This window comes from Euphorbia lathyris, chromosome 6, assembly GCF_963576675.1.
Source record: "Euphorbia lathyris chromosome 6, ddEupLath1.1, whole genome shotgun sequence".
In the NCBI taxonomy this organism is placed as follows: Eukaryota; Viridiplantae; Streptophyta; class Magnoliopsida; order Malpighiales; family Euphorbiaceae; genus Euphorbia; species Euphorbia lathyris.
Window position 1 is genome coordinate 6,886,724 of NC_088915.1, and position 72,089 is coordinate 6,958,812.

Consider the following 72,089-nt stretch of genomic DNA (forward strand, 5'->3'; position numbering starts at 1 on the left):
CTTGTTGAGTAAACTCAAGGTGAAATTTCAGGAGTTAGGATTCTAGCCCACTAAAGGAATTGTGAATATCCTTCGAATTAATGTAGAGGGTTATTAATTTGGTAAAATAGTGGGAGCAATTTAAAAACATAAAAGACCGACGTATTTAAATTGTAAATGAATTAAGCAAATGAATAACATCCGTCACTCTATCCCAGTCTCAAGTAAATACTCTGAATCATCATATCTAAAATTGATCTACGTAATATTTTACTGATAACAAATTGAATAGTTCAAAATTCACCAACTATTTTGGCAAACTCAAAATTGTTTTGAAGTTCGAAAAGATTGGGTATGTATTAAGATACGTCGATACCCAATGTCCTTATTGATGATGCTCCTGTTAAGAAGATTGATGTTTACCGGAAGCACCAATCAGATGACGAACGTACATGATGTATCATACTTGCAACTATAGCACTAGAGTTACAAAGGCAACATAAGAACATGGATGCGTATTCCATGGTTATGCACTTGGAAGAGGTGTTTTGAGAAACATACTCAAATGCGGACGCTATGAGATAGCGATGAATGTTTCGCTCCAAGATGTAAGAAGGTTGTTCTGTTGTGGCACTTTGTGTCAAGATGATTGACTACATCACCAAAGCTTTCCAGTATTAGATTTGTGATGGATAATGAATTAAGTGTCGACTTAGTTCTACAATCCCTCCTAGAGATTTATTCATAAGTCCATCTCGAACTGCCAGATGAATAAACTCAGAGAGCTCTCTAGAAGAGCTCTTGAATATGCTCAAATCAGTTGAGCCCAAATCTTAAGAAAGTGATGTCAGCACTTGTTATTGAGGGATCTCACGAGAGAAAAGGAAGTTTCCTAATTCTAAAGATTCCAAGAAGAACAAATGCATTAAACCCAAGTCAATAAAAGCAAGAAGGGAATGCCACCAATATGGTAAAGAAGGGAATTGGAAGAGGAACTGTAAGAAGTACTTAGACTCTCTCTAGAAGAAGGGTCATGATGGTGTTTTTACTTTTAGAACTAAAGGATAGATAATTCAACTTACTTGTGATAGTCACCTAGGCCATGTAAGCAAGAAACACATGTCTAAGTTGCATCAAGATGGGCTTATAGACTCGGTTGATTTTGAATCAATGGGCACATGTAAGTCTTGTTTAAAGGAAAGATGACAAAGACACCCTTTAGCAATAAAGGAGAATGTGTATCAGACACTCTAAGACTAGTACATTCAGATGTATGTAGTCATACGTCAAACACAAGCAAGAGAAAGGTTCAATCACTTCATTAGCTTCATAAGATGATCATACCAAATATTGATTCATCTACTTGATGAAGCATGAGTCAGAAGCTTTTAAGAAAATTCAAATGCTTCAAGAATGAAGTAAAAAAAACAAACAAGAAAGAATATTATAGTACTTCGATTATATCATCGTAGAGAATATCTTTCTAATGATTTTTCTGAATTATCTAAATTGAATATAGGATTCGCTCATAATGGACTCCTCCGTATACACCCCGGTGTATCTGAAAGGAGAAATTGTACTCTATTGGATATAGTATGATCCATGATGAGCACAACCTCTCTTCCAAAGATGTTCTAAGGCTACGCCCTAGAAACCGCCTTATTTACCTTGAACCGAGTATCCACAAAACCGCCAAGTTCTATTCCATTTGAATTGTTCATTGGAAAAGAAACCCAGTTTCTCTTTCATGAGAATTTAGGGGTGATCAGCATATGTTAAATGCATAGCATCAGATTAAGTTAGACCCTAAGTTTGATAAATATTTCTTCATTGGAATTCCGAAAGAAACAGTAGGATATTACTTCTATCATTCGGATGATCGAAAGTAATAGTATCCAAACACGCTGTATTTCTAGAGAAAGAGTTTCTTCTAGAAACACAAGTAGAAAGTGTGATTGAACTTGAAGAAGTTCAAGAAGAATGATTGGCTGAAATAGCGGAAGCGATGGTGGAACCCGAATCTATCTCACAAGATGAGACACTGGTGACATTACTAACTCATATGTCTGGTCAAGTTCATCAAATCCCAAAGAGATTTGGATTTCTAGTGGGAGCCGATGAAATCCCAAAGAGATTTGGATTTCTAGTGGGAGACGACAAAGAGGTTCACGTATTAGACGATAAACCTATGACTTATGAGAAGGCTCTTGTAAACCTATACATGTAAGCTAGTGGGAGCTCGTATGAGCCTTTACATGTAAACTAGTGGGAGCTTGGTCGTTTACTTAGTATTATACATCGACGATATTCTACTAATGGGAACAACGTAGCTATACTGCAATCGGTGAAATTTTTTGGTTATCGGATAAAATTCTCCATAATAGACTTAGGAGAAGCAGCTTACATCTTAAGGATTAAGATCTATGGAGATAGATTGAGAAGATTCTTGACCCCTCCCAGTCTAAATATGTTGACAAAGTGCTCAAAGCGTTTTGCACTAGACCTAACATCACTTTTTCTTTAAGCATGACAAAGTCGATTATAGGTCAATCCGAGTGATGGTCACTGGATTATTGTCAAGAACATTCTTAAGTACTTAAAAATGACTATAGACATGTTCCAAGTATATGGAGATGGTAAATTGAAAGTTGGAGACTTTCAGATACAAGTCATCAAACAGATAAAGATGATCTTACAGAATACAAGTTTATTCTGAAAGAGGTACGATTAGCTGGAATAATTCCGAGCAGGAAATCGTGACCGAGCTAGTAAGTTAAATCAGAGTATGTATATATATATATATATATATATATATATATATATATATATATATATATATGTAGCAGCTTCGGAAGCAGCTAAAAAGGAAGTTTGGAATGCAAGTTCATTAATGAACTAGGCGTGGTACCTGACATTGTTAATAAGATTAACGATAGGGCTGTTGCTCTTGCTAAGGGCATGCATTCTCATAATACGTCCAAACACTACCTCAGTTGTTACCATCTCTTCCGAGAGATAACAACAAGAGTAGATGTGAGAATTAAAAGAGTGCCCACCAAGGCACAATCTTATAGATCCATTTAAAAGAATGCCTTACCCCAAAATGTTCATGATCGTCATACGAACGCTTATGGGAATGTCTTTAGAAACAATTGGCTTTAGTCCAAGTGGAAGAATGTTGGGGTTTATGTCCTATAGACAATTGTTTTAGGATATAAATATTAATGAATAAATTGTTTATTTAATCATTTGTTTAATCAGATATATAGCATTAAAATGTAACTATATTTATAAAGGCACAAATCTTTCATAAAGAAAGTAACCCTAAGTTTATTTAAGTAGTTATAAAGTGTTCATACAACCATGAAGTGAGACTGTACTTTATAATAGACCAATAAACTTAAAGTAAACCCAAGTTAAGTAATATGTTATAGGGGTTGGCATATTACTGTTGAGACTTGCATGTAACAATGTTTTCTGTCGAGACAGAAAGCTGATCTCACAAGCTTTAGATATTCAAATATCTAGACAGTTACATGGATCCGGTGAAGGAGTTCATTAGGATTGGGACCCGACTTGAGATAACAGAATGGATTGATTTATCTAATGTGTCAACTGTTCATCTCATTGGTATTAGTAGGTATAACTAATCCTCAGACTCAAACATTCGTTAATTAGTGATTCTGGATTATGGAGTCTGATACTTTGATTTTGTGCGAGCACGATCCAACAGGTGAGAGCCTGGGGTGTGTGAGAGCAGGGTTGGGTATAACACAAAGTAATTACAGAATAGTTAATGTCAAATTGAGCATTCGTCACTCCCGATAAGTGGGAGATATATCCAAATGGCCGCTTGTGGTGAATTGACTGAAATCCTTGCAAGGTGATAGAGTTAAGAGTGGAAATGAACATTTCACTTAACTTATCTTTTAGAGTGAATTCAACCTGTACAAGTAAAATCGGACTCTTCGTTATATATAACCTTGACACGTTCCATGGTTATAAGGAATTGACCGATAGGATATAGTTGATGAAGGATCGTATTATACTGTACCTAATGCAGAAAGGTTAACGTCAGTTATCAACATGACTTCTTAATTGCTCTGGGGGAATATCATAGGTTCTGCTAGTAACAGCTCGCGACGGTATTCCGTTATATATATGTTGGAATTAATCGTGATGAATAATTTCAAAGGATATATACGGCTAGTGGCAATAAAGAATCTAATGGGTCGCATATGGGACTTGGAATCGGAGGACGGAAATGTAATTAGTGAGACACTATATATGGGCCGAAATTTACATATTAATTAGGGATAAATTAATTTGATTAATAATTATAATTTGATTATGATTATGAATTAAATTAAAAGATTATCTGATAATATTAATTAGAAGTTTTTATGTGATTGAAACTCTAATTAATTATCCCTAACATTAATTAATTATTAATTTGATTAATAATAATTATCTAGGTATAATTAGTTATTATTTAGATAATAGTAAAGTGTTTATTTAATTATCTAATTAGGAATCCTATTCCGAATAAGATTCCAATTATTTAATTGTCTAACACAACTAGGATTAGGGTTTTGAGAAGTCTATAAATAGACTCTCTAATCCCATATTTCGACCAACACAAATAAGGAGGCAAGAGGAACCGTTCCGAAACCGTCTCGGCTAATTACAATCTTTTTTACTCTCTCTTTAATCTCGTATCAATTTCTGTTAGAGGCAATCATTGCGATTGCTATTATTAAGGTTGATTACTGATTAGTTATCTTTTTCTGTGTTGTTTCTTTTGTTGTTTCTTTTGTTGTTCGTGATACACGGATTAAGAGTTGTGGGCACTTCGTTTGCAACCGTAGATAGTTCTTCACCGAAGGTATTACTTTCTATCCCTCTTTATATGAAATAACAATTAACAGATCTTGGAAAAGGGAAATAGATAAAATAGATAAAATTTTATTATTCCGCTGCGCCTAGGCTTGTCTATTTTCCTTCATTGCCCAGTCACTATCATAGTAGGCAGTCAATTGAACAGAGGATTGAGAAGTGAGAAGAATGCCTTGAGAAATGGTGCCAGATAGATATCTCAGAATTCTTTTAGCTGCTTGCATATGAATGGAGGTGGGTTGATGAAGAAACTGAGTTAAAATTTGAACAGGGAAGGCAATGTCTGGTCTTGTGATGGTTAAGTAGATTAACTTGTCAATGAGTCTTTGATAAACACTGGGATCAAACAAGGGTTCTCCCTTGTCAGGAGAGAATTTGACATTGCACTTCATAGGTAACTTCAGAGGCTTTGAATGAAGGAGGCCATGTTCTCTCAAGATGTCTTGAGTGTACTTCTTTTGAGAAATAAAGAAACCTGCAGAAGACCTATCAATTTCAAGGCCAAGGAAGTATCTCAAAGCACCAAGATCTTTCATGCGAAAGTTTTGAGCCAACATAGATTTGAGATGATTGATTGACTGCATACAACTCCATGTGATAATAAGATCATCTACGTAGATCAAAACAATAGTAATGCTGGCATTGGATTGTTTGATGAACAAACTGTAGTCTGATTTAGATTGATTATAACCTAGAGATACCAGAGTGGTAGATAGCTTGGAAAACCACTGCCTTGGAGCTTGCTTAAGCCCATAGAGAGACTTCTTCAATTTGCAAGTTAGAGATTTAACTTTGGGAGAATCTTTGAGAACAGTTTGAGAATCAATCCTACATCCAAATTGATCATATCCTTGTGGAAGCTGCATATAGACATTCTCTAGCAGATCACCATGTAGAAAAGCATTTGTTACATCCATCTGCATAGTATACCAGTCACCAATGGCAGCCACGGCTAACAGAGCCCTTACAGTAGTCATTTTTGCTACTAGTGCAAATGTCTCTGCATAATCTACACCATACTTCTGTCTGCAACCTAGGATCACCAGCCTAGCCTTGTATCTTTCAATCTTTCCATCTGGCAAGTACTTAGTCTTGAACAGCCATTGCATCCAATAGCAGTCTTATGCTTTGGTAGCTCAACTACTTCCCATGTGTCATTACTTTCTAATGCAGTAAGTTCAACATTCATAGCATCAATCCAATGTTGATGCTTCACAGCATCCTTAAAGTAAATGGGATCACTAACTTGAGTGATGGCAGACATGAAACAAGAAAAAGTAGGATTGACAGGTGTGTGAACTAGATTAGATACATGAGCAGTGTCATAATCTTTCAACCATGAGGGAGCAGAATGAATCCTAGAAGATCTCCTAACAACAGGGGAAACAACTTCTAAGGGAGCAATTTCAGATACTTGTTCTGTAGGAGACAGAGATACACTTTCCTCATTTGAAGTTGGTGGAGAGGTAGAGACAACAGGATGAGAGTCTTCAGGAAAGACATACTCTTCATCAATGAGGTGAGATGGCATAGAATTTTGAATAGAAGGGACAGGTTGCATATAGGACTGAGCAGTTTTAGTTTGAAAAGGGAATAAGTAGGACAGTGGTAAGCACACATTCTCCCCAGTATTTAAGAGGCAAACCAGCTTGAAATCTTAAGGCTCTAGCAATTTCTAGAATGTGTCTGTGTTTTCTCTCAACTCTAGCATTCTGTTGAGGTCTCCTTACACAAGAGGTTTGATGAAGTATACCATGTTTTGAAAAGAAGTCATTGTTGAAACACCTTTCCACATAATTTTGATTTGACAAAATTGTTTAAGTATAATTGAAATACATATTCTAAACACACTAAGTTTAAATGCTTTGATTTATTCTACTAATGTGTTTGTTCAATGTTGAGTTAAATTGTTTATAAGACACAAGAATTAAAAGGCCCAAGCCCAATACAAGTGTCAAAGCCCAAGTCAAACAACTCAGTAGAACTCGGCCCGCGTTAGCCAAAACGATGTCGCTGTGTACAAAACGCAACTCATCAATCGAAGGATCTGGAAGACCTTCGGGAACAACTTCAAGAGGAAGATGCTGAGTAGATTCGACAAACGTACAAGACAGCAGCTGGCTAAGGAAAACTTCCAGACAAAGTATTTCCACTTCGGGTAAAGTTCAGACGACACAGTATGCTGTCCAGTTGACTTTACCATAAGTAGTGAGACATTCTGCTGAGCTGACCGAGGACAGAAGATACACAAATCTGATTAGCCGAGAGTTCTGAGCAAGTCAGGATGACAACGACAGGAAGCCGTTTCCCTCCAACGGTTATTTCGAAATTCGAAATGACCGATGCCCAGACGTCTCTATAAATAGAGTGCCATCAGAAGCTTCAATACACACAGAACTTGATCAAGCCATTACGCTGACCAAATATCTACGCAAAGTTCTGCAAGCAAAAAGCAAAGCAATCTTACACTACATTTAATATCTTTTGCGTAAAAGTCTAAAGTGATTATTCAATCATCTAAGGTGTCTTAGCAAATCATTGTTTAGGACAAACACTTATCATTTCTAGAGATTAGAAAGGAGAGGCTGAGTACTCGGTTATAGTACTCAGCAAGAGATTAGGATTGAGTAGAGGTATAGAGGAAGGTACTCTTGTTATACTCAGTTGCTAAGATTGTAAAAGGTTTGAGGCTCTGCCTTTAAAGAGCTCAGTAGAGGATTTGAAATCTCGGAACGTGTTCCGGGGACAGGACGTAGGCTTAGAAGAAGCCGAACCTGGATAAATCTGCTGAGTAACGTATTTCTTACCTTAAACTCCTTATATATATTGCTTGCTTAAATAACCAAAACTGACCAAGTAAAAAGGTCAAGCTGAGTTGTGCGCATCGAACATCTGAGCTCAGGAATAGACTTTAAGTGCTATCTCCTGACTCAAGTCAAGAAACTGACCTAGTCACTAGTTGACTAAGCCAGTATCTTACTGATCACTCAGCGCCGCTGTTAAAACCTTTTCTCTTAAGAAAAGAAGTTTGCCCAAACTTAAGAAAAAGTTTGAATAGTTCCTAACCCCCCCTTGGAACTATACTTGCACTGTTATAAGGGACCAACAAGTGGTATCAGAGCCTAAAAGCTCTTTGTAAAAGGTCTAACAACCTTAAGCTGATCCCTACCATGGGCGAAAACAGTACTCGGTTTCTCCCAGGAAACCAAACAACTCAGATACTGCCTGAGGGGCTGTCCATCACTCGGCCTCCCCTATTCTTCGGGTCTAACTATACCTTCTGGAAGAATAGGATGAAAAACTTCATTCAGGCTACAAATATGAGTGTCTGGCTATCTATAGTTCAAGGCCCATTTGTACCTGTCGAAGTTGTGGCTGGCCAAACAGTTGTAAAAGCTGAGGCCAAATGGACAGAGGATGATCTTAAGAAGCTTCAAAATCACGCTTCGGCTATCAATATGCTTCACTGTGCGCTCGATGCTGTAGAATATAATAAAATCTCAGGTTGTGAGTCGGCACAAGAGATCTGGAAAAAGCTGGAAGTCAGCTACGAGGGAACTAATAAAGTAAAGGAGTCCAAGGTGAATCAGCAGATGAGACTGTACGAGCTGTTCGAGATGAACAATGATGAGGGCATTTCAGACATGAATGCAAGGTTTACCAACATCATTAATGAGCTCAAGAGACTTGGGAAAATCTTCACTGAGGAAGAACAAGTCAAAAAGATACTCAGGAGTCTTCCTAAAGACTGGCAAGCAAAGAAGACAGCTGTTGAGGAAGCTCAGGATTTAACCACCTACAAATATGACGAACTCATCAGCTCGTTGCTGACCCATGAGATATCTATGAAAAACTTCGAGGTGAAGGAAAAATCTGAAGATAAGAAACAGAAATCCCTTGTCATGAAAGCTGACTCCACTGACGGGAGCTCAACTGATGATGAGGAGATGGCCATGTTCACAAGGAAGATGAAAAGGCTATTCAGGAAGAATGACAAATATTCTAAGAAGCCTTACAGAAAGTTTGATAAGTATAAAGCTGACTCAAGCGACAGCAAATACAAAAAGGACAACTCAAAGCCCATTACATGTTTTGAGTGCCATCAAACCGGCCATATTAAGTCAAGCTGCCCCACACTGAGGAAGGACAAGAAGAGCGGCAAAAAGGCAATGGTGGCTACATGGAGCGACAGTGATGAGTCTTCATCTATAGAAACTGAGGCCATCGAGTCACCGAAGATATGCTTCATGGCTGATGAACTTACTGAGCCGTGCGGTTCTGAGCATGCTGACCTATCCGTCGCATCAGATGACGAGGAGAAATCAAATGAGGTAATTACTCTTCCCCAGCTCAGAAACGATATGGTTAATGCCCTGAGTGATCTCTACACACTTGTCAAGAAGTGTAATAAGAAAGTTAGAGCACTCAGCAGGCGCTGTGACGAAGTGGAAGAGGTCAAATTGAGTGACCTCAGATTCCTTCTTCAGGACAATTCAACTCTGCATGATAACATGAAGATCATACATGAGTCTGTCTCTAAAGTCCAATCAGTTTCAAAGAAACTGAGAAAGGACGTCACAACCATCCAGAACCAATTAATGGTTCCAAATAAAAGAAACATTCCTCTGAGAACTCAGTACCAAGGTACTCAGCAGAGATGGAATCCCCAGCGAAAAGTCCAGTGTGACTTTTGTGGGAAGAAAGGGCACACCACTAAGGTGTGCTGGCACGCTCAGCATTGGGGTGCTGACAAGTCAGTGAAACATCCTAAACAGAAGGTCAGCTGTGACTTCTGTGGAAAGAATGGCCATAATGTCCAAGTATGTCGCCATAAAATAAAATATGATGCTTTACCTGTTGCACCTAACAAGCAAGGACCCAAAAAGAATTGGGTACCTAAAAGTAACTAGTTACAATGCAGGTAAGCCTGAGATGTGCCGAGAAGTCAAAGATGTGGTATATTGACAGCGCATGCTCGAGGCATATGACTGGTGATGAAACTCAGTTCATCACGTTTGAGCGTAAACGAGGAGGAAGTGTAAGTTTTGGAGACAACAAGAAGGGTAAGATAGTAGGGTCAGGAACCATTGGAGGTAATCCTACTATTGAATCTGTCTCCCTAGTCAGCGGACTCAAATATAACTTACTCAGCGTAGCTCAGCTATGTGACAATGGGAGAAAAGTTATATTTGATGCTTCTGGATGTAAAATATACGAGGGTAAAACAAATGAGTTAATCTTAACTGCCCCTCGCATAGATAATGTCTTTATGCTAGACTTAGAGAAAAAGTTTTCAAAAACTGTGTGCTTAGTATCAAAGGAAGAGAATTCCTGGTATGGCACAGGAGACTTGGTCATGTAAGCATGGACCTCCTTGCCAAACTAGCAAGAAAGCAATTGGTTGAGGGACTGCCTGAACTTAAATTTGAAAAAGATCAATTATGCCACGCTTGCCAAGCTGGAAAACAAACCAAACAATCTTTTCACAGCAAAAACATTGTCTCAACTAAGCGTCCGTTAGAGTTACTACACTTGGATCTCTTCGGTCCAGTCCAGCTGCTGAGTCTGGGTGGAAGAAGATTTTCCTTGGTCATTGTAGATGACTTCTCTCGGTACACGTGGGTTATCTTACTGACCAGCAAGGATGAGACCTTTGAGACATTTTCAAATTTGGTTAGAAAAATTGAAAATGATAAAGACCTAAAATTAGCTCACATCCGTAGCGATAATGGTGGAGAATTCAAAAACCAAAAGTTTGTTGAATTCTGTGAAGCCAGCGGCATTGACCACAATTTTTCTGCTCCTAGAACACCTCAACAAAATGGGGTTGTTGAAAGGAAGAACAGAACTCTGGTTGAAATAGCCAGGACAATGCTGGATGAGCATAGGCTTCCAAAGTATTTTTAGGGAGAGGCTGTTAACACAGCGTGCTATATTCTTAATAGGGCTCTAGTTAGACCTATATTAAAGAATGGAAAGGACGAAAGCCCAACATTGGATACTTTCGTGCCTTTGGCTGTAAATGTTTTATTTTAAATACCAAAGATAGCTTAGCAAAGTTTGACTCAAAAGCTGATGAGGCTATCTTTTTGGGCTACTCAACAAACAGCAAAGCATACAGAGTTTTTAATAAGCGAACTCAAGTTCTAGAAGAGTCAGTACATGTGGAGTTCGACGAAACTAACCCTGCAGGTAGATACCAGCCGCTGACCGAAGATGATCCACACTCAGTAACCGCTGACCAAGAACCAGCTACTGAGTCATTCACGAAAAGGCTGACCAAGAGTAAGAGTGAACCTAAGATTACTTTTACTGACCCATCTACTTCTGCAGAGATTGTTGAAACACAGACAGCACAAGACATAAATATACCTAAAGAGATAAGGATTCCAAGAGGGCACTTAGAAAGTGCAATCCTTGATTCTACTGGGAATACCCTGATGACGAGGAATCAACTCAAGAAGTACCTCAGCAATGTAGCCTTCGTCTCAGTACAGGAACCTAAGAACTTCGTTGATGCTGAGGAAGATGAATTCTGGATGAACGCAATGCAAGAGGAGCTCGATCAATTCAGAAGAAACGATGTGTGGGAGCTAGTGCCTCATCCAAAGAGTCAAAAGACCATTGGAACAAGATGGGTCTTCAGGAACAAGATGGATGAACAAGGGAATGTAGTCAGGAACAAAGCAAGGCTTGTAGCTCAGGGCTACAGTCAGCAAGAAGGTATTGACTACGGTGAGACCTTTGCCCCAGTGGCAAGGCTAGAAGGTATTAGGATCTTATGTGCATATGCATCTTACATGAACTTTAAATTATTCCAAATGGATGTCAAAAGTGCATTTCTTAATGGAGTTATAAACGAGGAGGTTTATGTTAATCAACCTCCAGGTTTTGAGGACCCTAAATTCCCAACCCACGTTTATAAACTCAAAAAGGCTATGTACGGCCTCAAGCAAGCACCACGTTCTTGGTATGAGAGGCTGACCAGTTTTCTGCTGACTAGAAATTATGTCAGGGGCAAAGCTGATACAACCTAATTCATTAAGAGAAAGGGTAAAGATACCCTGCTGGCCCAAATTTATGTTGATGATATAATATTTGGTGCAACTAACGAATCAATGTGCAAGGAGTTTAGCAAACAAATGCAGACTGAGTTTGAAATGTCCATAATGGGAGAACTCAACTTCTTCCTCGATCTTCAAATTAAGCAAGGAAAGAACGGCATCTTCATCAGTCAAGCCAAATATGCCAAGGAGATATTAAAGAAATATGATTTGGAAAATTGCAAGCCAATATCCACTCCTATGGGCACTGACACTGTCCTATGCGCTGACGAGAATGGTAAGTCAGTAGACAGCAAATTATATCGAGGTATGATAGGCTCTCTACTTTACTTAACAACAAGCAGACCGGATATTCAGTTCTCAGTATGCTACTGTGCTAGATATCAATCTAACCCTAAGGAATCTCATTACATTGCTGTAAAAAGAATCCTTAGATATTTGCAAAGCTCAGTGAACGCAGGTTTATGGTATCCCAATACTCATGATTTCACACTCATCGGATACACTGACGCTGACTATGGACGGGATAAGATGGAACGTAAAAGCACCTCTGGAGGATGTCACTTCTTAGGAAGCTGTCTTGTATCCTGGTTCAGCAAAAAGCAGGCGTCAGTAGCCTTGTCTACCACTAAAGCTGAGTACATTGCTGCTGGTCATTGTGTTGCTCAAGTCCTATGGATTAAGCAACATCTTGAAGACTATGGTGTTCAAACAAAGACAATTGAAGTCAAATGTGACAACAAAAGTGCAATTGATCTTTCAAAGAACCCAATTCAACACAGCAGAATGAAGCATGTCAGCATCAGACATCACTTTATTAGAGACCATGTACTCAAAGCTGAGATAAAGCTGACCTTTGTCCCAACGGACGAGCAGCTTGCGGATATCTTCACGAAGCCACTGGCCCGTGAGCAGTTTAGCATACTGAGAGAAACTATTGGTATGTTTAATCCTCTTCAGTAAATTCCTGAACTAAATGAATATGCATGCTGAGTGAATTACTATGCTGAATGATTGTTTTTGCTGAGTACTCATTGAAATTAATTGAACAACAAATACTGAGTAAATTGCACAATGAGTAAGTTAGTTTAAACTTAGAAATCATCCCTTTATGCAATACTGACCACTCAGAATATGAAACGCTTAGTATTCTAAATGCTGAGTGTTAGATCCGTTAGAATAAATGCAAAAGCACGCGTATAGCCACCTAGGATGACGTACGCGCCGAATGTGTCATAAAAGCCAGGATTTTTGTCGTTTCACAATCCCGAGGCAAAACTGACACATGGATTCATTTAGATCCACACTTCACCGCTATAAATAATGGGTAAATCCCCATTGTTTTCTCTTTACGTCTACCGAATTCTAAGGCAAAGAAAGTTTTCTCTCTAAACACTCTCAAAGCTTCCCAAACGCATTCTTCAACTATGACTAAAGTTACCTTCAACATCTCCGGTGCTGGCCACTCTAAGCCCAGCTCCGATGAAACTTCCAGGCAATCCTCTGTGCCGGAATCCACCAAGGTCACCTCACCGAGCAAAGGAAAAACTGGTCAAACCTCCTCTGGTAAGGGAAAGCTTGAAAAAGTCAGGACCTATACAAAGGTTTTCGAAAACGTCCGCGAATGGAAGGTTGAGCCCTCAAGATGGGTATCTGAAGCCTTCGTACAAAACGAACAGCCCTTCTGTGAGTGGATTTCACAGAATGGATGAACTGGGTTATTTTCAATTAGGGATTCTACTTACCCTGACCTTGTGAGGGAGTTTTACCACAACCTTCGCGTTGCTGACGATAACCAGGACTATCTGGTAACAGTAGTGAAAGAGAAAACCATCTTCGTCAACCCTCTCTACCTAGGAAATTTGCTCCAGTTAAAGACTGAGGGAGCAAGGCTAAGGAGATCAGGAGATCAGGATGGTACTGGGTACGAGGTCAACTTCTGCAAACCTGAGGGCCACTCAGGAGAAGTCTCAGCTTCATCTATGGGTCAGCACCAGAAGATGGCTCATTATCTACTGAGTTACTTTATCTATCCGAAGATCAACTGCACTACCTCAGCAACGAACTTCGAACAATGCTTTATATGGCATATGCTGGCGTACAAACCGATCAACATGCCAGTATTCCTTATCCCTGGCTTCCAACGCAGTACTGGCACGCTGAGGCTAGGATCGCTCATCACCAGGATCCTCATTGATCATCAGGTAGACCTGACAGATGAAGAAACAGCTAGAGGATCTGAGATCACAGCGGCTTCACTAAGAGCGTTGAAGTTCGGTCAGCCTCTAAAGAAAGGAAAAGTTGTTGCTGCTGCGAGTGTTGGACAGCAAGCTGAGGGAAATGCTGTCCCAAAGAAAGGGAAAAGGACTAAGGCCCCAGCTTTTCGAAAAAGAAAAGCTGTTGAGACTCCTTCCAAAGATGCTGAGTCTCCAGCTAAGAGGCAGAAGTCAGCTGCTAAGTCAGCTGAGAAAATGAGCAGGCAAGATGAGCCTGAAACTGAGGACACTAATGAGCAATCTTAGAAGAAGCACAAGTCCTCCACACTGACTCCCCTCGATGCTATCCCTACTAACATTGTTGTGCCTGGTGACTCTCACTACACACAGTGTTTAGGAACTGTGTCTGAGGAACAGGGAGAAGAGGTACAACTGGATGATCAGTTCATCTCTCAAGTAGAGGAAGAACTAGATGGTGATAGTTCAGAAGAAGACGAGACCAGCAGTCAGGATGACGCTGAGGACAATGAGGAGACAACCAGTGAGGTTGCAGCTGAGCAAGCCAATACTGGGTTGGCTGCTGGAGAAGAGTAAGACCTTGACCAACACAATGTTGATCAAGTCCAAGAGCAAGCTGACCTGCCTCATCATGATTAGGAAGAAACTTCTCCTTCTCACTCAGGAGAGTCTATTCAAGCTGACAATCCTCCTACTCCTCCTCGAAGAAGAAAACTCATCAAGGCAAGTCAGAAAGAAGTCAGTGAGACTCCTGTTGAACTAACAACTTTTCCTACCTTTGCCGTTCAACAACCAACCAAAGACCCCTCTGCCCTAAAACTCAAATTTATTGGTAGAAAACCTGCGGCATCCATCGAAAAACAAGCCTCTGTTTCTTCACAACAGGAACATGCCGACCAAAATGCTTCTGCCACCTCAACAAGTCAGGTTGAGACGAGTGCTGTCAATACTGTCCATCCAAGCATTGTGCTGACTCCAAACATATCTGCCCCCGTCAGCACAGACAGTATTCGAGTTTCTACTTCTCCAACTCATCTATCTGTCGATCAAACTCGTCCTCAAATGAACCAAGTGCAGATTGAAAACACCATTCCAGTCACTAACCATGTCATTCCCTTGACTCCTCCTCCTACCGGTCACACTGATGTCACTGAAGGCTCTCAAAGCTATCTGAATGCCATTGAGTCCGGCAAAAGAATAATCGACTCAGTGCAAGCGTTGATCAAAGACCTTTAACAATCCACTCCTCCTGCTGCTGGGTCTTCATCTATTGAGACTACTCAGCTTTCCCAGGTCACTCAGCTTCTCAACGAAGTTAAGGGATTCAAGGACTTGTTGAACGTCATCATCACTTATCAAACACAGCAAGCCAAGCAGGACGCTATCGCCAAGCTGGCTGAGATCCAGCTGACAACCGTTCAACACTTGAATTCTCTACAACAACAGGTTCAGAACTTGTCAGCTGCGAACTAAGGCTTTGCAACCTCTGCTGAGGTCAAGATGCTCTTTGCTCAGCTTCACACTGAGCAACTCAAGACCAATGAGCAAATGGTCTCTTACTCTCAGTGCTCAGTGGAGCAAATTGGTGAAGTTGTTCGATTGCTGAATCTGAACAAGCAAGAGATGGACACTGACCAGATGAAACAAAACGAGATGCTGTCTATCACAAGACAAACCTTCAATCACATCCGTCACACAAATATCCAGCGTCAGTACTTTGACACTTACCTACTCAAAACCTTTCATCAAGTCATTGCTGGACTGACTGATGCACTTATATGGATTGGTAAGTCTGAAGCTTTCATCGTTAGTATGATCAGCGCTGCCAACCTCAATATACCTGATGAAGTCTCCAATTAGGGTGTTGCCATTTTTTATGGTGTAAATGAAAGCGCTGACCGCCTTAAAGCGCTGTCCAACGAACTGACCAGGGCTGTCTTAACCGACAGCTTTAGGAATCCTCCTCCCGATGCTGACAAAACGGGGGAGAAAGAACAAGCGAGAACACCAGCAAGAACACAGCATGGGTCTAGTCAGTCCCAACAAAAGAAAAAGAAATAGATATAGGCTAGCTTAGTATAGACTAAGTATGATGTAATCTATATGCCTTGTCTTTAAGTTTTTTTTGTAAACACTGACTACCGATATCAATATATCATATCTGCATCTTTCATTCTATTCCTGAGTTATGATATATGTTGTTGTGTACTGAGTCATTATGTATCTTCAATTAAAACTGATAACATGTTTGACATTGACTTATATGTCTATATAACATTGTCTTATAGAACTCATTGAACAACAAATTACTCAGCGCACTCTAAATGATTAAACCCTCCGCTTAATACTGAGTAAATAGAATATGTTACATAAGCTGACCTATATCTGAAAACTGACCTTAGACTTACTCAATTAAACCTTTAAATGTTTAGAGTAAAACTAAGTCAGTAGCTCAACCCTGACGGGGGAGTTTACTAAGTATAATAGGTCAACTATCATGGGGGAGCTCAATACTGAGTTCCTCGCTGAATAGTTTTGCCAACATCAAAATGGGGGAGTTTGTTGAAACACCTTTCCACATAATTTTGATTTGACAAAATTGTTTAAGTATAATTGAAATACATATTCTAAACACACTAAGTTTAAATGCTTTGATTTATTCTACTAATGTGTTTGTTCAATGTTGAGTTAAATTGTTTATAAGACACAAAAATTAAAAGGCCCAAGCCCAATACAAGTGTCAAAGCCCAAGTCAAACAACTCAGTAGAACTCGGCCCGCGTTAGCCAAAACGATGTCGCTGTGTACAAAACGCAACTCAGCAATCGAAGGATCTGGAAGACCTTCGGGAACAACTTCAAGAGGAAGCTGCTGAGTAGATTCGACAAACGTACAAGACAGCAGCTGGCTAAGGAAAACTTCCAGACAAAGTATTTCCACTTCGGGTAAAGTTCAGACGGCACAGTATGCTGTCCAGTTGACTTTACCATAAGTAGTGAGACATTCTGCTGAGCTGACCGAGGACAGAAGATACAAATCTGATTGGCCGAGAGTTCTGAGCAAGTCAGGATGACAACGACAGGAAGCCGTTTCCCTCCAACGGTTATTTCGAAATTCGAAATGACCAATGCCCAGACGTCTCTATAAATAGAGTGCCATCAGAAGCTTCAATACACACAGAACTTGATCAAGCCATTACGCTGACCAAATATCTACGCAAAGTTCTGCAAGCAAAAAGCAAAGCAATCTTACACTACATTCAATATCTTTTGTGTAAAAGTCTAGAGTGATTATTCAATCATCTAAGGTGTCTTAGCAAATCATTGTTTAGGACAAACACTTATCATTTCTAGAGATTAGAAAGGAGAGGCTGAGTACTCGGTTATAGTACTCAGCAAGAGATTAGGATTGAGTAGAGGTATAGAGGAAGGTACTCTTGTTATACTCAGTTGCTAAGATTGTAAAAGGTTTGAGGCTCTACCTTTAAAGAGCTCAGTAGAGGATTTGAAATCTCAGAACGTGTTCCGGGGACAGGACGTAGGCTTAGAAGAAGCCGAACCTGGATAAATCTGCTGAGTAACGTATTTCTTACCTTAAACTCCTTATATATATTGCTTGCTTAAATAACCAAAACTGACCAAGTAAAAAGGTCAAGCTGAGTTGTGCGCATCGAACATCTGAGCTCAGGAATAGACTTTAAGTGCTATCTCCTGACTCAAGTCAAGAAACTGACCTAGTCACCAGTTGACTAAGCCAGTATCTTACTGATCACTCAGCGCCGCTGTTAAAACCTTTTCTCTTAAGAAAAGAAGTTTGCCCAAACTTAAGAAAAAGTTTGAATAGTTCCTAACCCCCCCTTGGAACTATACTTGCACTGTTATAAGGGACCAACAGTCATGACATTTACTATCATCAAACTCTAAGGCATTGTCAGACCTTATATGTTTTATGGAGGTATGGTATTGATTGCTGGCATAGTGAGCAAAGGTTTCTAAGACAGATAAAGATTCTGACTTATATTGTAAGAGATAAGTCCAGGTATATCTGGAATGATCATCAACTATAGTCAGAAAGAACCTGTATTTTCCTCTACTTAACACCTTATAGGGACCCCATATATCTATATGCACAAGTTAAAATATGTGAGAAGCATGAGAGTTACTAATACCAAAAGGAAGTTTAGTAAATTTTGCTAGAGGACATGTGAGACACAGTTTGGAATTGTGCTTAACATATGGTTGAACACAAGGAATATGTTTTAATTTCATTACAGGTGCATGCCCTAGTCTGTGATGCCAAAGATCTAGCATATCAGACATACTATCATTTGATTCAGCATTCATACAATCCACCTTATTTTTGCATTTCAGCACTTCAGATAGTTTCACAACATTGCAATCATTCATAAGATAGTAAAGTCCATTCTTAGCTATTCCAACACCCATAGTTTGTTTAGTTGCAGCATTTCTAATAATGCAGTGGGTTGGATTGAATGTTATCTCACACCCGGAGTCCTTGATCAGTTTCTGGACTGATAACAGATTGTGTTTGAATAGAGGCACACACAACACGTTGTGAAGAATCAGTCCTGGAGCAGTCTTTGCATCTCCTTTGTGAGTCACAGCAGCAGATTCACCATTTGGAAGGTTGATTTGAGCAGAGTTCTTAATCAAGACAGGATTCAGGATATGCTACAAATAAGGGGTCATATGATCTGAAGCTCCTGAATCTATGATCCATTCTTGTATAGGTTCAGCAACTTAGTGACAAGAAATCATCCCAGAAAAGTGATTATCAATTTCTTCATCAGTCTCTGATCCTTTGCAATGCTGCATTTGGAGGTGAGGCACAAGTTTAGCAAGTTGCTCAAGTTGTTGTGGAGTGAAGAGAAGTCCCGGTTGGTCAGATGATAAACTTGACTGTGTTGTAGCAGCAGATTTGGGATTCCACATAGGAGATGACACAAGAGAGTGAGCAGAATTGGTAGTGTTGCCTTGTGCCCCTTTGCCCTTGTTTTTGTGCTTAGAATGCCATTTTGGGTAACCAACAATGGTCCAGCATCTATCTATAGTATGACCTTTTCCACCACAGGCAGTGCATGCAAGTTGTTGCTTTTTTGAGTTTGCTTTGCTGTACATAGCTGAAGCATCTGAATCAAATTTGGTATAACTCAGCACCTCTCTTTGTGCTTCCTCCTGTTGTAATGTTGCTGCAGCAGCTTCCACATAAGGCAGAGGAGACTGCATGAGTAAATGACTTCTTAAGGTGTTATAAGAGTCATTGAGACCATTGAGAAATTGAAAAAGCTTCACTTCTTCTTGCTGTAAATCAATGGCAGCAAGTAGAGCTTTGATTTCAGCAGATGTCTCTGTCATGGCAGGCAGGAGATTCATTGATTCCAGTTCTTCCCATAGAGTTTTCATGGTTGTGTAGTATTCATTAATACTCATATTGTTTTGTTTTTCCTCAAATAGTTCTTTACAGATCCTGTACTTCCTAGTTCCATTTGTGAGAGAAAATCTTTTTTCCAGATTAATCCACATTTCATTAGCAGAAACCATGAACATGATAGATTTTCGAATGGTTGGAGAAACGTTACCAGTGATCCACCCTATCACAACATTGTTACATGCATCCCACATCTCTGCCTTAGTGTCATCTTCTGAATCCTTCTTCACCGATCCGGTCACAAACCCAAGCTTGCGTTTTGATGCGAGATTGATCTCCATGGTTCTTCTCCATGCCCTATAATCTGTAGATCCGATCAGTTTGTCTATTGTGATGGAGTTTGCTCCATCAGAGGGATGGAGAAACAAAGGATTCAACATATCCTGATATGTGATTCTAGGGTTCGTCATTTAAAGATGAAGTTTGAAGAAATGGTGAAATGGAAAAAGGAGACAAAAGAAATACAGAAGGAACAGAGGAATAAAACTATGAGGATGATAGAAGGCACAGTCAATCCTTAATTCTTTTCATTGCTTTTGGCTCTGATACCATGAAAACTAAGTTTACCTAAATTAGCAATAAAGAATTTCAGGGAAAAGATGTGATTCCTTTCTTTCATTCATGACCAAAACAGAAAAGGAACACAGCCTAAAAAGGCAAAGAAAAACACTACAGACAAGAAAGCAAATTAGACTCACTAAACAAATGACACATGTTTGAAATGACAAAAAAGCTTAATGGCTACAAAAGCAAATTACAGAACAATCCATAAAGAAATAAGAAACACTAAAAGAAACCAAATACTACTTCAAATTCTTCAATTTAACTAATTAATCTTATTAACTTCAATAATATTTAGGGTTCATATACATTAGAATTAGAAGTTGCTAAATTTATCTACAACACACAGGACATAATTAACTTCCAAAGTTCCAAACTCTAACTAAACAAATTCAAATGCTGAAATGGACATTTTAAATAAATTAAAATGACCAATAAATTATTGGCAAAAAAAACATAATTGAAAACCTGAACTTTACCTGTTTTAAGGATGAAATCTCTGATCAATTATTTTTCCACATTGAACCTCTGATCATTGATTCTGTTATGGATCAAACCCTTATTTAACTTTTTCGTCGAGTTCGGGCTATATACATCGTTTGGACGATACAGCCTGTTGACATGGACAAATAAAAATAAGAGTTTCTTGACTATAAGTGATAAAAAAAAATTAAAAAGTAAAAAGAAATTATAGAAATTAATTTTCAATAGGTTCTTCCAATCTCGATCTTCTCCTCTTCAATTTCGCGATTTCCAGCATCATAATCGCCTAATTGATCATCTCCTGTAACACCAAAATTCATTTCCAGCAAATTCTTTCAAACTCGATTTCTAACTAAAAAACCTATCAAAATCGATTTTTATAATTTCCTTTTACTTTTTACTCTCTTCCCTAGTCAAGAAACTTATTTTTTTTATTTGTCCACTTGGAAGTAAAAATGCCTCCATCAGCTGGCTGAATCTCTTAATGGCACTTGTCGTCCAAACTCAACCTAAAAATGCCTCCATCAGCTGGCTGAATCCCTTCATAACAAAATCAAAGATCAATATCTAATATAAAAAAAATAATTGATCACGAGCTTGATCTTTAAAATACCTAATTATACTTTTTGCCTATATTATTTTAAATAAATTCATAAAACCAATTACACTTCACAAGTTCAAAAAAATCAAACCGTTTGTACAAAATTCGAGACCCTACTAATATATTAAACCTAATATTTAACTATACACAAAATTTTACACCAATCTTTTTTATTTGTCACCTTTGGAAAAATCAAAATTTCATTAAATTAGTCGCTTTTTAGATTTTCATTGACCTTTTTCCGCAAATTCTACCCTTATTCTTTGTTCTATAATTATAATGTTAATGATAACTCTTAAATCCAAAACAAGGATAATTTTGTCACTCTTCAATACTTGATTTCATATTTAGTCCTATTTAATATTTCTTAATCCTTGAGAAGACTAATTGCAAAGCAATTCATCTCTTATCAGAAGTTAAAAACTTCAATTTTTTCGTTTATTTTATTATAGTCTCGAGCAATTTACCTATTTCATCACACACGGAACACGTAAATCCTAACTACAAAAAGAACCAAATGGACACATAACCGCATATATAATCAAAGAATCACATTCAAAATTTCAAATCCATACATGATCACTCGCAATCATAAAGTCTGCAATAAATCAAAAACATAAATTCGACCAAAACTGCGACAAGGATTGCCTCTTGCAACCGTCAAACCTCAAACGAAAAAGAGAAAAAAGACGAGAATGGGTACCCCAACCCAAACCGAAACCGCAAATGCCTACACTTTCTTTCTTCTTCTTTCTTCCTCATTGACTTAATTGGAACTATAATAACAAGATATAACAAGTAATATACACATTCTACAAAAAAGAATTCACTTTCAATCGCAATGACGGGCTTTCACACTCAAATCAATCCAGACTCGATGCCAGGTTGAGGCAGAATATGGGTGCATAAACAAATGATGTGGACCATCTTATGCAAAAGAATGGGTAACAAAATGACTTTCACACATACAGATTGGAGATTGCATTTCGCCCGGATCAAGCCACACTATGATGAAAGAATCGACTGCAACGCAACTTGTTGCTGCGGATGCAACAGTGACCAAGTTGTAGCCAATGTTGCCGGTGGTAATGTCTGCTGAAGGTGCCTTAACAGGCTAACCATTCGGCTTGCGGTTTGGTCTGTTGCCAAATCCTTGCCACAAAGAACCTATCATAACAATAGCAAAAAAACAATTTCAAGGCACTTTAACACTGAGAATTAACCTTTACAGTATATTTACATTTAACTTCAATCCCTTTATTGGTAAGACTTCCATTTTCCATGGAATTTATTGTGGAAAGATATTAAAAAAGAGAATTCAATTATTTTCTTTACAATGTGAAGTTTACTTGAAGTGTAAAAAGCACATACTGGTGGTCGTCATTAAAGTAAATTTTGAGACAATTTAGTCACTAAAGTAGCATATTTCAGTCAGTAAAGTCGCAACCAAAAGTTAGTAATCAAGTCAAGGTTTAAATCAGCAACTAACCTCAGCAAACACACAGACAATCTTAGGAAGATGCTGATTATTCGGACCTAAAAGCTCACTGTCTGACCTGCAGATGATGGCAAGATAGAGGTTTTGGTCACTATTTCCGTGAAGGAACAATGGAGAGTAAATGAAGTAAAAAAATAAGGGTTCCGATATTTAGTTTTTCAATACATAAAATTTATTGATACTTAAATGCTTAAATATTTAAATGCATATATTCATAATAGATTGTTATATTTCCAATATAAATAAATATTTATTTTAGAATTAAAATTCTCTTTTTTATTGTTATATGTGAATAATTAATGCTTATATACAACCCTAAGGGCTGTATATATCATTTGCCAAAAAAATAAATCCGAGTTGCAACTGTATAGAAAAATAAGTCTGTACCTCTCTACCATCACACAGAGCTGTTCATGAACAACTTTTGCTTCAATTAAATCACCCGTTATTGGCAAACAATTTAGCCATGCTGGCACAACCTGTAAAACATCGTATGCTTCAGATACAAACAGCAAGAAAAACAACAAAGAATATAAGTGCTGCTAAAGTGACACCATTCCCGAGTGCCACTTCTCACCACATGGAACATTACTCTTCAAGGTTTATATTCTGTCGCACAACACACCCTCCCACATTGTTTATACAATTTACTAAAAGAAATTCAGCATAAAAACAGGCGTACCTGGGATGAGTCTATATTTTCACGGTGATATTGGCAAATTTTCCCTAAAGCAGAAACAGCATTATCATACGCCATAATATTTTCAGGTTGCTTGGAATTAGGATGTCCAATCACAACATTTAGTCTTGAAAGCGCCTCTGGATATAAACAAAAACAAATGTTAAATCTCATACAAGATAAAACCCATTCAGTTCTCCCAAAATCATTACATGAAACCAACAAATCCACTGAGCAAAGCCAGAGGAAAAGTTAGATTGAAAATAATAATATGAAACTGATTTCAATTCTCACTCCCAAAATTATAATATGCAATTAACAACTCTGGCATGCAGGCGACTTACCTCCAACAAGAGGCTTAAATACAGGTCCACCAAACTCTGCACACACTCCAAGTCCATATACAGCGGCCTAGAGAATAATCATACAACTTGATGAGAAATCATGAAGCTGAGATATAAATTACAAAAGCTTTTGTCAGCACAAACCTGTCGAACATCTGGATTCTCATCATTGCAAGCTTCTAATAGGAATGGAAGGAACGTATCATAGTATCTGTACCAGCATCAATGAAACAATCCCATTACACAAATGTCTCAGATATAACCATTGCTTGCATGATTTGAACTCCAAAAGACTTACTTAAGGGCTGTCTCACGGCATTGCTCTGCAACATCATCAAAAATGCAAATTGCAATTCTTCTCTCTTCAGCTGTCTTGTCTTTTCCCTAAAGAAAGAAAATATATTAGACTACAGACTGATACATTCAGCTTGTATCCTTTGTCACCTTTAATATGATAACTTTTGATGTCAGTTTAAACTCTGTTCATTTAAGAAAACATCAAAGAATGCAGTAAGCATAAAGCTTGAAAATTTATCCAACCTTGATTAGGTTTTATATAGGTAAGCTCTCAGCAACACTAAGACTTGCTTGGTAAAACAGAACTGGACTTCGAAACAATTTGCAACTAAAATTCACGAATAACAACTGACAGCAACCTCATTTGTATACCAACAAATTAGAGACCCTCAGTAACAGACTCCATAGATCACATAAACAAAATCTTTAGGAAGCGAGTAGAACTCAGATGCTACTTTCAAAACATTTCAGCAAAGTACATAATAACAACAAAACAGAGAAGCAGAAACAATTTTGGTTTTTGATGCAATCAATTCGGTATGTCCTGAATTAACAACTAAGCACAGTATATTACAATAGCCAGCCCTTTAATATATGCATTAGCCAATAATCAGTAAAATTTCTAATACGCTCCAGAACAATAGTATTAAAAGATCATTAATGGTCAACGTTAACTGACCACTTGTTTAAATGTTGTAAAACTTACCCACATAGGAGTTAGATAGGTTGATAATTCATCAAAGAAAGGCAAGAAAGAGGCTTTGAATGTTTTGATCAAAGTTCCCAATATTTCACCAACCTGGAAACAGATTAGACGCTATGGTAAGGAAAAAAAAATTTAAAAAAAAAAAGATTTCTAAAAAACATGCAATCTGTTGTATACTGACTTGGTCAAAAACTTCCTCCTCTTGTTCGTTTTCCTCTTTAATCAACTCTCCCTCCTCAGCATCAAAGTCTTCAGCCTTGGCTCTCTCTGCTCTCTCTCTTTTCCTGCTAGAACTAGCAGTGATTACTACTTTTATCTCATCAACAATAGTTCGCACCTGATCTTTGTCAACGAGTGTTCCCGAAATCTGGAAGGAGAAACAAATTTTGCCAAACACAGTGTGAGATTTTGACAGTACAAGAAGGGAAAAAGACATGATTCTTTATTTATTTTTTTATAAAACAGATTTTTTCATCTTGGAGGTTGCAGTAACATTGATATTCAGGATTATTACTGCAGAATATTCGAAGATTATCACAATGGAAATGCATGAACCCACCAAAGGAACTGATATAATTTAACCTCATCAATAAATATAGCAAACCTGTAAGCATTCGTTTAGTGCATCCAACATATTCGCACAAATCTCAGTATCAGGTTCCTGCAAGCAATTACAGATCCAAAATCTCATAACCCATCTGAACTATTAATTTAGCTTAAGAATATGCATTATGTGACACCAGGGTAACAGATTATCTACCTTACGTAATGCTTCAACCAAAGCTGGAATAATGTAGTCCGACAACTGCTTTACATAAGACTCATTGCGACCTTGGGCTAGTCCCTTCTCGACAGCTAATTTTGCAGAACGCAATAGCTCCGGCATGGCTAGAAACAGATCAAGTATTCCAGTGAGGATTTCTAAAGCCCAACAGAGGATACAAAGGTAAAGTGAAAGAATATAAATTCAATGTATCTAATGGGTACCTGAAACGGCTGCTTTCCTAACTTCTTCATGGAAATAAAATTTCAAAAGGGGAACTAGGGTTGGGGCAACCTGCAAGGCAAATTCCATTTCAACACCATATTGCTGGAATATAATTTCAAGAAAGAAGCAAAAATGATTAACTGGAACAGACCTGGTCAATCCATGGAAAGAACCCTTCCTTAAGCTCGTCAGCATAGCAACACAGCATGTTACAAGCAGTTGCTTTTTCTTCCAGGACACTAGTCTTGATCCCTATCCTTTTGTCCCCAAGAGTAATAGTCTCCATACTGTCACACAGCTGCAACTATCAGTGGATTCCAAATCTTTTCATGCAACAACCAAAAGTGCATATCTCAGTATGCACATGGCATAACATAAGAGTGAGCAGGTGCATAAAAAGCACCCATCTCATGTATGAGTGATAGAGAGAATAAAAGGCAGGTCGTGCATCAGGATAAGTGAAAAACCCATAAAACAGTTAAAAGGAAAACATGCAAAAAGAGAGAGAGATATGAGTAAATAATTCCGAAAAAGAAAAATCAGGAATGCTGACTACAAATTTAAACATTTAAATATTGGGTTTACCAAAAACTGATCAAATAATACTAATAATAATCCAAATAACATCATATTATTGCATATACATCCATAATAGGTAGATTAAGATTCAGGGGGAAAAAATACCTTTCATCATCTGAATCGTCAATATCATTATCAGAATCTGCAGATGTTATAGTTACATCTGGCTTAAGCTGAGCAGACTGAAGCAGAGGTGGCATGACAACAGCCATATAAGGAAGAAAATCTTGTCCTAAACACTTGCAAAGTCTGGCCCATGCCTATACCATTGTAAATAAACTATTATAAGCCCATATAAACAAGCAGAAGACCTGTCAATTCCCTGCACAATGTTTTTAGATATAGAAACATACTTGTAACATGTAACTCGTTGTTGGATCATCCGTCTCCATTTGAGATCCTTGTAAGGACATAAGGACTTCCATAACCTTACAAAAGACAAAACATTAAGAAATAAGTGAGCAGAAAATTTAAGGGATAATCAAACATTTCCTCCCGTGGTAATTGCCAAAAAAATAAGAATATGGTGGTAAAAAATATGAGAGAATAAAAAGTCAAGATGTCATCAAGACCTCACTTGAAACAACACATTAGGAGATGTAATTTCCCAAGTTACACAACAGATGCCCGTGTGCTTATAGAAAGTCACTAGACGGAATTCATATAAGAGTTACATACCTGCTTTGCGTCCTCCCTAAACTTATCCTTTCCAACAGCCATCCCAACCAGACTGATACACTCCATAGACTTTGCACGAAGCATGCGATTGGACTTGTCTGTTGCATTCACTAATATAGCTTTCAGGTATGGCATAACTGCATCATAATATTTTTGGAAGTGCTCCTGCAATATCAGATTTCTCAGATGAAATCTTCTATAACAAAATAGCAACAAAGATGACAACATCGAAAAAATATAATAAATTACCTGAGACGAATCAGCAACTGATGCCAAGGCAGTCAAGGCTCCCTCTTGAACCATTTGTTTTCCATTCTGCAACACATACATATATACATTATAAGGATAGAAGAGTTACTGCCTTAATCAAAGTTAGACTTCTACATGATTAGGGGGAAAAAAGTAAATTCATATACCTACCTGTAACAGAACAAGCAATTTGCTGACAATTCCATCCAAGTAAGGAGTTAGGATCTCAGGAGTACAGTTCTCGCTGAAGTTTAGTACTGCAGAAGCAGCATGTGCCTGTCAATAAGGAATACAATGAATGAATCAATTCCCGCAGCACTATAATAATGTCCGCCATTCAACAGCTATCAAGAATTGAATGTCAAATGTGTCAGTAATATGAGGTGGGAAGGAGCAGTCATTAAATGGTACTCCATCCCAAAGTGATAAAACATTTTGTCGTTTTGGTTTGTCCCAAATCATAGAGAACTTTCCTTTTGTAGACATTAATTTTTTTCTAATCTTCCTTATGTACCCCTTGTTTATTATATATATGAAATCAAAAAACTATTTTTCAAATTTTTAAACATTCTACTAATCTCAATACAACGGTTACTGAAAAAATTGTAACAATTCAATACTAACCCAATCATATTAGTAGCTTAAATAAGGGTAAATTAGGAAAATTATGTGTAAAAAATTGTATTTCAACCATTTATTTGATCTATATTTTTTTAAACCACAAAAAAAAAGGCTCAGTGATCTATCTTTTTGGGATGGAGGGAATAGTAAATGACAATGAAAAAAAAAAGCAATGCACAATGGCCAGGAAATGAACCATAATACCTAGAGATTATGCAATCCAGATAGTACTAAAATTCCTATAGACAAAAGTGGGTAATGATCATGCATAGCACAAAATTGTAAACATGATGCAGCTTCACTCAATGTCAATTTGAAAGTCACGTAGAAATGAAGCACAAGTTCTTCTAAAAGATAGCATATCTTTTTTATATGTATATCCAAAGCAGAAGCAATTTAAGAAAATATCATGCCTAATAAATTCTGAAAAGTTCTCCATCACTAAGTGAATTCTCCATATACAAACACAAATGTTGAAAATGAGGATTCCTTTTACATCTTAAGTCTTCAGTATATCCTAAATATAAGAAGAAAAAACGTAAATGCTTAGTTATTTGTACAAGTAGCATATAGATATATCCTCCTGAGATTTGTTTTATCAGCCACAAGCTCACAATACATAATTGAGATCCAATCATTTGGAAATATGACCAATTAAATCTGAAAAACAATGTTCAGTCGTTTATTACAAATCACTTGCTTATAGTATTTCTGATTGTATATATTTATATATGTATAATAGGTCCAAATTGCACACAAAAAGGACGGACTCACAAAAAGAGAACACCCAAACAGATTAATCCATTGTAAGCTTGAAACACCTTCGAAAAGAAATGAAGACTGAAGATAACTGGAATATCTACAGGTAGATGTGATAATGGAATATGGAAACAAATATAAACACAAATACAAAAACTAAGAGATCCAGCAATCAAAAAGGCCAGTGCGGAGAATTTTACTTCACAAATGCATGTGTGCATGGGATGATTCAAGTCAAATGAACACCATGCACTGCAGGGTCAACTTTTTCTACAACCAAGAGAAAAGACTGAATCATAATGATACTGGCATCAAGTAGCAGCAACAAACCTGTACTCGAGGGTTCTGGAAATCATCCATTGAAGAAGCCAATGCTGGCAAGACTCTTTGATGATATTGGTTTTGCAAATCTGGACCCAAATCCGTAGACAACTGTCCAATTGCATTAATAGCTGCCCATCTTACACGGGGATGAGGATCATTGAATGAGTTGAGAACCATCGAAACGACATGCTCCAGATTTTTTATCATTACCTTCAGCATCAGTAAAAATGATAAATCTGTGAATATTTGGTAAATCACACTGAAAATTTGGCCAGTAGAGAAGTTCCCAATCATTTTGAAGACTTGAAATAATTAAAAAAAATAGGTATCCATTTTCTATTTTGCTTAAGTTGTTCATATCAACCCAATTTACTTTCAAACAACTGGAGTAGATAAGCAAATCAATGTCATACAGATAAAGGCATTGTTTCTAACTAGCAATAAGATAAAATATAATATATATATATATATATACACACACACACACATATATATATATATATATTGCATACTTTGAAGTTTAACCAAACATGATAATGATAAAAGAGTTCTTTTGGGTGTTCTATTAAAGAAAACTGAAGCAAATTATCGCTGAAAATCATGCAACAGTTCAACAATTAAAAAAACAAACACAAAATAATCTTCAAATCCATATTATCAAATTAATATGTTCAAATCAAGATATATAATACCACAGATGCATAACATGTCCTGTACCTTGGAGCAACCCTCAGCAATTTGAGCAAGAGCAATCAGAGCAGCATGGTGCTTCTGCCACTCTGGCGCAGCCAAGTATGCAGGCAACTGCTCAGAAGCCACAGGAACAATAGTATTACCACCCAATGAAATAGCCAGCCTATCCAAACATTCCTGCCCAACACTGTAATTACTGGACTCTCCAGCATCTTCGTCCTCGTTCTCTGCACTATGCCAAGCAGGATCATCCTCAATATCCAACAACATTCTCATCAATATCGCAAACAACCTGCTTATAAATTGTGGCAACTTCCTCATCATTCCAGGCGCCCTCTCCCTTGCTTCAGCTAGAGTGATAACAAACTCAATCGCCAAATGGCGTGTCCCCTCTTCTAAACTCTCTGCCTCCGCAATCTGCAACATGGCACCCACGACATCAACCAACTGCCTCCGAAGAAACCTCGGCTCTGTACCTGCCAACTCAATAAGGAGTTCCAAGGCCTCCTGTGCCGTAGCCTCATTACCGTTATTTAGAGCTTCGGTCAACGTCCGCATCATCGCTGGCAACAAATCCTGAAACCTATCCCGATCCGAAGAGGAACTCAAACACTGGATAAAATTAATCACAGCATTCAGAGAAGCTATCTTAACATCAAAATTCGGAGACGATTCCAAACACTGCAAAAACACGGTATGCAAATCCTTTATAAACGGAATCAACGTTTCACCGATATACTGAGACAATTGAGCGAAAATCAAGAACGCTGATTCCTGCAGCTTCGGCGAATCAGACGACACACACTGAAACATAAAAGGCAAGAGCTCGGGCCATTTGTTTTCAGGCAAAAGATTAGAAGCAAGCTCAGAAACGGTGTCGCATAGCTTCTTAACAATAGATTTGGTCTGTTCATGCTGGATACAACTCAATAGAATAGATTTGATGTTAGACTGAGTAGCAGGGCTGATATGAGGCCATAAGTCATGGTCATCCTTCGTAAAAAGCTTACGGAGGAGAACGGCAGACATGGCACGAACCTCGATGTGAGATGAGAACTGAAGGATATGAGCTAGTTTGAGATAAAGAGAATTAGGATCATTTTGCTTACAGAGATTAAAAACGAGTTCAGCCTGCGATCGTTGCTCGTTAGATGAGGACATAAGAGAGGTAATCAGGGCTTCAAAAGGAGCAGGGTCTTGGCCGAGTATGACGGCGAGTTGAGCTTGTTGGAGTTGCTGAGCCGACTCATCCATGGCTGCTGCTGCTCGGAGTGAGATATGGAGAGAATTAGGGTTTGGAGGCGGGCAGTGGAAGAGATGGTGGTGGCTCTTTTATTAATAATATTTTATTACTGTGTAAAAGAAAGTCTCTCTCTCCTTCGTGTTTTTTTCTTTTTTTGGTGTTTCTAGAGAGAGAAAAGAGAGAAATGAAAAACGAAGGAAGAGCGAAGGGGAATGAAAGAGAGAAAGGGGTTTTATTTTATGAAATTCTTTTGATTAGGGCAAAGTAAGAGAGAGAATATGGGAATGAAAGGTGATTAGCTGGAATTTGTGTGTAATGATTAACACTTTAATTTTCTACTATTTTATTATTTTTATTACCCATTGGCTTTTGAAAAAAAAAAACTACTACCTCAAATATGTATTTCGCTCAAACTCAATTAGGATTTTAAATTATAAAAAATCATTAATTGAATTATTATCTTAATAAAAATATCAATTTTTTTTTGTAAGACAATAAAAATATCAATTCAGATCTCATTGGAGTAAGTCATTCGGTTAAACTATTTCATATTCTATTCTTTAAATTTATTTGACCAATATATAAATTATTACAATTTATATCAAATAGTTACGGTTTCTGATTTTAGGATAGGATAGGAATTCAATTAATGATTATTGTTTAATTTAGAAACCTAATTAATGATTTTGATAGTTCAAAGTCCTAATTGGTGTAGTTTGAAGAACAAATTAATGTTATACCTTTATTTATTTGTTTATTTATTTATGGTAAGAAAAAACAAGTACACGATCTTTCATTTTTTTAATACATTAACCTTTCAATCTTTTATTTGGATATATTAAGTCTCTAATCATTCATTTTTGGTCTGATACATCACCAGCTTCCTGAACTTGTCTGTAAAAGTAGATTGACTCTCTGAATTTTGTTAGCATATCACTAGCTCTCTAAACTTGATTATTTCGTATCACATGTTTCCTAAACTGCCCATAAAAGTAGATTAGCTTCCTGAACTTTGCAAATGTCTCACCAGCTCTCTAAACTTGCTTATTCTGTAACAACTAAATATAAAAACTTAGTAAACCTAAATTCTAAAAATACATCTTCATCTATTCGAGAGGTAATTTCTTCGTTTCTCATACCTTTCAACCTATTATAAGAGTTAGTGTTACAGGTTTGAGAGATCGAATTGATGAGCATCGAGAGTTAGTATTATGTTTTTGTATTTAGTTGTTATGAATAAGCAAGTTTATGGAACTGGTGAGACACTTGAAAAGTTCAGTGAGCTAATCTAATTTTATGGACAAATTTAGGAGCTGATGATACGAAATAAGTAAGTTTAGGGAGCTAGTGAATATTAACAAAGTTCAGGGAGTTAATCTATTTTTATGGACAAGTTTAGGGAGCTGATAATGTATTAAGCCTTTTTTTTAATAATATTAAGTTATTACTTGTTGAATTGGTTAGGCTCTGTTCTTTATCGCTGAAAAAAACTGAACTGAACTGAACTGAATTGAATTGAACTGAACTGAACTGAACTGAATACTACTGAATACTGAACTGAATTTAACTGAATACTGAACTTAACTGAATGCTACTGAACTTAACTGAATGCTACCGAACTTAACAATAATGATGATATTAGACTTTAAAATAATTTTCATGATAATATTGAACATTAATGAACTTATAATAATAATAATGGTTCTAATAAATTTAATAATATCAATAATAAATAAATATATTATTAAAGATAAAACTAAATTGAATATCAAATAAAAGCCCGGGATGATAAAATTTTGGCTCGATAAAAGCCTATGAAATTAAATAAAAATAAGTCTAATTTAAATTAAAAATACAAATTACATACAAACACAACTTTATATATAATTTAAAGCCTATGAAATTAAATACAAATCTTCATATGAATACAAACTCTTAACTTTTTATTTTAATTAAGGGTTAAAGTGCAAAAATAATGTTTTGGGTCAGAAGTAATTTTACCTCTAACGTCTAAAATGGTGGAATTTTATCCCTAACATTGATAAATTGGATAAATTTGAGAAATAATTCATAATATGGATGCAATTCCTAATTTTTAAATATGGATGCATACTTTAGTTTTATTTTTTTTATTAAACCATATATACTTTAATAAACTATCATTTCTTGACTTTTATCTAATTTATAGATAATGATAAACTATAAATAATAATAATAATAAATAATGATAAATTATAGATAAATAATAATAATAATTATAATAAATTATATATAAATAATGATAATATAATAAATAATGATAAATTACTGAATAGTGAAACTGAATGTTGAAACTGGATGCTGAAACTGAATGCTGAACTGAACTGAACTGAACTGAATTGAACTGAACTGATTGTTACTGAAATTAAGTGATAAAGAACAGGGCCTTAGTTGTTAATATCTAATTCAGTTAAAAAAGTGATATTCATGTTATTTGTATTTAAAATTATATTTTTTTTTACAGTTCAAAATAAGGTTTTTACAATTTTCTTATGGTCACATTACACATTAAAAAAAAGTTTCGAATTATTAAAAATAAAAAATTTGAAACATGTGAAATGAATACCACTCAGTCTGGGTCAATAAATTTTAGTTCAAAGTTAATGTTTATGATCATCAGAGGCTTACTGTAATGAAAAAAAAATCAAAGTTTTAGTGTCCAAATAACAAATAAAAGATCAAAAGCTTAATACACCAAAAATAAAAAGTCAACATTTTACCTTTATTTATTTATGTATTGATATGTTTAAACATCTAATCAAATAATTCAATTAAGGTTTTTTCATACCGTAGGAATTAAATCAACTTTAGGCTCTGTTTGTTTGGGAAAAAATATTCTGCAGGAAAATATTTTTCCAATTTTCCAGTGTTTGTTTGGGCAGAAAAATAAGTCAAATGAAAATAAGTGGTAAGTTAATGGAAAATGAATAAAGAAATAAAAGGGTAAAACATTTTTCCCAAAACATAAGAGTTTAGAGAAAAATGGGAAAACGTTAAAAAATGTAAAAATATGAAACATGAACAACATGAATAACGTGAAACCATTACAAAACACAAGAATATGAAAAAAAAAAACCACAAAAAACATGAAAAAGTGAACAAACGCGAAAAACGCAAAAAAAGAAGCAAACACTTGAAAAGGCACAAAACATGAACAACGTGAAAAAGTGAAAAAACACGAAATATATAAAAACGTGAAAAATACAAAAAACACGAAAACATAAAAGAATACGAAAAACACGAAAATGCAAAAAAAAATGCTAAAACACAAAAATATGACAATACGTGAAAAACGCAATAAACATGAAAAGACGAAAAATGCAAACAAAACACGAAAGCGTGAAAAATACGAAAAACGTGAATAACACGAAAAAGTAAAAAAATGCGAAAAATAAAAAATGCGAAAAAAAGAAGAAGGGAAAACCCGAAAAATCGAAAAACTAAACGTGAAAACACGAAAAAATGAAAAAGAAATGCAAAAAAAAAACACAATAACGTTAATAATATGAGAAAACGTACAAAATGCAAAAAAAAAACATATATTTTAACGTTTTTTGTGTTTTCGTGTTTTTTTTTACATTTTCTTGTTTTCATGGATTTTTTTACATTTTTTTATATTTTTACGTTTCACAGTTTTCCACGTCTCTACATATTTTTTGCATTTTACTGTTTGCACATTTTGTGCGTTTTCATGTTTTTTTTATGTTAACCCGTTTATATGTTTTTTTGCGTTTTTACTGTTTTCCACCTCCGTTTTTCATGTTTTTATTGTTTTTTCGTTTTTAATATTTTTTTTCTATTTTTCATGTTTTTTCCGTCTTTCATGTATGTGAATCTCTTATTTGTGTTTTATATATACAATTGAAAATAAGAAAATACAGAAAATCTATATTTAGTGATTGGAAAATATGTTTTAGTGTTGTAGCCAAACTCCGAAAAATATTTTCCAGTGTTGTTGCCAAACACATGAAAATATTTTATTTTCATGTACAATATTTTTCATGCATAAAATTTTCCAAAACACAATATTTTCCCCCAAACAAATCGGGCCTTAGTTATACATTTTATTAGGAAAATGCCTATTTTGGACATAATTATCCAACATATATCTCGCGATATATGATTCCATGTATATCCTTCATTTTAACCTTAAAGGATAAAAAAAAATATTTTGGATTTTATTAGTTAGAAAATCAAAGAAGTAATTTCAACTTCATAACATTTCACAGATAATGTTAGAGTTGTTAGAACGCGCTATTAATAAAATAAGGGAGCGTTTGGCTCGTGCAAGGGTAACAAAATGGAATTAGGAAAGGAAAATAAGAAAAAAAGAGTGAAATGACTATGAATTTTTTTTGTGTTTGTTTCAGTTCCACAAAGGGAATGGTACGCCCCCCATTCCATTCGTGGATGTTTGGTTCAAATGAGTTAATAAACCAAAGTCGTATTTTTACAATAATTTATATACATACATGTGTTTGTATTAATAAATTTATCACATGTCAATATAAAAATGAAAATTTATTACTTCAACCATTCAAATTAAAAGAAAATAAAATAAATCATTCTATTTTAACAAGAAAATAATCATTTTAAAATAATTAAAAATAAGTACTAAAACTGAATAATATGATAAAAGAAAAATATTTGTCAAAATTATTTTTCAAAGTAAAAAAAGTAAACAAATAAGTATAATGATCAAAAGTGAAATTAATCTAACGATAAGAAAATATAAGGATCAAAACAAACAGAAAAAAGTAAAATTTAGTCAAAAATATTTTTTGAGGAAAAGAATAAAAAAATATATAAGTATAAGGATCAAAAGTAAAATTAATTCAAAGATTAAAAAAGTAAAAAAATAAATATATGGACCAAAATAAAAATAAAAAATAAAATATAGACTAAAGTAAAATTTTATAAGGATGGTAGAAGTTCCGTTAAGACAATTTGTATAACCCACGATTAATTTAAATTAAGGTTGACAATTAATGGATTCAGATCATAAATAAATCCACATTATTAATCCATAAAACAAACATGTCACGTCGCGGGTTGACTCATCAACCCGTTAATTACTAATTTAACTTAATTGTAAATAATATATTTTCACTGGATAGAGAAAGTTACTTTTTTTTCTTACTATATATGTAGGGGTAGCAACGGGGCGGGCGGTGCGGGTTTTGCATCCCCCATCTTGCCCCCAATATTTTCGGGGGACGGTTCGGGAAATCCAAAAAAAAATATTCGAAGATTTTTTGGCACCTACATCCGTCTGCACGGTTCCCCGCAGGTAATGGGGAATCCTCAATCCACAAATAAAATTTAAAAATTCTCCACGTGTTACTAATATAAACCAGTTGGTACTTGTTTATACCAGTAAGTTAAACGTAAATTGTATGATATATCATATCTAAATGAAATATTTTAAAAAAAAAGTTCAAATGAAAATCGAATCTTCATACAAACAATATTCGAATGCAAATGTAGGTTGTAATATCTAAAAAATCCAAACATACAAAAAGTTCCAAAACATAAATGTAAGTTTTAAATTAACACAAAAATACACAATTGTTGCAGTCTTCTTCTTCATCTCATTTCAAACATTTACAAGTTCAAAATTATTGCAGTCTTGACTTGATTCATATTTTCATCAATCTAAATATAAAACAAAAAGTAATGTTTAGATACATATAAAATAAATGAAATACAGTTTTGTGTGCTTATAAGTTTATATTGCCTGAAGAGCATCCATATCTTTAGTAATTGTCCACAACAACGAATCTTGAACTGATTCAGAATCTAAAAACACAAATAAAAGCTATTTAAGTTTAATATCTAACTAAAAGCTAAAGAAATTAACAAATAAAAGTATTTAAGTCTAATACCTTTCACTTGAGCTGCTAACCAACTTTGAATGCACATTAGTGCTTCTATTTGAAGGAAAATAGACAAGTCTAGGCACGACAGAATTATAAAATTTTATCTATTTTATCCTTTTTCCCAAGATCCGTCATATAAAGAGAGATTAAACAAAATACCTTTAGTTTGATGAACTATCTATTGTTGTTAATGAAGCGCCCACGTGGATGTCACATCAATCACAAACACAATCAAGAAACCAAAATGAAAATTAATAATCAACCAAATAGCAACTAAGAGTAGATTGCCTCTAACGGTATCCACACGAACTAAGAAACGAATGGAATGAAAAAGTAATTTATCGAATGAGAGACATGAAGAACTTTTCTTCTCTAAGAATGGGATGATCGAAATATGCAACATAGGAGTGTATTTATAGTGTTTGATTATTCTAACTCTTATTCTCATTAAGTTTAATTAATTAGACTTTCAATCCCATTGGTTTTTCTAATAAATAAACATTTATAAAAATAACTTACATCTAATAAGTATAATTAATAAATACAACTCCAATCCCATTAGAGCACTTCAATTAAGTTACGATATTAATTCATAAATATAATCAAAATTATACTTCCAAACAATATCATCCTACATGTCTTCTCTCTCAAAATTACCACTCCGTCTTTCGGTCTTAATTCTATGTGTGACCCATTAGGTTCTTACCGCAGCTAGCCGTATATGTTTATTTAAATTATTTTCATCAAACCTATTTAACTAGACACATAATGGAATGAGTGCGCAGACTATTTTTACCAGAATCGTCACATTCCCTCAGAGCGGTAAGAAGTTAGGTTGATTTTGACGGTTACCTTTCTGTATTAGGTCCAGTATAATTCGATCCTTCATCAACTATATCCTATGAACAATTCCTTATAACCATGGAACATGTCAGGGTTACATATAATGAATAGTCCGTTTTTACTTGTCCAGGTTGAATTTACTCTGAAAGATAAGTTAAGTGAAATTTTCATTTATACTCTTAACTCTATCACCTTGCAAGGGTTTCAGTCAATTAACCACAAGCGGCCATATGGATATATCTCCCATTTATCAAGAGTGACGAATTCTCAATCTAACATTAATTATTCTGCAATTACTTTATGTGATACCCAACCCTGCTCTCACACACCCCAGGGCCTCCCATGTAGTGGATCGTGCTCACATATAATCAAAGCATCACACTCTATAATCCAGAATCACTAATTAATGAATATTTGAGTCTGAAGATTACTTATACCTACTAATATCAATTAGATGAACAACTGACACTCAGATAAATCTATATATGTTGTTACCTCAAGTCGGGTCCCAATCCTAATGAACTCCTTCACCGGATCCATGTAACTGTTTAGATATCTCCATATATAAAGCTTGTGAGATCAGCTCTCTGTCTCGACAGAAAACACTGTTACATGCAAGTCTCAACAGTAATATGCCAACCTTTATAACACATTACTTGACTTGGGTTGATTTTAAGTTTATTGGTCTATTATAAAGTATAGTCTCACTTCATGCTTGTATGAACACTTTATAACTACTTAAATAAACTTGAGATTACTTTCTTTATGAAAGATTAATGTCTTTTATATATAGTTTTAATCATACTATATTTTATTAAAACAAACGATTTAAATAAACAATTTATTTATTAATATTTATATCCTAAAACAATTGTCTATAGGATATAAACCCCAACACTTCTGTATCAGAATGTAGACTGCTACGAGAATCACTTATAACTCGCCCACCAGTACTAAAAGCTGATTCTGAAGTCAATTGACATAGGAATCGCCAATATATCCCTAGCTATCAATTGTAATATTAGATATTTAGGGCAATTTTTCCACCAAGACAATAAATCAAACTCACCTTTTATTGGCATCATACGTTCCTCTAAATAATGATCAAATTCAATCCCAACATTATTACTAGATATTTCAGAAGAAGCGACATATTGCTCAAAGCCACCATCATTACCCACATAAGAAGCATCTCCATTCATTGAGGACTCAAAATTTGTTTCAGTTTCACCAACATTAAACTTCGAATATTCTACCACTAATTCATAACAAGCAGTTTTTATTCTTTCCATTTCAAACTTTGCCATTACTTCATCATGCATTAGTGGAAGGTAACATTCCAATGCCTTGAATTTGTACCTAGGGTCTAGAACCGTTGTTATACTCAAAACAAGGTTGATATCATTCCAATACTTATCAGATTTTCCAATCATTCTCTCTGCCATCTCTTTAACATATGAACTAGAGCTCAACCATGTCCTCAAACTCATTATAATTTCACAAATCTTAGAAAGGAAAAGATTAGCAATAGGATAATTAGTACTAGAGAAGAATTCAGTTGCAACATAAAAGATTTTCAACTTATCACAAATATTTTGAGCAATTTCTCAATCTTCATCTGATGGACAACATTGAAAATTAGATTCTTTTCTCAAACGCTTAAAAACATTTTTATAAGGAATAGCAATATTAAGCATATGATATGTCGAGTTCTACCTACTCATATAATCCAAAGTTATCTTTTTGGTCAAACTAATCCTTATTAGGCGGCCGTTTATTCAAATTGTTCATACCGCTTAGGGGTGATAGTCTAAAAAGATATACAATCCCGAACATTCTCTATGAATTGATCAATAATTTATAATCCATCATTTACTATCAAATTCAAAATATGTGCAGAACAACGTACATGCAACAATTTTCTATCCAACCAAAGACAATTAGAACTTAATTTACTACCCATCAAGTTCACCATTGCATCATTCATTGAGCAATTGTCTAATGCCAAAGCAGACACCTTATGATCAACATGCCAATGCAATAAGCTATCAGATAGCACATTTAAAAGCACCTCAGCAATATGCGGACAAGGAATATGTAAGAACCTAATAAAACAAAATGAGAAATACAATTAAATTCCTTAAAAAAATCATACATTTCAAGAAATTATAAAAGCTAAGTATTAAAATATTATCTGATGAAATGACTTCTCAAAATCCATGATTCATCGATAAAATGTGTTGTTATTGCTATAAAGCCCTTCTTTTGATGTGTTGATGCCCACATGTCAGTTGTAGTAACAACTTTACTATCATTTTTTTCAAGCAATTGCTTCAACCTTGACTTCTCATCCTCATATATCTTGAAGATGTCACTTTTAATAGTTATCCGACTAACACTCTTTAATGGGTTGAGCAACACTCATAAATCTTCGAAACTAGTAATGCTCCACCATTATCAATGTGTATTCATGAAACACAATCATACATGCTAACTCTTTCCTAACAAGTTCTTCATTAAACTCCCAAGTTGCAAGTGACTTCCCATTACCATCAATCTTAGCTTCTAGCAGACTTTGTTTTATGTCTCTTGTTTTTCTTAATAGACATCTTTTAAAGTGACCATGTAAGTGTGAGGTTTTGTCCCTTGAATCTCCACCAAGTTTTTTTATTGCAATAATGGCATATTACCTTCCACTTGTCCTTAATTTGTTGTCCTTTAAATTTGACCGACCTTGTTTTATTAACAAGGATGCTTCTTCTTCATTTGAAGTTTTTTTTTTTTTTGCTAGAATCCTTTGGTGATGACTCTTGCCCAATTGGTGTTGACTCATCTCTTAATGATTTGGTAGTAGATTTTTTACAGCTACTAATACTTCCATGAACATCATTCATAGATGAATCAACATGAGTAAATGAATCCATGATTCACCTACGAAATCAACATTAAAATTCATTATAAAACATATAAGTTTATAGTAGCAATAAAATATCAGTTTAGAGCAGCAATAAAACGAAATTATAAAATATAACTTTAGAGCAACAATAAAACAAAATTAAAGTACTGATATAATAAAAAAAAACTCAGCATTCAGTACTGATATAGTAAAAAAAACTCAGCATTCAGTACTGATATATCTAAATACATATGATATACCAAGAGCTAAATACATGTGATATACCTGTTGAAACACCTTTCCACATAATTTTGATTTGACAAAATTGTTTAAGTATAATTGAAATACATATTCTAAACACAGTAAGTTTAAATGCTTTGATTTATTCTACTAATGTGTTTGTTCAATGTTGAGTTAAATTGTTTATAAGACACAAGAATTAAAAGGCCCAAGCCCAATACAAGTGTTAAAGCCCAAGTCAAACAACTCAGTACAACTCGGCCCGCGTTTGTCAAAACGTTGCCGTTTTGGACAAAACGCAACTCAGCAAGAGAAGGATCTAGAAGACCTTCGGGAATAACTTCAAGATGAAGTTGCTGAGTAGTCTCGACAAAGCGTACAAGACAGAAGCTGGCTAATGAAAACTTCCAGACAAAGTATTTATACTTTGGGTAAAGTTCAGACGACACAGTATGCTGTCCAGTTGACTTTACCATAAAAGGAGAGACATTCTGCTGAGCTGACCGAGGACAGAAGATACACAATTCTGATTGGCCGAGAGCTCTGAGCAAGTCAGGATGACAACGACAGGTAGCCATTTCCCTCCAACGGTTATTTCGAAATTCGAAATGACCGATGCCCAGACGTCTCTATAAATAGTGCCATCAGAAGCTTCATCCAATACAGAACTTGATCAAGCCATTACGCTGACCAAATTTCTACACAAGTTCTGCAAGCAAAGAAGCAAAGCAAATCTTACACTACAATTCTTATATCTGTGTAAAAGTCTAAAGTGTCTTAGCAAATCTTTGTATAGGACAAATACTTATCATTTTTATAAGATAGAAAGGAGAGGCTGAGTACTCGGTTATAGTACTCAGCGAGAGATTAGGATTGAGTAGAGGTATAGAGGAAGGTACTCTTGTTATACTCAGTTGCTAAGATTGTAAAAGGTTTGAGGCTCTACCTTTAAAGAGCTCAGTAGAGGATTCGAAATCTCGGAACGTGTTCTGGGGACAGGACGTAGGCTTAGAAGAAGCCGAACCTGGATAAATCTGCTGAGTAAAGTATTTCTTACCTTTAACTCCTTATTTATATTGCTTGCTTAAAATAACCAAAAACTGACCAAGTAAAGAGGTCAAGTTGAGTTGTGCGCGTTAAACGTCTGAGCTCAGGAATAGACTCTAAGTGCTATCACCTGACTCAAGCTAAGAAACTGACCTAGTCACCAGTTGACTAAGCCGGTATCTTGCTGTTTACTCAGCGCCGCTGTTAAAACCTTTTTCCTTAGAAAAAGAAGTCTGCCCTAATTGCGAAAAAGTTTAAATAGTTCCTTGATGACCCGCGAAGCCAAACCGGGCCGAATTCATTACACGGGCCCAGCCCATACTTAGATCCATGGTCTAAGATGGGATGGGACCCGAATAGAGGAAGCGGGTGAAGTGAGTAACCTCCCCGAATTCCTAAATGGAGCACTAAAACTCCCACTCAGGACAAACGATACCACGTTTGTTGCCACGAAAGCCACGAGTGGGGGCATCTCCTAAAAAGGAGTAACCGCCCTCGGAACATGGCCTGGAAGGGGTAACCGCCCTCGGCGGTTACTTAAGAACACTTATAAAAAGCCCTAAGGCCAAAGGGGGAAAGGTACATTCACATTTTTTCCCACAATACTATTGCCAATTTACCAACCCTCCTACAAAAACTGACTTGATCGTCGGAGAGTTTTCCCGGAGATCCTGTCTCCGGTTCTGTTTTGCAGGTAACTACGGCGGAGATCATCAAATCGGATCCAGCAAGTTATCATTGGTGCGGTGAAGGTGGAGCTTTTTTACCAACATTTGGTTAAAGGTACACAAAGAACATGTCAGAACCATCACGAACGACCGGCGTTACAACCAGATCCACTAGTATGAACTCAAGGGGTCCACGGATTGCGAATTCGCAACCTGCAAGTACGCAGCCTGTGGTGCCCAGCTCGTCAAGCCCTTCGGGACAATTGAGTCCCTTATTGGAGGTTCAAGTGCAAAATAAAATGGAGATGTCCAATAGCGATTTCGTACAAATGGCAGGACAGGTCTTGGCTTCAAATATGAGCCAAGCGGCGGGGGATCGAATGATTAGTTTGTTAACCGCAATGGCCGATCATAATACCGCCGTGGCGGCTGCTCCTCAACAACCTGTTGTTGTCTCCACACAACCATCGACTACTGCCGCCATATCTGCGCTTCCGCAGCCATCTCGAGCGCTAACCCAGATAGGTCAGAGTAGTCGCATGAACCCAAGCAACTACTCGTACCACGATCCTAGTATGACGATCCATCCGACCTGGCAAACATCCCAACCGACATCGGGAATGCCAGGAATCCTTCCACTACAACACACGGAACCCTTAGTTAACGGGCATTCAGAATTAATGGCGTCTGGGGCGAATACGTTTGGGCAGGAGCACACCTGGAACTTTGACCCTATAACCGGACGACGGCTAGAACCACGGCGAGAACAAATCTCAACATCAATTGGCGGGTGGATGCCACCTAGAGTTCACCAGCAGCGGATGGAAGAAGTTCGGCGAATACCCAATCTTGAGTTGGAAGATCAACTACGGAACATGATGGAGCGAATGGGGTACACGCCTAGGGCGCGAGCAGAGGTGCAGAGTGATTCGCCTTTTGCTCCGTCGTTGCGAGAATTTATACCAGATCACAGGATAAAGGCCCCGGCGATACCTAAATACTATGGGGATCCTAATTCTGATCCTGAGGCTCATGTCAGGAACTACAGAGAATTAATGGATGTTGCGGGAGCGAGTGAAAGTATAATTTGCAGATTATTCTCGACCACTTTGGGCGGAGCGGCATCTGATTGGTTTCGATCTTTACCTGCTGAATCTATTCACAACTGGAATCAATACAGTCGTGATTTCTGTGCTAAGTTCGTGGGCTGTAAAGCGGCAGATGTGACGGATAGGCAGCTGAAGGAGATCAAACAGAGGAACTATAATTCCCTAAGGGAATTTGTTGTTGCATTCAATGATATTCTGGTGCGGTTGCAGAACCCGGATATCGTGAGCATCCGCAACATCATGGCGCATGGAACCACGGATTGGAGCATGCGGGAGGAAATCATCCGCAACAAGCCGCGCACAGTGGCCGAACTCATGAAGATAGCAAAGGAATTCATGGAAGTGGACGATGTCAACAGAGAACATAGAGCTCAAACCCGGAGAGAGAGAGATGATGCTAGATCCACTTCGGACAATCGACGCCAGACCCAGTCCAAGGGTAATTTTGTTCGCAGAGGCGATCGCTCCTTTCAAGGGGGAGGATATCAAACACCATTGAATATGACTCACCAGGAGGTGTTACTTTGGATCGAAAAGAGCCCCCTGAAGAAGGATGTGCGGTTCCCCGAGGCGAAAGGCCGAGCTAGTTTGGGGCGATATCCTAACAAATATTGCAGGTTCCACAGATTGAACGGCCATGACACGAACGATTGCTATGAACTGAAGAAGGAAATAGAAAAGCTGATTGAGAGGGGCAAGCTAGGCCAATTCGTAAGAAAAGAAACGATTGATGAGAAAACAATGCTCCCGCATGAGGGAGAAGCAAGCCCGAAAAGAAACAGAAGAAAGGGGTGATAAACATGATAGCTGGCGGGATCTATGAGCCGCCAACAAAAAGGGCTCGCCGTGAATAGCGAAAAAGCAACACGCATAGGGGGGATGCCCTCAATTACTCATTTGCGCGAATCACGGAGCCGCATGCGGATGCTTTGGTGATTACGATGGCTGTAGAAGGATGGGACGTCAAGCGGGTCCTTATTGATACTGGCAGTTCTTGTAATGTTATTACTCGGACTGCATTCAACAAGTTGGGAATTAATGACGAGCGAGTGGAACATACATTCATGGATGTAACTGGTTTTGGAGGTCAATCGTCTCAAACAAGTGGACAAGTGGTGTTGGAAGCAGAAATGGGCGATAAGAATCTAAAATGGCGAGGTGATCTAGAATTCGCAATTATTAATCTCCCGTTGGCCTACAACATAATTCTGGGGCGTCCGTTCCTATCGAAAACAGAATCGCTCATCTCAATAAAGCACTTGACATTACATTTGCCAACACACCAAGGGCGAGTCATAGTTGAAGGTGATCAACTTGTATCTCAACAAGCCTATACATTGTCACTTGAACCAAAGCCAGGTGAGGAGGATAAAGTTGATGAGAAGTTGCCGGCAGAAGCATTAGGAGAAACAGAACTATTCGCCATCTCAAATGACAAGAATGTACGAATAGCGGCAGGACTCCCCGAGGAAACGAAGAAAGCCATTACCGAGGTGTTGATCCAATGCGAGTCGGCATTCGCCGCTCCGAATGAAGTGCTGAAAGGGAATAAGTCCAGATATAGCAACCCATCGTTTGAATGTGGACAAAGGTGCAACCCCAGTGCGACAGAAAAAGAGAGGACACGCTCCAGAGCGGCAGAAGGCGATTGAAAAAGCTATGGCAGATTTGCTGGAATCAGATGCAATTCGAGAAGTCACCTATCCGGAGTGGCTAGCCAATATGGTGCTAGTCAAAAAGCCAAATGGAACGTACAGAATGTGTGTCGACTTCAAGGATCTGAATAAAGCTTGTCCGAAGGATATGTATCCGCTACCTAACATTGATATATTGGTAGATGGAACTGCAGGATTTGAAGCTTTATCGTTCACCGATGTGAAATCCAGATACCCATGGAGAAGGCGGATGAAATCAAAACATCATTCATAACTCATCAGGCGACTTATTGCTTCAAGGTGATGCCCTTCGGATTGAAAAACGCAGGAGCAACATACCAGAGGATGATGAACAAGATATTTTCAGACAAGTCAGGCGAGAACTTCTCAATCTACGTAGATGACATGATCATCAAAAGCAAGAAGATGCGAGACCACCCGCAGGATATCAAAGAAATCATGGAAGTGCTAATCAAATATGGCCTCAAGTTGAACCCAGAAAAATGCACGTTCGGAGCAAGGGCAGGAAAATTCTTGGGTTTCATTGTTAGTGGCAGGGGAGTTGAGGCGAATCCTGAGAAGGTTAAAGCAGTAATGGAGATGAAAACTCCGAGGAACGTAAGAGAAGTACAAAGACTAAATGGGCGGTTGGTGGCATTAGGGCGATTCATATCATGCTCGGCTAGAAGATGTCTACCTTTCTACAATGCCATCAAAAAATCTAAGTCCTTTGAATGGACGCCGGATTGTCAAGAGGCATTTGAGGGTATAAAGCGACTACTATGCTATCCGCCCTTAATGAGCAGGCCGGAGGACGGAGAAGATTTATTTCTTTACGTATCCATCACCAGCATGGCGATATGCACTGTAATGGTGCGAGAAGAAGAGGGCCAACAATATCCAGTGTACTATGTGAGCAAGGTCTTGAAGGATGCAGAACTTCGGTATTCGAAGTTAGACAAAATGGCTCTCGCGGTGATAACCACGGCGGCTAGGCTAAAACCATACTTTCAGGCGCATACTATCATTGTGAGAACCGGAATTCCAATGCGGAAGGTACTGCAGAAACCTGACGCATCCGACCGATTAATGGAATGGTCAATTCGCCTAGGGGAATTCGATATTCGCTACGAAGGAAGACCAGCACTAAAGGGTTAAGTACTTGCCGATTTCGTGAATGAATTCACGTGGGATGAAGATGAACGTCCAAAGGCACAAAAAGAAGAGTGGAGCATGTTCACAGATGGGGCATTATCCACAGATGGGGCTGGACTGGGAGTCATCATCAAAGGCCCGGAGGTTATTCGCCTGTACTATGCGGCAAAGTTAACTTTCAAAACTACCAATAATGCCGCAGAGTATGAAGCAATGATATGCGGATTGAAGCTGCTTAATGAACTTACGCTAGAAAGAGTGGTGATCTACAGCGATTCTAAACTCATGATAAATCAGATCACAAAAAACTATCTGGTGAAACAAGAAGATCTGGTCAAATACCATCAGATAGTCGGCAGATTGACGCAGGAGTTAACACACAAGGGAGTCGTCTGGGAAATGGTGCATGTTCCAAGAGGCCAAAACACAAAGGCTGATGAACTGGCAAAAGCAGCGGCGAGTAGAGAACCATGGAATCAAAAAGCATGCAATTTGGAGATAAGATCCGCACCGGCATTTGAAGTCGATCAGATTATGGTCATTGAAGAGCTGGAAGATGATGAAGATTGGCGGATACCTATCCGCCAATATCTAGAGCAGGGAGATTTGCCAGATGACAAAAGCCTAGCTAGAAAGCTAATTGGACAATCAGCGAGATACTCAATTCGAGATGGAACTTTGTATCGAAAATCATATACATGTCCATGGTTGAAATGTGTTAGCCGCAATGAAGGAGACTACGTACTGCGAGAACTCCATGAAGGAATGTGCGGCGCACATGAAGCATCCGCGGTGTTGGCAAGAAAGGTCAAGTTAATGGGATACTATTGGCCAAAGGTGATGGAGGATTCCCAAAAGATGGTAGCGGAATGTCACAGCTGTCAAATCCATGCGAATGAAAAGCACGTTCCCGGAGCCGAACAAATCTCTATAATGACGGCATGGCCATTCGCAACATGGGGAATCGATATAGTGGGTCCATTCCCAGAAACGACAAAGAAAAGGAAGTACTTGGTAGTCGCAGTTGACCACTTCAGCAAATGGGTAGAAGCGGAGGCAGTAACCGCTCAAACACCTGAACGAATGATTGAGTTCTTACGAGAGAACATTATCATGCGATTTGGAATCCCGCAAAAGCTTATAACTGACAACGGCACCCAGTTCAACTGTGTCAAGTTCAAAGCATACTGCGAAAGCATGGGGATCAAGAATCATTTTTCTTCCGTAAACCATCCCCAATCGAATGGTATGACAGAGGTTACCAACAGGGCCATGATTCAAGGTATCAAGAAGCGGCTAGGTGATAAAAAAACAGGTTGGGCGGATGAGATACCCCATATGTTATGGGCATACAGAACTTTTGTAAAAGCAGCAACTGGCGAAACACCTTTCTCGCTGGTTTATGGAGCCGAAGCAGTCCTACCTGTTGAAATCAAGTCGCCTACAGATCGAATAATTTATTATTGCGACACACAAAATCCCATCAACATTAGAGATGCATTGGATTCTGTTGAAGAACGAAGAGAAAAAGCTTACATGCGAATGGCAGTGTACCGCAATAGAATCAAGAAATATCATGACAGAAGGGTGCGAAAAGTGATAATCAACGAGAACAACTTGGTCTTGAAAAAAGCGGACAAAATACAATCCAGAGATGGCAAAGGCAAATTAGGCGTCAACTGGATCGGACCATACAGAGTATCCAAGAAGCTGGGACCATCAACTTTTGAAATAGAAGAAATGAGCGGAAAAAAGCTCCCGTGCACCTGGAATCTAGAAAATCTGCGCCTATATAAACGGGCCGGGTAGTTCAGGGAAATGACGAGTACTCTTTTTCCTTTTATGAGTTTTTTCCCACTGGGTTTTCTGATAAAAGGTTTTAATGAGGCTTTGATCCCGCACATTTCATATACCAATGTAACAAAAAGTCTTTTCTTTTATCAATAAAGATATTCAATTGTTGCATACGGCGTTTGAGTGCGGATCCTTTTTAGGACAACCACTTCAGTGTGTTATCTACAAACAAAAGGCGGGTAAATCGCGCAAAAACCTTATGGTTGAATTTAAAAACACATAAATGTGTTGCCTATTAAGAAAGGCGGATGCATGATTACGCATCACTCGCAAAAACCTTATGGTTGAACTTAAAAACACATAAATGTGTTGCCTCTTAAAGAAAGGCGGATGCATGATTACGCATCACTCGCAAAACCTTATGATTAACCTTATGATTATATTATTTTTGAAAGAAAAATTATAAGATAAGGCATAAAATTAAGCGAATTAACGAGTACTCAAAAAATTGCAAAAAGGGTCTGGCCACCCTAGCGGAAACGAAACTAAACTATGAGGAAATACAAATATGGAGTCGGCAAAAGGGCAAGGGTCACGTATGAAAACAAAGGGCAATAAGGAATAAAGCAACAATCGCACGTATAGGTAAAGCGGCAAGCAAAAGAAAATATATATACACGGGCAGTTTGTTACATACAACAGTCCAGATATAAATCAAACTATGCTACAGCTTCCTCTCCTTCACCCCTATGGCCCTCATCGCCTTCAACGGCTCCCTCATCTCCTCTAGTGGGCGGATCTGCTTCAAGCGAATCCTCAACCCTCGAATCAGTAACCGCTTCAGAGGGCAGTACCTCTTGCTCAGGCTGAGAAAGGTCTTGTGGTGCCTCTTTTTCCGCGTTCTGAGTAGGGATCTCGCAGCTAATTGGAGGGTTCTGAAAACTCTGCCAATTTAAGAAGAGTACCTCATCCATATCAGCATCCTCGGCTTCCAGCTTGTCCCACTTCTCAATTAGATCCTTTTCGGGGATGGGAACCTTGGGGCGGCTAAGTACTCGATCTGGATGCCCATGCTCATAAGCAGCATGAATTCGCTCCCCATACCAATAGATGCGAGCACCATCTTCGGCTAGAATCTCCTCAGTTTTCTTCTTTTGCATCTCCAGAGCCTCCTTGGATGAATTTAGATCATCAAGGACCTTTTGCAGCTCGTCGGACTTAGCCTGGAGGGATCTGAGAGCTTCCTCCTTCTCGCTCATAACCTTCTGACAAGCGCCTTCAAGAGCCTTTACCTTCCCTTGGACATCATCATAAAGCGACTTCTGAGTCGCCAATTCAGTACCAAGGTTCTCCAACTCTTTAGCGCGTTCAGCGTCCCTTAGGAGAGCACCCTCCGCGAAGTTAATAATCTGCATAAAAGATGATTCGCAGATAATAAGAGCGGATAGAAATGTGCGGTTACTACAAATGCAAGATCCTTGAAAGAGAATATCACAAGTAACAATATACCTCTATGGCCCGCTTCTCAATCCCCTCCATAGCAGTAGGAAGCGGCACTTGCTCTCGCACGCGGGAAGCAGAGGGGAGTCGCCCAAGGACATTGCATATGGAAGAAACAATGTCCCTACACGAGAAGCTCAAAGCCATGCCAAAGGTCCTAGTCCACCACCCGCTGATATCGGGAATTGGCTGCGAATGCATAAGGAGAAAGATCAGGAGAACAGCAGATAACTCATAAGGAAAAATTAACAACATAAAAAAGGGGAATAGATCAATATACCTCGTGGATTGGTGTACTGCTTTTTCCTTTGGACGAGGCGGATACAGGTGTACCGCCAACAGTGAGGGACACAGAAGCGTTTTTCTTTCTGGGGCGAGAAGACTCTGTATCCGCAGTATTCTTCCGCTTTCTAGTTAAGGGAAGGTCCTCGGAAGCAGAAGCTGGACCTTGTGAAACGGAGGCCCTTGCGAGAGAAGCCGCCTCGATAGAAGTAATCGCCCCTCTAGGAGAATTCGCCCATGCGACTGAAGTGTTTCCTCCATTCGCCTCTTCCTTCTCGCTAGGGCTTTAGCCTCCCGATCTGCAGCGATTTGAGATAAAGGATCACCCCTGCAAAGGGTTAAAAGAAATCATCAACTTGGAAATAAAAAGTACCTTGTACAAAAACGCGATAAGGGATATAGACAACATGATCCCCCTCGCGATAGGCAATCGCCACTCGGCTCCTTAGCATGTGGAAAGCCTGATCATACGTCCATACAAAGGGAGGAGTACCCTTCAAAAACTTGATCACAGCGGATTCTTCCTCGCTGGGGTAACCGAAGTTCAAACTCTTTACATTTGGTCGGCCCCAACGGCGAAGGAAGTTCGGATTCCCTTCGTGAAACTTGATGAAGAAATAAGATTGGTCCCACTCGCGGATTTTGTTCAGCTTCTCGTCAAAACCATAGTAACCGCTCTGACGGATGAAAGTAAAATACCCCGCCGAACTTTTGAAATGATGAAGCTTGGAGAAAATTTTGAGCGAGAAGGGAACCTCTAGACAATCCGCCAGAAATTTGTCCAGAGTTAAATCGGCCCATCCATTGGGATGCAACTGACCGGGTGCGATTCCGTAACCGCCAAGGACGGAGGCAACCTCATCCGCCAGCGGATACGTGAAGCCGCAGATGATCTGGGCGACGAAAATGGTGAAATACCCCTTTGGGTAGTCGCCCGGTCCTTTATCCTCCCCGGGAATAAGGATATCGAGGCCTTGGAGCCAAGGATACTGCTCCCGCAAATTTTCAATTATCTCTTGACAAACTAGACTTCCCGACCTGTCCTTCTTCGGTAATAAACGGGGGGTTGGGACAGGTGGCGGAATCAACTTTTTAGGGTCAAAACCTAGGCCCTCATCGGTTGTATTCGCCAGGTGGAAGAAGTCGGCGGGATGAGAATCAGACCCAGGAGAGCTGGTTGAAGCTTCATCAACCATCTCCTCGACCTCATGGGAGACCTCGCGGACGTAATTTTCGTCGAATGGTGCGAAGTCGAGGTCAGGGTTCGACATATTGATGAAGGAAAATGAACAGAAGTAAAGAATCGAGCGAGGTACAAATTCTGGAAAGGAACACTTACATATGAAAGACGACACAGAGAAGAATGGACGCAAAAAGGTTGATGCCGGAAGAGAAACGACGCAAAAGGTGGATGCCGGAAAAGAAACGACGGGAAAGGGAAAGTCACAATTTTTGAATTTTGAAAATCCAGACAAAAACGACGAGTCTCCTATAAAAAAGACCCTAAAGGGCTCTTGCCAAACTAAGGGGGAGGCATGTGATGACCCACGAAGCCAAACCGGGCCGAATTCATTACACGGGCCCAGCCCATACTTAGATCCATAGTCTAAGATGGGATGGGACCCGAATAGAGGAAGCGGGTGAAGTGAGTAACCGCACCGAATTCCTAAATGGAGCACTAAAACTCTCACTCAAGACAAACGATACCACGTTTGTTGCCACGAAAGCCACGAGTGGGGGCATCTCCTAAAAAGGAGTAACCGCCCTCGGAACATGGCCTGGAAGGGGTAACCGCCCTCGGCGGTTACTTAAGAACACTTATAAAAAGCCCTAAGGCCAAAGGGGGAAAGGTACATTCACATTTTTTCCCACAATACTATTGCCAATTTACCAACCCTCCTATAAAAACTGACTTGATCGTCGGAGAGTTTTCCCGGAGATCTTGTCTCCGGTTCTGTTTTGCAGGTAACTACGGCGGAGATCATCAAATCGGATCCAGCAAGTTATCATTCCTAACCCCCCCTTTGGAACTATACTTGCAACCTTACAAGGGACCAACAAGTGGTATCAGAGCTTAAAAGCTAGCTGTAAAAGGTCTAACAACCTTGAGCTGATCCCTACCATGGGCGAAAACAGCACTCGGTTTCTCCCTGGAAACCAAACAACTCAGATATTGCCTGAGGGGCTGTCCATTACTAAGCCTCCCCTATTCTTCGGGTCAAACTATACCTTTTGGAAGAATAGGATGAAAAATTTCATTCAGGCTACAAACACGAGTGCCTGGCTATCTATAGTCCAAGGCCCATTTGTACCTGTCGAAGTTGTGGCTGGCCAAATAGTTGTAAAAGCTGAGGCCAAATGGACAGAGGATGATCTTAAGAAGCTCCAAAACCATGCTTCGGCTATCAATATGCTTCACTGTGCGCTCGATGTTGTAGAATATAATAAAATCTCAGGTTGTGAGTCAGCACAAGAGATCTGGAAAAAGCTGGAAGTCGCCTACGAGGGAACAAATAAAGTAAAAGAGTCCAAGGTGAATCAGCAGATGAGACTGTACGAGCTGTTCGAGATGAACAATGATGAGGGCATTTCAGATATGAATGCAAGGTTCACCAACATCATTAATGAGCTCAAGAGACTTGGAAAAATCTTCACTGAGGAAGAACAAGTCAAAAAGATACTCAGGAGTCTTCCTAAAGATTGGCAAGCAAAGAAGACAGCAGTTGAGGAAGCTCAGGATTTAACCACCTACAAATATGACGAACTCATCGGTTCATTGCTGACCCATGAGATATCTATGAAGAACTTCGAGGTGAAGGAAAAATCTGAAGACAAGAAGCAGAAATCCCTTGTCATGAAAGCTGACTCCATTGACGGGAGCTCAACTGATGATGAGGAGATGGCTATGTTCACAAGGAAGATGAAAAGGCTATTCAGGAAAAATGACAAATACTCTAAGAAGCCTTACAGAAAGTTTGATAAGTATAAAGCTGACTCAAGCGACAGCAAATACAAAAAGGACAGCTCAAAGCCCATTACATGCTTTGAGTGCCATCAAACCGGCCATATTAAGTCAAGCTGCCCCACACTGAGGAAAGACAAGAAGAGTGGCAAAAAGGCAATGGTGGCTACATGGAGTGACAGTGATGAGTCTTCATCCACAGAAACTGAGGCCACCGAGTCAGCGAAGATATGCTTCATGGCTGACGAACTTGCTGAGCCATGCGTCTCTGAGCATGCTGACCTATCCGTCGCATCAGATGACGAGGAGCAATCAAATGATGTAATTTCTCTTCCCCAGCTCAGAAATGATATGGTTAATGCCCTGAGTGATCTCTACACACTTGTCAATAAGTGTAATAAGAAAGTTAGAGCACTCAGCAGGCGCTGTGACGAAGTGGAAGAGGTCAAACTGAGTGACCTCAGATTCCTTCTTCAGGACAATACAACTTTGCATGATAACATGAAGATCATACATGAGTCTGTCTCTGAAGTCCAGTCAGTTTCAAAGAAACTGAGAAAGGACGTCACAACTATCCAGAACCAACTAAAGGTTCCAAATAAAAGAAACAGTCCTCTGAGAACTCAGTACCAAGGTACTCAGCAGAGATGGAATCCCCAGCGAAAAGTCCAGTGTGACTTTTGTGGGAAGTTAGGACACACCACTAAGGTGTGCTGGCACGCTCAGCACTGGGGTGCTGACAAGTCAGTGAAACATCCTAAACAGAAGGTCAGCTGTGACTTCTGTGGAAAGAATGGCCATACTGTTCATATATGTCGCCATAAAATGAAATATGATGCTTTACCTGTTGCACCTAACAAGCAAGGACCCAAAAAGAATTGGGTACCTAAAAGTAACTAGTTACAATGCAGGTAAGCCTGAGATGTGCAGAGAAGTCAAAGATGTGGTATATTGACAGCGCATGCTCAAGGCATATGACGGGTGATGAAACTCAGTTCATCACGTTTGAGCGTAAACGAGGAGGGAGCGTAAGTTTTGGAGACAACAAGAAGGGTAAGATAGTAGGGTCAGGAACCATCGGAGGTAATCCTACTATTGAATCTGTCTCAGCGGACTCAAATATAACTTACTCAGCGTAGCTCAGCTATGTGACAATGGGAGAAAAGTTATATTTGATGCTACTGGATGTAAAATATACGAGGGTAAAACAAACGAGTTAATCTTAACTGCCCCTCGCATAGATAATGTCTTTATGCTAGACTTAGAGAAAAAGTTTTAAAAAACTGTGTGCTTAGTATCAAAGGAAGAGAATTCCTGGCTATGGCACAGGAGACTTGGTCATGTAAGCATGGACCTCCTGGCCAAACTAGCAAGAAAGCAATTGGTTGAGGGACTGCCTGAACTTAAATTTGAAAAAGATCAATTATGCCACGCTTGCCAAGCTGGAAAACAAACCAAACAATCTTTTCATAGCAAAAATATTGTCTCAACTAAGCGTCCGTTAGAGTTACTACACTTGGATCTCTTCGGTCCAGTCCAGCCGCTGAGTCTGGGTGGAAGAAGATTTTCCTTAGTCATTGTAGATGACTTCTCTCGGTATACGTGGGTCATCTTGCTGACCAGCAAGGATGAAACCTTTGAGACATTTTCAAATTTGGTTAGAAAAATTGAAAATGAGAAAGACCTAAAATTAGCTCACATTCGTAGTGATAATGGTGGAGAATTCAAAAACCAAAAGTTTGTTGAATTCTGTGAAGCCAGCGGCATTGACCACAATTTTTCTGCTCCTAGAACACCTCAGCAAAATGGGGTTGTAGAAAGGAAGAACAGAACTCTGGTTGAAATAGCCAGGACAATGCTGGATGAGCATAGGCTTCCAAAGTATTTTTGGGGAGAGGCTGTTAACACAACATGCTATATTCTTAATAGGGCTCTAGTTAGACCTATATTAAAGAAAACCCCCTATGAACTTTGGAAAGGACGAAAGCCCAATATTGGATACTTTCGTGCCTTTGGCTGTAGATGTTTTATCTTAAATACCAAAGATAGCTTAGCAAAGTTTGATTCAAAAGCTGATGAGGCTATCTTTTTGGGCTACTCAACAAACAGCAAAGCATACAGAGTTTTTAATAAGCGAACTCAAGTTTTAGAAGAGTCAGTACATGTAGAGTTCGACGAAACTAACCCTGCAGGTAGATACCAGCCGCTGACCGAAGATGATCCACACTCAGTAACCACCGCTGACCAAGAACCAGCTACTGAGTCATTCACGAAAAGGCTGACCAAGAGCAAGAGTGAACCTAAGATTACTTTTACTGACCCATCTACTTCTGCAGAGATTGTTGAAACACAGACAGCACAAGACATGAATCTACCTAAAGAGATAAGGATCCCAAGAGGGCACTCAGAGAGTGCGATCCTTGATTCTGCTGGGAATACCCTGATGACGAGGAATCAACTCAGGAAGTACCTCAGCAATGTTGCTTTCATCTCAGTTCAAGAACCGAAGAATTTCGCTGAAGCTGAGTACGATGAATTCTGGATGAACGCAATGCAAGAGGAGCTCGATCAATTCAGAAGAAACGATGTATGGGAGCTAGTGCCTCATCCAAAGAGTCAAAAGACCATTGGAACAAGATGGGTCTTCAGGAACAAGATGGATGAACAAGGAAATGTAGTCAGGAACAAAGCAAGGCTTGTAGCTAAGGGCTACAGTCAGCAAGAAGGTATTGACTACGGTGAGACCTTTGCCCTAGTGGCAAGGCTAGAGGCAATTAGAATTCTATGTGCATATGCATCTTACATGAACTTTAAATTATTCCAAATGGATGTCAAAAGTGCATTTCTTAATGGAGTTATAAACGAGGAGGTTTATGTTAATCAACCTCCAGGTTTTGAGGACCATAAATTCCCTAACCACGTTTATAAACTCAAAAAGGCTCTGTACGGCCTCAAGCAAGCACCACGTGCTTGGTATGAGAGGCTGACCAGTTTCCTGCTGACTAGAAATTACGTCAGGGGCAAAGCTGATACAACCTTATTCATTAAGAGAAAGGGTAAAGATACCCTGCTGGCCCAAATTTATGTTGATGATATAATATTTGGTGCAACTAACGAATCAATGTGCAAGGAGTTTAGCAAACAAATGCAGACTGAGTTTGAAATGTCCATGATGGGAGAACTCAACTTCTTCCTCGGTCTTCAAATTAAACAAGGAAAGAATGGCATCTTAATCAGTCAAGCCAAATATGCCAAAGAGATATTAAAGAAATATGACTTGGAGAATTGCAAGCCAATATCCACTCCTATGGGCACTGACATTGTCCTCTGCGCTGACGAGAATGGTAAGTCAGTAGACAGCAAATTATATCGAGGTATGATAGGCTCTCTACTTTACTTAACAGCCAGTAGACCGGATATTCAGTTTTCAGTATGCTACTGTGCTAGATATCAATCTAACCCTAAGGAATCTCATTACATTGCTGTAAAAAGAATCCTTAGATATTTGCAAAGCTCGGTGAACACAGGTTTATGGTATCCCAATACTCACGATTTCACACTTATTGGATACACTGACGCTGACTATGGACGGGATAAGCTGGAACGTAAAAGCACCTCTGGAGGATGTCACTTCTTAGGAAGCTGTCTGGTATCCTGGTTCAGCAAAAAGCAGACGTCAGTAGCCTTGTCTACCACTGAAGCTGAGTACATTGCTGCTGGTCATTGTGTTGCTCAAGTCCTATGGATTAAGCAACAGCTTGAAGACTATGGTGTTCAAACGAAGACAATTGAAGTCAAATGTGACAACAAAAGTGCAATTGATCTTTCAAAGAACCCAATTCAACACAGCAGAATGAAGCATGTCAGCATCAGACATCACTTCATTAGAGACCATGTACTCAAAGGTGAGATCAAGCTGACCTTTGTCCCAACGGACGAACAGCTTGCAGATATCTTCACGAAGCCACTGGCTCGTGAGCAGTTCAGCATACTGAGAGAAGCTATCGGTATGTTTAATTCTCTTCAGTAAATTCCTGTACTAAATGAATATGCATGCTGAGTGAATTATTATGCTGAATGATTGTTTTTGCTGTGTACTCATTGAAATTAATTAAACAGCAAATACTGAGTAAACTTGCACACTGAGTAAGTTAGTATAAACTTAAACTTAGAAATCATCCCACTAATGCAATACTGACCACTCAGAATATCAAACGCTTGGCATTCTAAAAGTGAGTGTTAGATCCGTTAGAATAATTACAAAAGCACGCGTATAGCCACCTAGGATGACGTACGCGCCGAATGTGTCATAAATGCCAAGATTATTGTCGGTTCAAAATCCCGAGGCAAAACTGACACATGGATTCGATAAAATCCATTTCTCACCTCTATAAATAATGGGTAATTCCCCATTTTTATTCTTTACGCTTATCGAATACTCTGGCAAAGAAATTCTTTCTCTCTAAAAATCCCTATAAGCTTTCCCATCCTCAACAATGACTAAGGTTTCCTACAACATCTCCGGTGCTGGCCACTCTAAGCCCAGCTCCGATGACACTTCCAGGCAAACCTCTGTGCCGGAACCTACCAAAGTAACCTCGCCGAGCAAAGGACAAGCTGGCCAAACCTTTGGTCAGGGAAAGCCTGTAAAAGTCAGGACCTACTCCAAGGTCTTTGAGAACATCCGTGAATGGAAAGTTGAGCCCTCAAGATGGGTATCAGAAAACTTCGTACAAAACGAACAACCCTTATGTGAGTGGATTTCACAAAATGGCTGGACGGAGCTATTTTCGGTTAGGGATGACACCTACCCTGACCTGGTAAGGGAATTTTACCACAACCTCCGAGTTGCAAATGACAACACTGACTATATGTGCACAGTGGTGAAAAAGAAAACCATCTTCATCAACCCTCTCTACTTAGGAAATCTGCTCAAGTTGAAAACTGAGGGAGCAAGGCTGAGAAGATCTGGAGATCAGGATGGCACTGGGTATGCACACAACTTCTGCAAACCTGAGGGCCACTCAGGAGAAGTCTCAGCTTCATCGATGGGTCAGCACCAGAAGATGGCTCATTACTTGCTGACCTACTTTATCTACCCGAAGATCAACTGCACTACATCAGCAACAAACTTCGAGCAATGCTTTATATGGCATATGCTGACGTACACTCCAATTAATATGCTAGTCTTTCTTGTCGCTGGCTTCCTACACAGCACTGGTACACTGAGACTAGGATCAATCATTACAAGAATCCTCATCGACCATAAAGTTGATCTCGAAGGTGAGGACAAGACTCGAGGATCTGAGATCACAGCGGCCTTGCTGAGAGCACTAAAATTTGGACAGCCCTTGAAGAAAGGTAAAGCTACTGCTGCTGCTGCTGGACAAGCTGAGGGAACTGCTGAGCCAAAGAAAGGGCGAAGGACTAAGGCCCTAGCTTCCCGCAAAAGAAAAACTGCTGAAACTCCTTCCAAAAATGTTGAGTCTCCAGCAAAAAGACAGAAGTCAGGTGGTAAGTCAGCTGAGAAACGAAGCAGGCAAGGTGAGCCTGGAACTGAGGAAACTGCTGAGCAACCTCAGAAAAAGCAGAAGCCTTTTACACTGACTCCCCTCAACGCCATACCTACAGACTTTGTAGTACCGGGTGACTCTCACTTCACCCAGTGTCAAGGTACAATAGCTGAGTCCGAAGAACATGAGGTACAACTGGATGATCATTTTATCTCCCAGGTTGAGGAAGAACTTGATGGTGACAGTACCGAAGAAGAAGAAGAAGAGGCCAGCGGTCAGGATGACGCTGAGGACTCTAAAGAGACAGCCAGTGAACATGAGACTGAGCAAGCCAATGTTGGGTTTGCTGCTGGAGATGAGCAAGTACTTGATCAACACAATGTTGATCCAGTCCAAGAACAAGCTGGCCAGCCTCATGATGAGCAACACGAATCTTCTCCCTCTCACTCAGGAGATCCTAGTCAAACTGTCACTCCACCTCGTAGAAGAAGAAAGTTGGTTAAGGCAAGTGAGAAGCCTGTCAGTGAAGATTTTGTGCCACCACCAACTCTTCCTGACTTTGTCATCTCAAAGACAACTAAGGACCCCTCTACAGTCAAGCTGACATTTTTCAAACGCCAACAACCCTCTACTACTTTAGCGTCCTTAGAAAAGCAAGCCTCTGTTTCTTCTCAACAGGAACATGCCGACCAAAATGCTTCCGCCACCTCAACTAGTCAGGTTGAGCCGATTACTGTGAATGCTATTTCTTCAAGCATGGTGCTGACTACACACACTTCTGCCGTCAGCACAGACAGTATTCGGATTACCACTTCTCCAACTCAACTCTCTGCCGATCACTCAACTCTACCTAAAACTCAAGTGCAGATTGAAAATGCTATTCCAGTCACTGACCAGGTCACTCCTTTCACTCCTCTTCCTTCCGGTCACACTGATGTCCCTGAAGGCTCTCAAAGCTATTTGAATGCCACTGAGTCTGGCAAAAGATCATTGACTCAGTGCAAGCATTGATCAGAGACCTTCAACAGTCCACTCCTGCTGCTGCTGGGTCTTCAACTTTTGAGAATACTCAGCTTTCCCAGGTCACTCAACTTCTCAATGAGGTTAAGGGACTCAAGGACTTGCTGAATGTAATCATTAACTTCCAAGCACAGCAAGCTAAGCAGGATTCAATCGCCAAACTGGCTGAGATCCAGCTGAAAACCGTGCAGTATTTGACCTCCTTACAACAACAGATCTAGAACTTGTCAGCTGTGAACCCCGACCATGCCACTTCATCTGAAGTCAAGATGCTCTTTGCTCAGCTTCACACTGAGCAACTCAAGACCAACGAGCAAATGGTTTCTTACAATCAGTGCTCAGTAGAGCAAATTGGTGAGGCTATTCGCTTGCTTAATCTGAATAAGCAAGAGATGGATATTGACGCAATGAAACAGAATGAGATGCAGTCTATCATGCAACAAACCTTCAACCACATTCGTCATAACAATATTCAACATCAGTATTGTTGGTGTGCCCTAGTTTTTAGACATTGGTTCATGTATATTGTATTATGCTTTTGATTATTCTTGCATAGATACACTGTTTGTGTTACATTAATAAAGGCATTAATCTAGTTCATTTATATCTTGTGCTATAATATGAATAGAGAATCCATTGATTGACAATCGTAAAACCATATCCCAAGTCTATTCTATCATGGGAATGATTAGGACCACATACTTGTATATTCGACGACTGTATGGTAGTAATTGATACTAGCCATAACACTTGATAAGTCAGTTGTGAATATGGGTACATGTTGTATACATGTGACTGGATCGATCCGCCCGAGAAAACTACATGGTGGTTGTGTCATTAGTTTTCTTAAGTAGGTCTCTAACTGTCTTCAGACCAGATTTCATTATAATATCAATGTGGGATCCGGTTCATTTTGACATACGCCTAACAGGTCTGTAACAGGATTCCAAATACGGGTATGATTGGGTGAACAGGTGAACACATTAGTATTGATAGTGAAGTGATGGAATTACCACTCACATAACAGTGAAATGATATCACATGCCACTTGATAAGTGAGATTGATAAGTGTGTGGCCACACCGTGATAAGTAGTTTACTTATCTGTTTCATCAATCTACTTAAGATCAAGAAATATCATAAACATCAGAGAGGATGACAGCCGCCATGCCTCTAGTTTATAATATCGATATCAAATGGTAAAAGAAGTTAAGAGATAACTACAGGGTCTCTGCATCTTTAGACTGCTGAAAATTTGTCTTAGTTAGGGGCAGTAATGGTTTGCTAGAACCCACTTACTGTCTGTGAGCCATAAGCCCACTGCTAGCTAAGGACAGTCCCATAGGATCGTGCACATCGAACATCTGAGTTAGAACTTATAGAACGGTACATTGGAGAGATAGAATTAATTAATTGATTGACAGTAAAATGTCAAGGTAATTAATTAGTGGTTAATTAATTGATTAATTGATACTTTGTATCAAGGTAATTAATTAATGGTCTTAAGTGTTTAGTATTTAATTGATTAATTAATTTGCACGATGTAATTAGTTAATTTGTAAATTGATGAAATTGCATTCGGTGAATAATTAATTAGATCAATACGTTAATTTATTAATTAGTGTTATTCATTTAATTGGGGTAATTAAATTTAATCTAATCATAATTAATTGCATAGAATAAATATTATTGGTATTTATTTATGTAATTAGATTAGGATTGGATTAGTTTTGTAATTAACCAATTAACCCTAAACCAATTAGGTTTAGGAATACACTACATATATAAATTAAAACACTCTAAACCTAATTAACCTAATACATCAATTTCGGCCAACCTATTTGTTTTTCAAAGCAAAAATAAATCCGCAGCCACCATTCATTCATGGAATGAGATAGTGGGTTTTTTGGTTGGCAAATATCAAAACCTCTCCAGTTCTTCTCCGTTCTTCGGCTAGCACCGGTTCTGACTCAATAGCTGTTCGTGCACCTGACTACGGAGATCTTACTACCTTGTGGATTCTTCAGCCGTCTCTAGAAGAGACAGTCCGGGTATGTCTATATCCTTAAACGGATCAAAAGGTTTTATTTAATCAATGGTTAACGGACAAAGATCAAACTCAAAGGGATTAGAAATAAATTTTAAACCGCAATTCCGCTGCGCTACAGTTGATTAACTGGCTTTAATCCCTAACAGTGGTATTAGAGCCATGGTTTAGTCCGTTTTGATTGATTGAAAAATTAATATGATTTGGTTTTATTATTTTTCCAAATCAAGTTTTGAAATTTCCTATTAATTCCTCGTGTAGAAATTGTTCTAGGAAGTTTTCAATTTTATTTCTGTCTATATTTTTTGTTGTGTTTGGTTCTGAAATTATTTTTAGAATAATAAATTAAAAAATATACAGCAGCAATTTATTTAAAAAAAAAAATAGTTTCGGACACGAAATAGCGGTCGCGGGACTGCTGTCCGCGAACAGCAGCCCTGCGGCTGCTGTTGGGCGGACAGCAGCACTGTTGCTGTCCACCAGACAGTAGCCACGGGGCTGCTGTCCGCGGACAGCAGCCCCGTCGCTGTTCCGGGTCCGTTAAAAAATTCAGAATTTGTTTAATTTTGGATTTGACGGGACTGATTTTAATCTTTAAATTTTTCTCGGGTAATTTTAATAAAATCAGGGCCCTAATACCGTTTAATTTATTAAACGTGCTTTAAATAAAAATTAATTGGTATTAAAACGTTTTTTATTGGCATGCATATTTAATTTTAATCGAATTGATAATTTGTGTAAAATTGAATATGATTAATTTGTGAAATTAGCCCAATAGACCGTGACACCGGTTTAAATTGGGAGGGCTAAATTTTAGATATGTGACGACCCTAAAAATTTAGTGGGAGCGAAATTGTAATTTTGTATTTAAATGGATGTTAACCGTTTGGGCCTTTATGGGCCTTAGTCACATATGGTAAAATTGGCGATTTCACCCTAAGTAACTCGGCTTAACTTTATTAGATGATTTTGGAATGCCATGATCATGCATTATATTTATATGTCTTGCCGTGCAGCAATGTGTTATAGAGTTCTATGGGCCCTAAATTAAAGTCGGTTTGTAATTTAATTTATTTTGGGAAATATGGCCTGCGTGCCATTCTTTCATTAATGTAATTTTAGAATAGGTTCTATTCATAAAATTGTAATTGATCGTGAAGAAGCCCAGATGGTCCAAGCCCATGGTGGGAGCCCAATGAGACTTGAAGCAAGCCCGTGAAGATTAGATAGTCTATCTAGTTTCACTAGGATGTATTATAAGGCCCATAGAGTCTCTATGTTTATTTTTATTATACAATTGCTTAATATAACATGAAATATAAGTAGCAACGATCACCAGATCATCACTCGCGATAATTATATGTTAAAGTCGTATCACTTAATTAATCCGGATAATGAAATATTGAGTCGCTTAAAAGTGCTTTCCAGATTCACACCTCTTCCTCCCAGGTAGTGCTACAGTGTATGACGTGCCCTAGCAGGTATGCTATAGTAATTAGTGGGCCGTCGAGGGTTAGGATACTTTGGTATGGCTAACACGTGTATGGTGGTTGGACTCAACGTGGGTAGCATTAGCTCAGAGCGGGCCCTAAGCACAGATGGGCTAAGTGTCACAAAGCCCATCAAACCAAGAGTCCTTGCGGAGGATTGGATAGTTTATCCTACCAAATCGTCAATGGTCGACGGCGGAGCCCTAGCTCGGTCTATTATTGATGGATTGTGGATCTTGGTCAAGACAGCCAAATAAATATCACCAATAACAAGTTAAAATGGATTATTAATTTGATCTTTGGCTTAAGACCTTTATTCTAACTCTAATGTAATTTTTCCACGTAGATAAAAATCACCAAGTTACATAAAAAGAAATAATGAATGCAACAAGCAACAACTTACTCGGACCACTCCTGGAAAAGGAAAAACTTTCAGGGACTGATTTCCTTGACTGTCCTATAAACTCACAAAAGGTTTGTAGACACGAGTGGAAGGGATCTGTACTGATTGCTACCTTACCAGCCAACAAAGGGAACACACCTAAGGGAAAGGCCAAGTCCAAGTCCAAGGCAAACGCCCAAAAGGCCAAGTCAAAGACAAGGAAGGCGGCAGCTCCTAAAGGTAGGTTGGCCTTGGCAGATGATATCTGTCACGAGTGTAATGAAAAGGGACACTGGAAGAACACGTGTCCAAAGCTAAGGGAGAAACAGAAGGCTAAAGCTTCTGGTTCTGGCATTTATGTTGTTGAGATAAATCTGGCTATTTCTACATCTTGGGTTTTAGACACTGGATGTGGTACTCACATTTGTTCAAATGTGCAGGGACTGAGAAATAGGAGGTTGTTAGGATCTGGTGAAGTGGATCTTCGAGTCGGCAATGGTGCTCGTGTAGAGGCCTTGGAGATCGGAGATTACACTTTAGAGATGCCTACTGGTTTAGTTTTAGAACTTAGAGATTGTTGTTTTGTACCTGCAATGCGCAGGAACATTATCTCAGTTTCTATGTTGGATATTTCCGGTTTTAATTTTAATATTGGACGTGGTAGGATTTCTATACATCGTGGCAATATTGTTTATGGAACCGCATTTCTAGAAAATGGTTTGTATATCCTTGATCTAAAACGTAGTGAATCAATCTATAACATAAACGCTAAAAGGATTAAGACTAATGAACTGAATCCTACATATATCTGGCACTGTCGTCTTGGCCACATAAATGAGAAACGCATAACTAGGCTTCACTCTAGTGGAGCGCTAGGGTCATTTGACATGCAGTCTTATGACACGTGTGAATCTTGTTTAAGAGGGAAGATGACAAAGGCACCTTTCACCAAAACTGGTGTAAGGGCCACAGAGCTATTAGAACTGATACACTCAGATGTATGCGGTCCAATGAGCACTAGTGCTAGATCTGGTTTTCTGTACTTTGTTACCCTCACAGATGACTATAGCCGGTATGGGTATGTGTATCTGATGAAACATAAATCTGAAACTCTTCTGAGATTCAAAGATTTTAAAAATGAAGTAGAAAATCAACTTGGCAAGAAAGTAAAAGCACTCCGGTCTGATAGAGGGGGTGAATACTTGAGCCAAGAGTTTGTCTCATTCTTGAGAGAGTGTGGGATTGTATCCCAACTCACTCCTCCTGGTACACCCCAATGGAATGGAGTGTCAGAAAGGAGGAATAGGACCCTGCTCGACATGGTCCGCTCAATGATGAGTCAAGCTTCTCTCCCTATCTCCTTTTGGGGATTTGCTTTGGAAACTGCTGCTCATATAATTAACAATACACCGAGCAAGGCAGTTGAAGGAACACCATATGAATTATGGACAGGCCGAAAGCCCAACGTTTCCTTCATGAAGATTTGGGGTTGTGATGCACATGTCAAGAAATTGATGAGTGGCAAACTAGAGTCCAAATCTGTCAAATGCCAGTTCGTGGGTTACCCTAAGGAAACTAAGGGTTATTACTTCTACAACCCAGCCGAGAATAAAACATTCGTGGCTAGGTTTGCAGTCTTTTTGGAAAAGGAATTCCTTTCCAAAGTAGACAGTGGGAGCAATATTGATCTCGCTGAGATTCAAGACTCACTGAATCCTGCAGCAGATGCTGAGGATGCTCAGGTAACTGATTTAGGTCCTCAAGAAATTGAGGAGGCTGAACCAGTTACACAGGAACCTAGAAGGTCTGATAGGACACGTCATCAGCCCGAGAGGTACGGCTTTATCGTGACTAATGATGGGGACATAATGGTCGATGACCAGGATGAGCCCAAGACCTATCAAGAGGCTATTGAAAGCCCATAATCAGATCCATGGCGTAAAGCTATGGAGGCTGAAATGCAGTCTATGCGTGATAACCAAGTGTGGAACTTGGTGGATCCACCTCCGGGTGTTAAAACGATTGGCTGCAAGTGGTGTTTCAAATTAAAAGCCAATAACACCTTCAAGGGGCGACTGGTGGCAAAAGGTTATAGACAAATCCAAGGAATTGACTATGATGAAACCTTTTCACCAGTTGCTATGTTCAAATCCATAAGGATAGTACTGGCCATAGCTGCATGGTATAACTATGAGATATGGCAGATGGATGTTAAAACTGCTTTCCTGAATGGGAAGTTACTAGAGGATGTCTACATGACACAACCAGAGGGTTTTATCGATCCGAAGTATCCTAACCGAGTATGTAAGCTTCAAAGATCCATTTATGGATTGAAGCAAGCATCTAGGTCTTGGAATCAGAGATTCAATGAAGCCATAACTGAATATGGTTTCGTGCAGAATCCTGATGAACCTTGTGTGTATATGAAAATCAGTGGGAGCATATCCACTTTCCTGATATTGTATGTCGATGACATACTGCTCATTGGAGGCGATATACCAACACTGCAAGGCGTGAAGCAGTGGTTGAGTAAATGCTTCGCAATGAAAGACTTAGGAGAAGCCGAAACGATCTTAGGGATCAGGATCTACAGAGATAGATCCAACAGACTTCTAGGCTTAAGTCAGGCAACGTACATAGACAAAGTTCTTAGAAGATTCAGCATGGACCAGGCTAAGAAAGGATTTATGCCTATGCGCCATGGGTTGAAACTTGGTAAGAAATATTGTCCTCAGACAAAGCAGGACAGAGAGAACATGGAAAAGATCACATATGCGTCAGCTATAGGATCTATCATGTATTCTATGTTATGTACAAGGCCAGATGTTGCATTTGCACTTAGCATGACTAGCCGGTACCAGTCAGACCCCGGTGAGGAGCACTGGAAGGCAGTTAAGGCTATCCTAAAGTACCTTAAGCGTACCAAGGATCTCTTTTTAGTTTTTGGTGGGCAAGAGGAGCTGGCAGTATCAGGTTACACTGATGCAAGTTTCGAGACTGATGGGGATCAGAAACAATCACAATCTGGTTATGTTTTTCTCCTGAATGGCGGTGCCATTAGTTGGAGATCTTCAAAGCAGCCTACCATTGCCGATTCTACAACGGAAGCTGAGTACATAGCTGCATGTGATGCTGCAAAGGAAGCAGTTTGGATCAAGAAGTTCATAACTGACTTAGGTGTAGTTCCCACTATCCTAGGTGCAGTTAATGTTTTCTGTGATAACAACGGTGCCATAGCACAAGCACTGGAGCCCCGATCACACAAGAGATCCAAACATGTACTTAGAAAGTTTCACCTCATCCGGGAGATCCAGGCGAGAGGTGACATTACATTACAGAGAGTTGACACCGAGAACAATGTCGCAGATCCGTTTACCAAGGCACTTGCACAGCGCTTACATGATGGTCATACTAGATCTATAGGGATTAGGGCAATGCCTACCTGGAACTAGTCCAAGTGGGAGATTGTTGGTGTGCCCTAGTTTTTAGACATTGGTTCATGTATATTGTATTATGCTTTTGATTATTCTTGCATAGATACACTATTTGTGTTACATTAATAAAGGCATTAATCTAGTTCATTTATATCTTGTGCTATAATATGAATAGAGAATCCATTGATTGACAATCGTAAAACCATATCCCAAGTCTATTCTATCATGGGAATGATTAGGACCACAGACTTGTATATTCGACGACTGTATGGTAGTAATTGATACTAGCCATAGCACTTGATAAGTCAGTTGTGAATATGGGTACATGTTGTATACATGTGACTGGATCGATCCGCCCGAGAAAACTACATGGTGGTTGTGTCATTAGTTTTCTTAAGTAGGTCTCTAACTGTCTTCAGACCAGATTTCATTATAATATCAATGTGGGATCCGGTTCATTTTGACATACGCCTAACAGGTCTGTAACAGGATTCCAAATACGGGTATGATTGGGTGAACAGGTGAACACATTAGTATTGATAGTGAAGTGATGGAATTACCACTCACATAACAGTGAAATGATATCACAGGCCACTTGATAAGTGAGATTGATAAGTGTGTGGCCACACCCTGATAAGTAGTTTACTTATCTGTTTCATCAATCTACTTAAGATCAAGAAATATCATAAACATCAGAGAGGATGACAGCCGCCATGCCTCTAGTTTATAATATCGATATCAAATGGTAAAAGAAGTTAAGAGATAACTACAGGGTCTCTGCATCTTTAGACTGCTGAAAATCTGTCTTAGTTAGGGGCAGTAATGGTTTGCTAGAACCCACTTACTGTCTGTGAGCCATAAGCCCACTGCTAGCTAAGGACAGTCCCATAGGATCGTGCACATCGAACATCTGAGTTAGAACTTATAGAACGGTACATTGGAGAGATAGAATTAATTAATTGATTGACAGTAAAATGTCAAGGTAATTAATTAGTGGTTAATTAATTGATTAATTGATACTTTGTATCAAGGTAATTAATTAATGGTCTTAAGTGTTTAGTATTTAATTGATTAATTAATTTGCACGATGTAATTAGTTAATTTGTAAATTGATGAAATTGCATTCGGTGAATAATTAATTAGATCAATACGTTAATTTATTAATTAGTGTTATTCATTTAATTGGGGTAATTAAATTTAATCTAATCATAATTAATTGCATAGAATAAATATTATTGGTATTTATTTATGTAATTAGATTAGGATTGGATTAGTTTTGTAATTAACCAATTAACCCTAAACCAAACTACATATATAAATTAAAACACTCTAAACCTAATTAACCTAATACATCAATTTCGGCCAACCTATTTGTTTTTCAAAGCAAAAAATAAATCCGCAGCCACCATTCATTCATGGAATAAGATAGTGGGTTTTTTGGTTGGCAAATATCAAAACCTCTCAAGTTCTTCTCTGTTCTTCGGCTAGCACCGGTTCTGACTCAATAGCTGTTCGTGCACCTGACTACGGAGATCTTACTACCTTGTGGATTCTTCAGCCGTCTCTAGAAGAGACAGTCTGGGTATGTCTATATCCTTAAACGGATCAAAAGGTTTTATTTAATCAATGGTTAACGGACAAAGATCAAACTCAAAGGGATTAGAAATAAATTTTAAACCGCAATTCCGCTGCGCTACAGTTGATTAACTGGCTTTAATCCCTAACAAGTATTACGACACAGCCCTTTTAAAGACCTTTCACCAAATCTTTGCTGGTCTTACTGAAGCTCTCATCTGGCAAGGCAAAGCTCAAGCGTTTAGCGTCAATATGCTCAGTGCTGCTGAACTCAAAGTACCCGAAGAGGTATCAGCTGATGGAGTTGCAATTTTTGACGGCGTCAATGAAAGCGCTGAGAAACTTAAGGAGTTGTCTAAAGAACTGACTCGAGCTGTCTTAACTGATGCTTTCAGACTTCCTCCTCCTGATGCTGACAAAATGGGGGAGAAAGAACAAGCAGCTAGAGCTCAGCATGAGCGAAGTCAGTCTCAACACAAGAAAAAGAAATAGATAGGCTAGCTCAGTATAGACTAAGTCAGATGTAATCTATATACCTTATCTATAAGTTTTGTTATGTAACCACTGACTACTATCCATATATCATATATGCATCTTTTATTCCTATTCCTGAGTTATGATATATGTTAATATATGTTACTGTGTACTGAGTCATTACGTATCTTCAATTAAATCAGCTATGTTTTATACTTATAAATCTTATTGACTGGATCAAATGCTGATAACATGTTTGACATTGACTTATGTGCTTATAAAACATTGTCTGTTAAGAACTCATTGAACAACAAATTACTCGGCGCACTCTATATGATTATACATTCCGCTTAATACTGAGTAAATAGAATATGTTTAATAAGCTGACCTATATCTGAAAAACTGACCTTAGACTTACTCGAATTAAACCTTTAAATGTTTAGAGTAAAACTAAGTCAGTAGCTCAACCCTTACGGGGGAGTTTGCTAAGTTGAAATAGGTCAACTATCATGGGGGAGCTCAATACTGAGTTCTTCGCTGAATAGTTTTGCCAACATCAAAATGGGGGAGTTTGTTGAAACACCTTTCCACATAATTTTGATTTGACAAAATTGTTTAAGTATAATTGAAATACATATTCTAAACACACTAAGTTTAAATGCTTTGATTTATTCTACTAATGTGTTTGTTCAATGTTGAGTTAAATTGTTTATAAGACACAAGAATTAAAAGGCCCAAGCCCAATACAAGTGTTAAAGCCCAAGTCAAACAACTTAGTACAACTCGGCCCGCGTTTGTCAAAACATTGCCGTTTTGGACAAAACGCAACTCAGCAAGAGAAGGATCTAGAAGACATTCGGGAATAACTTCAAGATGAAGTTGCTGAGTAGTCTCGACAAAGCGTACAAGACAGCAGCTGGCTAATGAAAACTTCCAGACAAAGTATTTCTACTTTAGGTAAAGTTCAGACGACACAGTATGCTGTCCAGTTGACATTACCATAAAAGGAGAGACATTCTGCTGAGCTGACCGAGGATAGAAGATACACAATTCTGATTGGCCGAGAGCTCTGAGCACGTCAGGATGACAACGACAGGTAGCCGTTTCCCTCCAATGGTTATTTCGAAATTCAAAATGACCGATGCCCAGACGTCTCTATAAATAGTGCCATCAGAAGCTTCATTCAATACAGAACTTGATCAAGCCATTACGCTGACCAAATTTCTACACAAGTTCTGCAAGCAAAGAAGCAAAGCAAATCTTACACTACAATTCTTATATCTGTGTAAAAGTCTAGAGTGATTATTTCAATCGTCTAAAGTGTCTTAGCAAATCTTTGTATATGACAAATACTTATCATTTCTAGAAGATAGAAAGGAGAGGCTGAGTACTCGGTTATAGTACTCAGCGAGAGATTAGGATTGAGTAGAGGTATAGAGGAAGGTACTCTTGTTATACTCAGTTGCTAAGATTGTAAAAGGTTTGAGGCTCTACCTTTAAAGAGCTCAGTAGAGGATTCGAAATCTCGGAACGTGTTCCGGGGACAGGACGTAGGCTTAGAAGAAGCCGAACCTGGATAAATCTGCTGAGTAAAGTATTTCTTACCTTTAACTCCTTATTTATATTGCTTGCTTAAAATAACCAAAAACTGACCAAGTAAAGAGGTCAAGTTGAGTTGTGCGCGTTAAACGTCTGAGCTCAGGAATAGACTCTAAGTGCTATCTCCTGACTCAAGCTAAGAAACTGACCTAGTCACCAGTTGACTAAGCCGGTATCTTGCTGTTTACTTAGCGCCGCTGTTAAAACATTTTTCCTTAGAAAAAGAAGTCTGCCCTAATTGCGAAAAAGTTTAAATAGTTCCTAACCCCCCCTTTGGAACTATACTTGCAACCTTACAAGGGACCAACAATACCAAGAGCAGCAATAAAACAAAATTAAAATACTTATATAATAAAAAAACTCAGCATTCAGTACTGATATATCTAAATATATGTGATATATCAAGAGCAACAATAAAACAAAATTAAAGCATTGATATACCCAAGAGCGGTAATAAAACAAAATTAAAGTACTGATATACTAAGAGCAGCAATAAAACAAAATTAAATACATGTGATATACCAAGAGCGGCAATATACCAAGGCATACATATTTTCCAGCATGTAGAGCAAGCTAACATATTCCCTTGTATTCCTAATTTTCTTAGGTCCAAACTTGTAGCCAACAACAAACTTTGATTTAAATAAAAAAAAAACCAAGAGCAGTAATAAAACAAAATTAAAGTACTGATATACTAATAGCAGCAATAAAACAAAATTAAATACATGTGATATACCAAGAGCGGCAATATACCAAGGCATACATATTTTCCAGTATGTAGAGCAAGCTAACATGTTCCCTTGTATTCCTATTTTTCTTAGGTTCAAACTTGTAGCCAACAGCAAACTTTGATTCAAATAAAAAACCCAACACCAAAATTTGATTCAAATCATAAGGAGTATGAATAATACCTTAATAGAACCCGATAACAAACTCAGCCTGAAGATGCTTCTGCTGTGTCGTCGAGTAGAAGCCGATGAGCCTGAAGATGCTTATGTGTCGTTGAGTAGAAGGTCGATTTGAAGAAGAGGAGAGAAGAAGTGGGAGTTGTGTTGTCTGGAGTGAAGAATGAGAGAGAGAAAAAAAAGAAAAGTGAAGAAGGAGCAACATTGTTTGAAGGAGAGAACAAAAGAATGATAGATTATAGATAGGATTTTTAGGGTTAGTTTATTATAATGTTTTTTTTTAAATTTTGGATAGATCATAGATAGAAAAGAAACGATAGAATATAATTGATACATATGTTTTTTTAATTAAAAGTACTGATTTTTTTAATAATTTAAACTAAATTAAATTGTTGTAGCTGTAGATAATAGTATTAGTTTATAATATAATACTGTATATTTTTTTAAATCACATTTAAATGCTAATGATCGTGTATATATATATATTATTTTATTGTTTGGAGATTTTACAGGCGGTTTTTTTTGGAGGCGGTTTGCGGATCCCCGTGGTTCGAGGATAATAACACCCGTCCCGCCCAATTTTAATGTTCGTGACTAACATTTCCCCCACCCCGCACCCAAAATTTTCAGTTTTTCGTCGGTCCCATCGGTTCGGATCA

At 38.4% G+C, this 72,089-nt stretch overlaps 1 protein-coding gene across 1 annotated transcript; it reads right to left on the reverse strand.

Moving 5' to 3' along the window:
• Nucleotides 1-21,785: 21,785 nt before the first annotated feature.
• On the reverse strand, nucleotides 21,786-31,140 carry LOC136233510 (uncharacterized). Its single transcript, XM_066023186.1, has 20 exons — nucleotides 29,705-31,140; nucleotides 28,994-29,197; nucleotides 27,455-27,559; nucleotides 27,284-27,349; nucleotides 27,035-27,199; nucleotides 26,710-26,784; nucleotides 26,462-26,616; nucleotides 25,929-26,064; nucleotides 25,777-25,846; nucleotides 25,550-25,677; nucleotides 25,394-25,450; nucleotides 24,971-25,156; nucleotides 24,790-24,882; nucleotides 24,085-24,170; nucleotides 23,931-23,997; nucleotides 23,787-23,853; nucleotides 23,446-23,582; nucleotides 23,151-23,242; nucleotides 22,755-22,821; nucleotides 21,786-22,432 (listed from the first exon to the last, which is right to left on the reverse strand). The coding sequence occupies exons 1-20, from the start codon at nucleotides 30,932-30,934 to the stop codon at nucleotides 22,271-22,273; spliced, it is 3,348 nt and encodes a 1,115-aa protein (XP_065879258.1). The 5' UTR covers nucleotides 30,935-31,140; the 3' UTR covers nucleotides 21,786-22,270.
• Nucleotides 31,141-72,089: the final 40,949 nt, after the last annotated feature.

Excerpts from the sequence above, each read along its gene's own strand:
- LOC136233510 (XM_066023186.1), bottom strand. The coding sequence starts at position 30,934 with ATGGATGAGTCGGCTCAGCAACTCCAACAAGCTCAACTCGCCGTCATA. Across the intron at positions 29,198-29,704 it reads TTGCTGAGGGTTGCTCCAAG|GTAATGATAAAAAATCTGGA; the intron begins GTACAGGACATG and ends CTGATGCTGAAG. Across the intron at positions 25,451-25,549 it reads TGGTTGAAGCATTACGTAAG|GAACCTGATACTGAGATTTG; the intron begins GTAGATAATCTG and ends AATTGCTTGCAG.